This window comes from Varroa jacobsoni, unplaced genomic scaffold, assembly GCF_002532875.2.
Source record: "Varroa jacobsoni isolate VJ856 unplaced genomic scaffold, vjacob_1.0 contig00826, whole genome shotgun sequence".
Classification (NCBI taxonomy): Eukaryota; Metazoa; Arthropoda; class Arachnida; order Mesostigmata; family Varroidae; genus Varroa; species Varroa jacobsoni.
This window is the reverse complement of record NW_019214536.1, coordinates 12,396-84,484: the sequence shown is the minus strand read 5'-3', so window position 1 is coordinate 84,484 and position 72,089 is coordinate 12,396. Positions and strand designations below refer to the sequence as shown.

At 41.1% G+C, this 72,089-nt stretch overlaps 2 long non-coding RNA genes across 2 annotated transcripts; both read left to right on the top strand.

Annotated features, from left to right (window-relative positions):
* Positions 1-6,179: 6,179 nt before the first annotated feature.
* Positions 6,180-7,923, top strand: LOC147751969 (uncharacterized). Its single transcript, XR_015315414.1, has 2 exons — positions 6,180-6,899; positions 7,054-7,923. It is a non-coding gene; the product is annotated as an uncharacterized LOC147751969 (long non-coding RNA).
* Positions 7,924-30,169: 22,246 nt separating this feature from the next.
* On the top strand, positions 30,170-46,397 carry LOC111271652 (uncharacterized). The gene is made up of 2 exons (XR_015315413.1): positions 30,170-33,188; positions 45,304-46,397. It is a non-coding gene; the product is annotated as an uncharacterized LOC111271652 (long non-coding RNA).
* Positions 46,398-72,089: the final 25,692 nt, after the last annotated feature.

Genomic DNA, 72,089 nt, shown 5'->3' with positions numbered 1-72,089 from the left:
GGCTGCTGCTTGATTAATGATCAGTAATAATAGGAGAAATAGAACTTGTACGCAAATTTGATTCAACAAACGGCTCGACAAAAACAAAAACGTCAACAACAACAACAATAATAATAATAACCGCTAAAGCATCGAACGTCTGCTGGTCATCGCTGTCAACATGGCACTATAGAGCAGTACGGGCCATAATTGCACTTTAAATAATGCTTATTTGTACATGATACGGCTAATAACGGCCATGCTAGTACTCGCATAACACAGCGAAAAACCCAGAAATTCCAATCGTCGAGGTGTTGTATGAAATAAAGTAAATTCGTAAGAGCATTCGAACGGTTGAATCGGGTCAGCGATGTCGGTACGTGCGTCCGACGACACGTCCGAAACACACGCCCAGACTCAAACACGTAAATTAGACTTGTAGCGCAAGTTGCTCTGAGCGCCAATGTTTGTTCTATTGGTAGACAAGGATGTTACTTTACCAGAGTGATTTTACTTCTATTTGTTGAGTTAAATTTAAACGTTCGAAAAAGTTACACAGTACGTATTACTCTCAATGTCGTTTGCCGCACTTATCTATTCACCACTTACTTATTTAGACACCAATCAGTATTAGTAAATCTTTATCAGTCTGTTTCATTGACTTCCGTCACGTACGTAAAAGCTCATGCCAACGTTACACACACCTGTCCACTAATGGTAGCTACGCTGTATTAAAACGATCAGAAAGCAAAAGTTCTTCTTTAACACAATGATCAGACGCAACAGCTTTTGTTATCATCTGATCAGCATCGTGATGTTGCAATACATCTTGTAACAATATTACGGGCGTATCCATCACGCAGAATAGTATCAACTATGGCGTCCATATCAGCTAACGCTTTGTCAGTACCACTTGCTGTTTGCTAGAAGCAACTGTAATTTTATTACCGTTAAGTATAAGAGGGCGGCGTCAGAGGTACGAGTTACTACAACACGGGCTTTTTTTCTCGTACACTTGATCGTTTTATCAATTCAGATCCATTAAATCTTTCCTTTTAGATCAAACTGGACAAGAATCAGAAGAAATGAGATCAGATAGAAATATTCGATACCACCGCTGGTGGCGTTGGCAGCAGCGATCTTCTGACTCTACTGAGTAATAACAGTAATCATTATGTGATATGATTTGTTTACGTACGTCGTGTTATGTATTGTACACTGAAAAAGATACATGGACACGTATTGCACCCCTCTCGATGTACCACTGCGGATCCAACAGGCATAAATACGAATTTATATAAATGGAAATCACGCGCTCGTTTGGATCAAATTAAACTATGTATGTTATTTTGTATCACGTGGTCGCATGGCTTACGGTATATTATGTATAGCGTTGATTAGTACTTTCACATCATTCTCGAGTTGGGTTTAGACATTGAACGCCAGTCTGATCTTCTACCATTTTGATACTTTTGACAATCTGTATGTTAATGACATCCACTTATTTCATCGATCCCGCCGTGGAACTGAGAAAATCTCGGATCAGAAATGTTAGTCTTTGGTAAACCTTTCCTTTGGAGCTTACTGATCGCAGGTTTGGCGTGTTTATGAACGATTGAAAACGAAGATGCCCCAACACGAAGAGTTTTACTAGTTAGCTCGAATCAGCTGTATGATTTACTATAAGCGTTTGCGGAATAACTTACTTTGAGGGCTTATAAATTTGAAGTGAGATCCGAAGTAGAGTCGCCTTTGACAAAAAAATACGGTGTCCCAGTCTACCACGAACAGGTTGACACTTGTGGTAGAAATAAGTTTGCAGTTTTGTACCGGGTTCGTATAGAGACATGTATAATTGTTGTCATGCATAGGCTGCGCTTATACTGTATGCAAATCTTACTGAGTAATCTTTTTTTGTTATCATACCAGAGCCAAGGTCTGTCCAACATCAGTGTCTAAACAATTTATCTGAGTTGACATCTCAGACCGTTTAATGCGCCGTGCTAAAACGCAAAAAACGTTACGATATAACGAAAAGCCACTGCTGTCAGTTATTTTAGAACGGGTTTAATTGGCTACCGCCATTCGTGCCCCTGCTCCGGTTTTTGTCGTTAGGATGAAGAAAACAAAGCAACTAACCGGAGGATGGTAACGTTGATGGCCAACGGTTAACACCGGACAGGTAATCAGACCATCTGAAGGAGAGAAGTTGTTGGAAAGAAGAGACACGAATAAAGGAAGGGTCAACCTCATTTGTAAACTACTTCGTCATTTTTTCTCCGATAATGGGCGACTGTCGTTGTTGACGACGTTATCGTCATGACGGTGATTTAGTAGCTCCGGTAACTAATGACATCGCAATCGAACCTGGATCTAACCAAGTCTTACGGTGAACATTTTCCATACATCTTTTATCCCCCTCAAGTCTGTGTTCAACGATTTTTTTCGAATCGAGATTTTCCCCCACAAGACTGGTCTGATCAGACTTGCTGTAGGTTGCAGAGCAAAGCTTCATAAGTCAACCACGCTCGTGTCGTACAAAGAATTTATTATTTCTAACCTAATTTCCATTAATCAGCCATTATTTCGGTATATATGACGTATCGTGCACAATGTTGAGGTCCCTTTACTAGTGACTGTATTGAAACCTTCAAACTGCAACGGAATATTACGTCAGTGCACGTTAAGTGACCAATTACGGTACAGCTAGAATCAACACGGCGAATAAACGAGCTACAGAGTAGACAAATAGACTGGTCGTATCTTACCTTTGTTAGGCCTTTGACCTTTTCAGGCGGCTGTAAGACTGCAAGTCACTACAGTTAATACTAACTTGCCGACAGGGCCAACTATCAACACTGTCAACTCTGATTAAAGCAATTTAGCGTAGACAATAGAGAGTATTATGCGGAGGATAACAGTAAAAGGGTTGTCGTGTATACGCACTCCTTTTAGGCTAGATTTACGAAGAGTTTGGATACAGGAGGATTGCATTTGTCTATTTCAAGATGGATATGCGAGTGAGCAAGTTAAACCGCGAGAAAATATGTTGACTTTAAATAGACTTAGTATTCTATAGGTTCCAACCGGACTGATGGCCGACAGTGGCAGTGGTAATATTGTTACTGCTATAACAATGTGATGGGTACGTATATAGGTGGTAGCCTTTGTCGGCGGCATTGGTGATCTCAGAGAGGGTGAGTAGACTACCCAGAGACATCATAGGCTTGTAACTATATTTTAATATACTTTCGACAAAAGCCGACGCGTAGCTATAATTTTATCAAGTGCTACTTTCGTGAATTTTTCATTCTGTCTTTTCTAATCACAACGTCTGACCCGTAAATCCAATCTTAGCGATCCCGTACGTTTCCCTGACGCGAAATACAAACAACGTGGTAGTGGACGTCAACAGTTTTTAAAAAGCAGATCGTATATTCGAATAATCCCGCTATGGCTTTATTGACTCTTTCCCGAAATTACTGACGTCTTTGAAATTACCATTCACTTTGTTTACTGTTGTTATTGCTATTACTAATTATCAAATAGAAATTGCTTAGATAACATTCGAGTTCTACCTCCGCCCGTGGCCGGTGTGGTCGCTGGCTGAGGGGTGTACAAAAACAACAATGGAATACTTTACATCTAGGTGCACACGAAATCCTGTCTCCTGTATGTGCGCTGTGCTGATAACTGTGACAACGATCGTAGCGGCGGCAGCAGTAGCAGAAAAAATATGGAAATATGATAATTCTTATCATGATGACAGCATTTCAAGCTGTCTCATCATATAATCAATAGTTTAGCAAAGACTATCTAATTTTCCAGTGAACCGCAGGACAAAAAAACAGTTGGTCGACCGGCCAACCAGCCAGCCCTGTGCGCAAGCGAGCAATGAAGGGTGTAAGCAGCTATCTAGAAACGGGGCCATTAAATTTACTAAGCAAAACGTAATATTTTATGCGTGTAGCTATGCGCCAAGCCCGATCAGGGGCAAATCAAAATCATAAAAAGAGCAGAATTGCAGTAGGGACAGCGATAGCAGCTCAGCGACTGGATGGGGTGGGATGTGTTGTTGGCCCTCATTGTTATTAGACTTCTATGCTCTGTCGTAACAACGTTCACGGACAGATAGGCAAATAAAGCAACGATAGAGTAGCGATTATCCCTATTCGTGTAGTGTGGGCAACACCGATGCAAACCAGCATTACTAATATGTTTCTGCGTACTAGTGTTTATCCTTCTTGTTGTCCATTATGACCGCCGTTGCCGTAACTATTGTTGTTGCTGCTGTTGTTATTGCTGCGTATCGTCTGTCCTGCAGAGTGTTTGCTTTCCGTCCGTATGCATCGTCTAATTATGCCCGCCTGTTTCTTGTTTGTGCCTATCTTATAGCCAGGAATGGCCATGCTCGATATTTTTCTCACGCTTTTTGCCCAGCAACAATATTTAAGAGGCACTGAGAAAAGAGACTTAGCAAGATTAGGAATAACGAACAGCAACAACGATAACGGATGTGTCGCATCAGCAACGGTGACGGCATAAATGGTCGGATGGATGAATCGTCAAACAATATCGACAACAGGCGACAGGCCGGCCTTAGCTGCAGCTACTTCCGATTGCTCAGTCGACATATTTCCGATGCACCTCAGCAGATATTTCAACAATGCCGTACGCGAAAAGCTAATATAATCATATAGATAGGTGGTTTTTGGGCCTATCATTTTCATTAGATGGCTGTGGGTACCTTTGCAGTCCTGCTTCTATGCACCATTCATTTGTAAGCATTCGCTGCCTATGTGCATACTCGTATATATATGCGTAATAGCTTCTGATTAATCTGAAGAAATATAAGTTTGTTGTTGCTCAACTCGGATTGTTTAGGATGGTCAAGGTTGCTTGTACGTTTGAAGCGTATCTGGAAAAGTAGCTGCAATAGTTTACTCCGCGTTCTTGGAGTCCTACTTGTGAAACCCTCAGAACTCGGTTTTTTAATGCTCCCTCGTTAACTTACGTTTTTTAATATTATCTTAAATTTGTAATTATGGAGCAGCGATTCCTTAGTGGTATGTTCTGGCCACTTTGTATCGTAACATGTCTGTAACCAGGGCGTCAGGTCATGAGGTCATATTTTTTAGGAGGAACGATCAGATCCTTTTAACTGCAATATGCTGAAAACCAAAGTGCCGTATAAATCATACATCAGAGTGGGAACCCAGGCCGAATCGAATGTGCTGTAAACCATATATGCTGTACTTATCGTATCCTTTGTTTTATTTTTCTCTATTTTATTTCAGGTAAGTGTTGCGAATGAATGACTTCGGACGCTGCGCTGACCGAAATAAAAATTGATCAGTAACACTTGACTAATGCCGTAAGCTATCTCTTTCATTTATATGCAAAGAATATCAACTAACAACCTGATAAGGTGATATCTATGTACATTCAAAAGAACCTATGTATTTTTTTTGTTTATGTGCTTCTTTCCTGAAAAAATTTTCGTATATCTTTGTTATTGTTTATTAAACGAGCCAGCCGTTATAACTACGTACAATGCGTTCGGTAAAGGTAAAGCTCCTCTATGTACTCTCGATCATTCAGAACACTCCACGCTTTAGACATAATATCAAGGTCCTTTTGGCCTGTACAAGGTGATTCTACATATGATATTTGTTCTATAGATTACATACATGGTTATAAAGATGGTCTTTCTTTATTTCGTGGGTTCGAAACTTGAATAGTGTCTTGTGGAAATGGGTTAACATTGGCTGAATTAGATAGGCGTCGACCCCCCAAAAGGTTTTCGTACGTACGACACCTGTTTTCAATGCGCATCGCTTATAAAACAGTTTGTGTTTCCTGTTCTCACGATCAGAATGCCCCAAATAAGTAGCTGATAAGGGATACCATTCGTATCGAACTGTGTCAAAAGCAACAGTAATTATAAAATAACACTACAACTCCTTGTACTGCGATTAACTAATGGGTTTTCTTCCGAAGCATTTGAATGCTATTACCGCCTCGCAGCGTTTTTATATAATAACTGTTAGTTCTAATGGGAAATATATCGCAGTTGTTATGCTGGCAGCGTATAGAGTATAGCGACATGTAGCGATAGTAACATATGTTAGTTTTCTTCAAGCATTTTCATAGAAATGTATCTAAGCTGTAAATCTATATATCTGGGGTAAAAAAGATTTATTTAACGATTTTTTTTTAAGATCTACCTTTTTTTTTTTTCGAATTTTATTACAATTTAGTGTTTAGGATCTTTTCTTGCTACGAAGTGACCATGTTGTGACCGTGTCGGTGACCAAGCAAATTGAACAATATCATACTTGAGATAATAATTCCGAATGCTTGTACGAAGCACCTGAAGCCTGCACCACTTAACCCAGATCTCAGAACGGTAGAGTCAGCATAGATATTAAAAAAACATCAACAATATAGCCAATGTATAATTTTATCAACACTATCCAGTAGCATCAGCTAACATGCGTCCCTTGCCCTCACCAGGTCGGACAACCTTCTACCGCCGTTGGCCAGTCCGGTATTTTTATAGTTGTTGTCATCGTTGACAGCTGACACTACCCTGATCAATATCTGGGACGCACCTGCCATGCTCTCTCATCCACTTCGTAAACTGTGCTTAAATCGTAGTTCGTTCAGCAAAGTTCAGACGGCTACAAACGGGGCGACGGCTCACAATATTAACTGAAAAAGCCGTTGCTAAGTAAGAACAGTGGTATTATTGGCGAAGCGAGAACGGGCCTTCCTGTGGACCTATAAGATCTATCGGACGCACTTGTATCACTGTTGCTTAGAGCCAACCGGTGATGGCTGTGAGGACACGAGATTTGGTCTTCCATTGTCCTAGTGATGGCCAGCTATTAAACAGTGAATATACGACAGCTGAAAAGGTGTGCCTCGGATATCCTAATGTTGATGTGGCCCCGCTAATATTTAAGATAGAGTATTAGTCGGCACTGAGTGATCCGGACACTCAGCCAGGCAGTGAATCCCTGACCAGTAACCCGGTTAGATACGACAATGTTGAAAATATCGATATTGCAGTTACTACGTTCACCGCCGACATCGCTAGCTCTCCACGAGGCTGATCGCTCTGTTTCATTGTTCCCTGCCTTCCTGTGGTATCTGATCCGTTCTCGACGACGTGGCCAGCAGCTTTCGAGCCCTCTGATGCGAAGTTCCATAATGAGCATAATACCTAGAAGCGACCTACAGCTGCACACGACAGGACGATTCGAAATACTTACGTGGATATTGCAGTTGGACGTGAACTCACCTAGTCCGTCATTGTCGGAGTTAACTAACACATAGATCAGTAGATATGATATCGTAATGAAAAGAATACGGGATTAGAGGTAATTGTAAATAGTCACTATATCAGCATCACTGATGCCGCTGCTATTCAGGGGATTGACGCTCAACAGGAAAGTTCTAATAGGAGAAAGTTTGTTTCGCAGTAGGCAACGTTCAGGCCCATTCTTTGCTAGATGTTATGAGCTGTTGAGCTTAATGGTTAGACCATTAGCTAATTATCTATAGTTTGAAACGGCCGTTGACGTGGTTCGTTCGTGACGAAATCAACAGTATCGACATTCATTTAGCCAATACAAATGAAAGAAAAAAAAAGACCGTTAATGGGAACTAATAGACTCTGCGGGGTCTTGTCATATCGTCAGACATATCATCAAAACCTGTAGTGGCTGTTGAGTAAGCAATCTGGTTGAGTTAACGAGCTGTTTCTATTGTTTTTGCATGGCGCTATTCGTTCTGCCAACGGTTTCCCATGGGGTACATATTTCACTTATGTGCCGATCGCCAGTATCGAGATACGACGCAGGCGGCGCTATCATAACCATTACGCCTTGAAATTTCGCTTATGTGTAATATATTTATCATTACTTGCACCACGGATAACTTTGGGGATGTCGTGTTTACATTTAAGACTAGTCGGATCAAGGTAGTTTTACACTTTGGTATTTGTCCTTTTCGATTCCCGTAGACTGATCGTTGTCGGGCTATATCGATATCAATATTAGACATAGCTGTTCATCCGTACAGTTGCTAGTCAGACCTCTAGAAATTAAAATTAATTGACGTACTCAAATAAGTTAAGTGGTTGAAAACTTATATGTCAGCTTATTAGTGTCAAGTGCTTTTATCAGCGATTTCGTATATTATTCATCTCGAACTAACAATAGTAACAACAGCTCATTTAATATCGGATCAACATCGCGCAGCATCGATTGATGTATGCTACGGCAGTGATATATAGTCGTAAGTACTTAAAACTTTTTCTGTATCAGTGCCTGTTGAACTATTAGACGTCAGGTATTTTTATTCTTACATATTGTATGGCATTGTATTGTCGCAATTGTCTCCTTCCTCTTATCGAGTCATTCATATAGTGTCTTACATTTATCATATGCCTCGTCATTGTGGCGTCTTTGAGTGATGGTGGTCTCCCTTACGTGCTGTTTCGCGCCTGTATTTCAAATCGTTATGTGTTTATGTGTGTATGTATGTGTATGGAAGTTGTTAGGTAATAGTGTGTAGTCATCGTCGAACGCATCGTACTGGATATCCATTTATACGCCAAAGGGTTTACTAGCATCGGGGGTCACCTGATAGTTTTGATAATCCTAATTTGCCATTAGTTCACTATAAGCGACCGTTTCTTTGCTTTCCCAACTTTTGAGGGTGTGCGCATTGAAGAAGTGAAATAAATATGAGATGGCCAAGTATGACCAGCTCAAAGCAACGATATAACGGAACAGATCGCGGACCACAATCTGGAAAAGAAAAAAGCTGCGTGCGACAACCGCCGCTTGGCTGACTATGCCGACCACATCGGCGCCGTCTGCCGCCGCCGCCGCCGCTGTCAAACAAAAATACAGAATTGTTCCCAGCTTTGTCGTCGGGGACGCCAGCGGCTTCGGAACAGGGGCGAATTTATCTATTCGCTAAACAAAGGCTTCAGCCGTCTCTGTGTGTTTGCGAGTGTCTTTAGGGGACCTGGCGTCAGACCAAGCGAACTGGATCAGACGCCGCCAGAGGGCCTGTCTGTCTGGCTAGCCGGTGAGGCGGATAAAGTTGGTTCGTCGTGGGGTAACGTTCATTCGACTCCCATGACGCGATGCTTAAAGGTGTTCTTACGAGACAATGTGTACAGTCGCTGCACTAGCCAGCTATTCGGTGCTTGCCATTGCTGCTATTGTCGTCAAAATATTTGGATAATAAACCGTTATTTCCTAACTTTTAGCGTCTTTGTACATTAATTTGACGTGTTGCTTTGGGGACGCCATCATTCGTTGTTTCCTTCCTATTATATGCCCTTGTCCTGGAAGTACACCCTTGGGAACATCGGCTTCTAGTCGAACAAGAAGAAAGAAATAGTAGATACGTTTAGTCCCCTTCACAAGCACATGTGTGCTCATATGTGCCGCAAGGGGCAGACGTCACCTGCGAAACGAAAGCTGCTGAACCTCACATGTATAGACAAAAATCATTGTTATCACTAACCGCTACGATGGTCGCATGGCAAACCATTATGATATAATATAGGCATTGAAAGACAATGTCGGACAAAAGGAACTACCGGTGGTATAACTGAAACCTGTGCGATAAATGAGAATCGTAAGATTTTTGGTAAAAGTTAACTGCATAATGTTCTACAGAGCGATCGAGCAACAACAACACAAATAGAAGGGGAGTGAATCCCTCGTGGGAGTGTTGCTGTTGAGTCGGTTTTTTGAAGCGGTGACGTTATTGTCATTAAAATTTGTGTGACTGGGTCTATTTCCCTGTGAGATTACAGAGATCTGATACTGGACACACAACATAGTCAAAAAGAATTGTTAAGGACTCACAACTACGGCGAGGTCCATAAATATATCTTGCACCTTAGGTACGGTAGGCTAGCCATACATTTGCGCCTGCTGCATCCGGAATGACCACGCGAGTGACGAGGCGGATGTAAAATTTAAAGATATACACAAGCGAAAACAAGTCCACTTAGATTAATTTACGTACCTATACATAGACACTGTTCATGGCGCTGCATGTCGTTGTTAGCAAATACTGTTTAAATAATATGTGTACGTGGTAGTTCTGAGTTGACTTCGGAGAAGATGGCGCGTACGGATTTATCGTTTTCTATAGTCGATGCCCCATTCCGTGTTCAATAATAGTTCCTGCATCGATCACCAGAGCAAGAGCAACAACAACCTACCCCCTCGTTCAGACTGGCGTACGCTGACTTCAATCGTTCAAATTGTCGATGTTACTGAACAAGTTTGCCACTTATTGGTATAGATGCTTCTTGGCTGCTGTAGATAGAAAAGAACGGCTATTACAGGATAACTTTTGTTAGATCAGCAGGTAGCCATAGCATCCGTCTAACCCCTCAATCCAATTCCATTTTTCTCGCTCATGGTTCATCCACATTATTGGAGGCAAAATAGCTGCACTAACTAATGATTGGTCATTAGTCCGGGATTCCCATCGTGCTCAGTCGTCAGGAAGAATTTAGCTATCGTTGGCCTCGTTTCGTTGCGCAAGCATTACTACTATTTTTTCGTTGACAGTTTTGTCAGTATCAACGTCTAAGAACGACTCACAGAAGTTCTCACAGAAGGTAAAAACGACCTATTGGTAACCTTAGCTATTGGTTGTTGGCCTTTAACAGACTGATTCGACAAAACTTCAAAACCGAATGTTGCCCCCTAGGACATCACTAGCTAGCTAGCTAGCTTCACTATTTTTCCGTGTTATTACTGGGGCAAATTGAGACAAATTAAACAGATTTATCCCAACCGACTTGAAGGCTGCAATATATATAAACATATAAAACACATATAAACATGTGCACAGAAAGCCGACGATTCGGATTATTCCAATGATTCATTTTATCTATTGAAACTTTATAATATTCTTAATGCGTTTGGCTTCCTCTTCAGCTAATCAGTTTATTCATAAGAACAATAACGGTTTAGAAAACAGGCTGTGTGCCGCCAAGAAGCTTCGGCCTTCGTCAAATTATAACGCACGATAACTGGCACTATCTTCTCGTTTCGATTCAAGCTGTTGCATGGTAGCGTGTACTATGTTGAAGATATTTTGTTTCAGATCGATGAATGAACGTTTCGATGCAATTGCCTATAGGCGTATATAATAATATGAATGTGTAATACTTTTTGGTCAACGAGATCAGGCGTTATTGCCCATCATGCATACATAAGGGCGTTTTGACTTCTATATTTTCTCTTGGAAATTTATCTAAAATAGTTAGCTAGTGATAATGTAATTTCAAGATTATCTATGTAATCGATTTTGTTGGTCCACGCTAGCCAAGTTAGCTCAATCTATCGATACGTGAGATCACTCTAAGATAGGCGGTAATCTGCAGGCCAGTGATAAATATCGTGATCTTTGTCTTCATTTATACCATTTGATACTTCCGTGACCCTGTATTACTATACCAGCAAAGAGCAGCGAGAGTGATGTTGCCCTTTCCGATTATATACTGTATCAGGCGTTACCAATGATTTAGGTAGTCATGTGAAGGATCCCCGAACCTCTCCACTGAGACAGCAACAAAGCAGATGACATATCATAACTTCGAAAACTCTTCGACGCGACTGTATTTGCGCAATGCCGATCTGTGAGGCAGCTAAATTAAATTAGCACGGTCTATCCAGCATGACACGCCTTCATTGTCAGCAGAGCGGGGCGTAGTGTACATTGCCTAGCTATCATACACTTTAACTATTTGTTTTAGACCTGTATATATAGCTAACCGTATATTCTGTATGTAAAACTGGCACCCTTGGGCGTTCTGGTAGTAAGCGCCGGCCCGCCCGTAAGCATCTGCCCATTTTGCGGTTGTTGGCAATATCAGTCTTCCGTCTATAACACGGCGGCAGCACTGACAGTATAGATTTTCTCATTCAGCGTTTTAGGCAGAAGTACCAGTTTGATGCCATATCGCAACTAGCGCCCATTGCCAGCTCTAACCGGTGAGCCGTCAACCGTTTTCTGGTGCTCGTTGCATGCAACGTAAGCGACCCAGAATGAATCGCTACAATATGTACTATTATATGTGTATATTAATGATAACAGGTGGGCGAAATACCACTTAAACAGGGGCGGCAATTCTAGTGATGACTGTGGTTGAGTTCATATTGGCCTACTGCTGCTTACCGTACAGCCGGACGTGCACAACAGGCAACGGCAATAGCGTAGACGGCACGTTACGCTTCATTACGATAAAATTCGGTAATTACCGGGGAAAGCTTGGCCGTCTGTGGATAGCTGGATAGCAAAACTGTCTCCTAACGTTGATCGACCTACATTTTCGTCTAGTGCAGAATGCCGATAGATGAAAGCTACTGACGAAGAAACACAACAAAACTATTGAGTTGATCCATTTATTAAAACATTATCGGATCCTTCGTGCGATTGTCGTCAACAGCAGCAGTCATCATTGTGCATCAGGTTGTCGTAGCGAACGTGTAATGGGAATTGCCTGTACAAACCCATTAATCTTCTACGGCCATAAGTTTAGTTACACCAGGCAAGCATATAACTTGGTCATCTGCTTCATACTTTATTACTATATGTTCTCTGACAGTGATTTTTGTCGCGGACATATAGCGAACGGACCACAGCTTCCGAAGTTTATTTTTTGGGGCCGGCCAACCCTAATGCTATTCTCCATTGCGTACCTTCTCCTTATGTGGTGCAATGACAACTATTATTTTTTCCTTTAATTTCTATCAATTTTATGGATTATGTGGACGTCCTAGATTCGATAGTTTCCCTCTGTCTCCTGCGGAAGCCAATGTCACACGGGACGTTACAATATCGGGGCAGACGGGATATATAACAAGCTATAAAAAGCTGGGTGTATATTTTTATAGCAAGATGTCTTTTATTACATGAATGATATTATTTCGCGTTTATATAAATGACAAGAATTTTTTGGTTGTGATAGGGAAATTTTGTCGTGACCATGCAGGTGAACCTTATCTTAGTGGTCATTCGGTACTGTATTTTCCTACGCTTGATCGACAGCCAAAAACCATATATACATGTATGTATATATATATATATATATATCGTAATTTTTTTAACGCTCATATAATTACGTCGTTTGCTTCCCATAAACGGAAACTGTTTTTAAGCTAGAATTTGAGCATAAAGCTGAGAGTCTGCTAAGAGTCTTCCCATGCTTTAACAAATATGAACCATGTATTCCCTTGATCTTTTTTTGCATCGTAAACAAATATAAGAATGGTTTGACGAAAGGACGTGTACGATAAGTCTAATTTCGGATGTGCTTCACAGTGCGTTACCTTCCTTGCGCAATCGTCCGCTGCGAAGAGACCTTCATTTTTTGGCCTTGTTCGGACGTGCCTCGCTGCATTTACAAGCACTTTCTTTTTCGTTAATTTTACTGTTGTTCTTTAGTTGCTCCTAAGGGTGGCTGTTGTTGTCACCATTGTTATGATTGTATTTCAATGCGGTAAAAACACCATGAGCGAAGATAAACTCGCGCCTTTCACCGACTCATGGGAACGGTGTAAGCTTCTGCGCGATACCGGATGACATTGTTATTGTTGTTGTTGTTGTTGTTGTTATTGTTGTTTTTGTTATTATTGTCTAACCTGTTCATGAGAGTCCCGCAAAGCTACATACAGCATTATTGCTACATTTATACACGCTCTATAATGCCATTGTCGACGTCATGCATATATATTGGTGCGTCCGGCGGCTTTGGCCGGTTTTGACACTCAGCTACAGTGAATAATGGTACATAGATAAACACAGGCATTTACGGAAAGAGAAAATAAAGTACTGATGACTCTCTAGCGCAGTAATCAGCTGTTGCCATACTGTGACATTACCCATCTGTTTATGCAGATTTTTCTTCCATTGGCATCGCTCTAGTTGCTGTGTTACTTATAATGCGGATTTTTGAGTATAGTTGCTGTGCTATGCTTCTTAACTAAACTGCTATTAGTATTGGCGAAAGGAGAAATGCGCAGAAACGAAGAGTGGCCGGTGGGAACCTCGACATATCGCTCAAATCCGATGATGCAGTTGCACATATAGGCCTCAGTTAAACCATCTTGCCGCTACCGCCATCACTACGACGTGTAGTTTAGACGCACGCGTGCTCTCACGTGAAGGGCGCCAGCGACAAAGTGGCCGTACGGGGCAAAGATACCAGCGACAGGACAACGCTATTGCGTGGAAGTACGTCTGGTTCCGTGTCAGCCTAGTTGCTGATCCAGCTCGCAAGTTATTCTTCCGTGCAACTATTACCGCTGCTGAAAGTGCTTCGTTCTAGTATTAAACATATTTACTTGTAAACTGACAGAAGGAGGGAAGACAAGACGACAATCAAATAGACTAACGAATATTAAGATGAGTCAAATAAATGCCAATGCAGATAGATCATTGAAAAAGTAAAACTGCAAAAGAGAGCACGGGAAAATTTAGCCACACTTTTGTTTACCCTCCCGATAGTCAATAATGTCACAGGACAGTTGTCCTGTGACGTTATTGAGTTAGCTAGTCGCTAAGATATAAGGTGAGCGAAGAAAATTACGAAAACGTTATGTGTGGTTTTTAAGACCTCAGCCGCAAAAACGTTCGCTGCGGTTACAGCGTGTAGTGATGCCATAGAAACGAATGCATACAACGTCCGAAAACGGAACATTCTACTTAACGACGCTTACCAATATAAAATAGGACCTGTTTAAAACATGGCTGCCTCTGAGCAATCCACCCTTGGTTATCATCCTTTTAACAAGTTCATTTTCCCGCTGAGAGAGATTTCTTACAGGGTTTACAGTAGTCCCAAAACAAACAGAAAACTATGTCGCACTTCAACGTTCATTACCGTTCTTCATGTTCAATCTCGTGCTGTGATGTTGCACTTACAAAGAACGCATACCTCTGTATGCGCCATGAACCGTATGCTGACCTATTCCCTCGGCGTACAGCTGAGTTAATAGCACCGCGAAGATTCTATATATGTTCTCACTAAAAATTTTGAGTCATTTTGATATTTCTACGTAGCGACGTAATGAATGAAATGGCAGAGCGAGATTATTTCACACAGTTTAGATCACAGCGTGTAAGTGAATTCAATAATAACCAGTCTCATTTTGAACAATAGAAAATCGGATAGTCAATCTCGTTGCTTCAATCTCCAACTTCAATTGCAATAATTGCGAGTAACTTTAGTTCACTATAATACACTTATATCGTATCTAAAACTCGAGCCGATATACCGCCGGCTAGCCCTGTGCTACAGAATGATTGATAACATTGAATGGGTGATGCAGTGTATGCCAAGGATATCCGAAATGCGGATTCGATACTGAGCTCAGTCTGGCAATTAATTGTCTCTGCAATCAGACTGATCAAGGACCAAATGTACGATCGAAATATTTATACGGCAATCGCATCTCATCGTAAGATAAGGAAACAATTCCGTCTAGCGCCATCTTTAGCTAGCGCACACAGAATTCATTAATCAGGGCAGATGACCTACGAGCCTGTGCCTACTAGACACGTATTATTCACGCTCTGAATGAAATCTACACTTCGTTGTGTACTCGCATATGGGTATCTTCGAATGCGGTTCAATGTGTGTTCTATGATGCGATTGTCTTGCATAGTTCTTAGCTGTTGAAAACCTTCTGCGAGCTAGTAATATCTAATAATATTCATCCTATTTTTGACTAAATAAAGGTTGTACGAAGCTGAATGGAGTTCTAGACGGTACAAAGTTAGTGAGTTCCATAAACTATCTCTTTCTACATCGTTGGCTGAAATTGTCCTTAGTGGGGTGCACAGCCATATTTTTGCCGTCGTATGACTACAATTTCGCTCAGTAACGATCAATAGGTTAAATAGTGAATGAGTGTTTACCTTCATATGAACACATATGGCAACGTACCTCGTAGCTGCTGTTTTTCTGTATCGGACCTCGGATGGAAGGCTCTCTCATTTAGCTCCAAAGTCCAACATAACAAAACATTAACGAGTGTTATGGCCATGCCTTGCCTCTCTAATTGTGATATGATGGGTAGAATCACATTTCGCTAATGAACAATGGTTGCGCTGTTTTCAGCCTTCGTTTTTGCCATTGGGTGCCTAATCAGATTGCTTGCTAAAGGATAACGTGCTGTTATACATTATACGATGGGCGCTAAAGGCGTGAAGATTTGCACCGAAATCACCACCCGAACGAATACAGACAATGGGCCATCAGACCACAAGGCAGCCAATCAGACGTCTTTTTTTTTTTGCCTACCCTTGCCAACCGACAAGCTTCATCTCCATCCAGCTAGACTTGTTCAGTGCGTTTTTTTTTTTGCTTTTCGAGCTCAACTAATACGATATGATTATTGTTGTAGAAAAGCATTTATAGCCGCTATAATATAGAATTATCACTGTAATTGTTATTAAAGTAGCGACCCATATAATTAAGCTATATACTGCTAGCGGGTGACCATTTCGGGGCCGTTATTATTGATGCTATTATTTGATTTGTCTGACAATAAACATATAGAAGGAGTAAAAGGTTAGCTTCCATTGTGATATATGTATAAGATACTATACATCGATGTAGATTTTTATAGATATAAGGTGATAAATAATGGTTCTACACTGCCTTTTGATAGATGCACAAAAACGGATATCGTTCCTACAATATTCCCCGGCATTTCTTTTGTCTTTGGTTCTTTTAAACCAGCCTAGTCTGTAGGAAGCTCTGACAGCAACAAAATACCGGTACTCTATCGCTTTCTTCGCAATCTTTCGATCAATCGTCAAAAAAGCAATAGATTGATGAGTGTAGATCTTGTAAGGCGTGACATTTTAATGTTACTATAAGGCTTGTGATGGACCGATTAATTATATCCGGCGCCGGATTTCTTCTAGTCTCACCCTTATCTGAACTGAGATAATTTGTCGCCGTAGTGAAGTTAACAGCAATATAATAGTGCACATTAGACTAATTATGAAATTTTTTCCACCCGTAGAGATTCATCGACTTGTGGACGCAGTATTTAGAAAATGGATGGTGGAAAATTTCTTGTATTTTTGGGCTTGCCTGCGCCACGACGCTGGGAGCTTACATCGGTATAAACTAAAGCACGAATGTCCGTGAATTGTTTCTTTAGAAAGTACCTTTCAAATGAAAATTTTTACTAGCGGCGACATATTGCCGCATCTTGCAATGTGTCAACAATTTAATTACCCAACATGACACATTTATACCATGGCAGATGATACAGTTTTATTAACTTAAGTGCTTATTTACGAGAAATATACAAGTAGCCTTGTGTTCTACGCATACACGATTGTGGTTTCTCTCATTTTGTGAGTTTTATTTTTAAATTTGGATTTTTAAAGTTTGCTTTTTTACCCATGAGCAGGCGGCTTTGTTCCCGTAGTAAAATCATTACAGGGTGAGGATCGCTGGGCGGCGCCTGTCGCTCTGAAGCTCATCAACGAGGGTGCGGCCTAAACGCACGAGGGGTTCTGACCGGCCGCTGTCGTTGTCAACTGTCAAGAAAAGCGCATTTGCTTTTACTGCTACTGTGGCGGCCACTGTAATATTAGTTTCATCGTACTGAATCTGTGTTGGAAGACAAGAAGATCAGAGTCGATACGGTACGGTACGATACGATACGGTCTTTTGTAGTGTTAGGCCAGTGCTGCCCATTTTGCATACATCGTAGTATATCGCAACGGTACATACCAGGACAAACGCTTCGCCTATGGCATTCTATTTCATTGTTTTCTATGCGCTTATTTTTCCACTGGATCGGTGCAGACACAATTATTTTTCTTTCTTCTGTACCTATTTTTCCTCCTCAGTGTCTCGTTCTTTAATTCTATCATAGTCACAATCTAAATCCTTTCTTTTAACACAAAATCTCATCCGTCGAATTATGAGAATCAACCACAAAAAACTCGGACGGCGCCTTTCGTGTTTGACGTCTTGGTGCTGTTCGTGGTTGATAATCACGATGACGCGTTTTGGCGGTGCGACAGCTGCGGTAGCAGCAGCAGCATACGGGAGTGTGGAGCTTGGACCCTAGCCTAAAACTTGGCCGCTAATCTATCCCTCCAAAGCCGCTATTTTTTTGGTTCATTTTTCAAACAAAAACAGCAGCATCGGCATTAACGAGCGTTCTCACAATAGATCTTGCTGCCTGTTGTTGAGTTTTCCATCGTTTTATTTGTTATTAGTGTTGACGTCAAAACTGTGCAAACGCCGACGCCATGACCGGTACTGGGCGCGTGGCTCTACGCCGTCCGTGCAGATTCTACAAGCACCTGCAGCAGCAGTAGCAGCATCGCTGTTGAAGTGAACGACGGTGGGTAGTAATTAGATGACGGCAACGAAACCAATTACAATTGGATCGGCCACGAATGTAAACGGGTCCGAAATAGATTGAAGTCATGCATCGCTCCATTCGGGTAAGCGGCGTTCGATTTCGACAGAAATTGTATCGGTTGTCCTATGTGCTTGCTTGTGGTTTCTCTAGAACGTAGAGAAAAGCCTGTATCGCGTCTATGTATGACTTCCGAGAGGTGGATGAGCCGCGATGCATGACGTGTAGTATGCCATATATATATATATATATAGACAAATAAACCTTTGCGTGAAAAATATGCCGTCCTAGAAAATAAGGAGCACCCATGACAAGCAATACTAGGCTGCGGGATAGTGATTTATATAAAGTACTTTATCTTGTTCATCTAGCGTGGGGCCATGGTAGCCGTGAATAGACACTGCGGTCGCTTCTCTATCGGCATACGGATGTGGGAGTGAACGCAATAGAAAAAGCATTCGTGTGTGGTGCCATTTATTGATTAAGTCATTCATCGATGTTTGTCCGTCTAGCCGACTCTTTCATTTTTGACCACGATGGCTAACTACTGAAGTTTTGAGGTCATCATATTGTTGAAATACATGAACGAATGGTGATCAACTGCTCCTTCTTTCAAATTTACCATCACAGGGTGCGCGAAAAGTACGAACATGGGAGCTAGCAGATGTTCATATAAAGTTGTATCTCAACATATCTAAATAAATGTATCAGTCGTGCGTCACTTTGTTGTGAGACTCATAGATGAGAAGGTTGAACAAACGTTTACGTGTTTGATGATTTCCTTTTAATAATTTTAAAAAACCTGAAAAAGGTTCTGTCATCACTGGACAGTCACACGAGGTAAAACGCTTTTCGGTGTATTGCTTCAGTTTGTTCGACTTGTTCCCATTTATATCTGACATTGTACGTATGCTTATTAATATCTAAGACTTGTTGTCTAGTATAATATTGAATAATCTGAACAAATATCGATTGTCGCATAAAATTGGATGCACTTCATCCCAGCGTCGAAGGTTTAATAATAAACAGCGTCGAAGAAATAATAAATTTGCTAAATAAAAATGAAATGAGTCATTCAGGCTAAAAAAATAACAGCATTTGCTCGTAAGGTTCGATCCATTCACCGCCGAAACTGCGATACATAAAATCAGTATCATCATTCAATGCGTACCATATATTCAATCGTTCTCATGCGTATAATTATAGATGCGTATAATAGACGTATAATTATAGATATATATATATATATATATATATAATTATTGTACTTTTGATAACTGTTATATTTTTACTAGCAGCAATCAACAGTGAAGCTGCGTCACTCAGTTAAATTCAATTGAACGATTGCATAATCTATTGCCGTCGCTGATATCTCGTTTTATAGCAGTCAACGAATTTCCTAATCGACTTCCATAGCGTCATCAAGATCAGGATGAGGATAGGGTCAGCTTGTATTGCCGTTCTGGTTCTTTGGATTTTTTTTTGGGTTAAATCGTTAGCAAATAAGTTGGGTACTTTTAAGTTGTCGCTCTGTTCTACAGTTTGTTATCATACAGATGCCTGCTGATGTCGTACATATCTACGACGGTGTAACTATCTCCCTCTCGTATCAGTACTATATATATATATATATATGTATATACAGTAGAACGGAGTGTACGCTAAGTGAATAATGGCCCAATGACGTGTTGGGTGCATTTTTAGCTTGGAAATTTACGAAATCAAATTCTCATCTTTCTACACCAATATGAATTGTATTAAAATGGAATAATCGCGCTATCCACTGACCATAGCAGGGACTGTGCTTCTTCCTCAAAGGGACGGCGACTGTTACGACGAACGTAAGAAATTTCACCTATGAAAATATTTTCATAACGCTCTTCTAAACGGAATCTTTGTTCGAAATGAAGATAATTGAAGTTACAGGTGTGAGAATGAGGATCTGCTTAACCATTATTTGTTGATTGTATTACAAGGCATTCTCTTCCGTGAGGAAAGCGACTTGGACGGTATCTCCGACGTCATTTGCGGGAACGAGCAAAAGCAACGAATGGACCTATTCATATACTCGGATACTGAGAGTACTGCCGCAAAGCCTTGGTGTCTTCACGGCTGACAGTTTCAGCTGGCTGAATGACAGTTTGACCGTGATCGACCATTTCTATAAAGAAATCAAGCGAGTGCTCTATGGAAAATTCCTGTGCCACACTACAATAGCAAATATACCTAACATTTTGACATATTTCAACGTAACGAGAAGCTGGCCAAGGAAACGTAAGGGGACTTCGACCTTACGTTGGCAGTCACCCGATTTCCTTCCACGCGTCCACTCACACTCCTGTTTTACTTGGGCTGCGGCCTTCGAAGCTTACCAGGATGCCCTTATACGCTATCTCGTTTATATTGACTGAGATAAATTCGGCAGAAATAGACTGGGCCCGAAAAGCAGGTTTTGTAATCTATTTTCTCCTGTAATAATTATCGAGGGACCCTCCACATTTGCCATTTCCGTCTGATGCGGATTACTGTTTCGGGTACGGATGGTCTCCACGTTACGCATCACCTTGTTCCTACTTATGATATCAGACTATGCGCTGTGAAAAAAACCAATCCCAAATGATGCGTTTAGCAATCATGTTAGGTTCCAAAGAACTAACGACATATTTATAACTAACGGCACACTATAAGCGTAGTGAATTAATTTTTAATGTAGACTCAACTCCGTTTGTATTACACTCTGCCCGACATGAATTCCATCAATTCGAGCAGCGCAAAGGCCTTGGCCAAAAAGAGCTGCGATCTGATTAAGTTTTATACGATAGTTAATGTTATCCTCCGATTTGAAGTTCGTAGCTGGTGCGGTCTTGTCATGAGGTGGTGCGAAAAATGACTGTTCGTTAATTGGAACGTCGCGTCTGTACATAAAAGCTTATCGGTATATTAGTTCAACTGAACTTTTGAAGTCATCAATCACCATTTATGTCTTATTATGAAACGCACATATATACCAACGATAATTAAAGTCATAAATGTAAACACAGCGTATATATCACTCTGTGCGCATATATATATGCATCTAGAGTCCCGACGTACAGCATTATAGCCATATAGACCACAACGATGTGGCACGCGCTTCGCCATTCTGAATTATCGAACAGCGATGCGTTTGGCCTATGGCTGATCTTTCGTTCTACGTTGATTATATTGATTGTTATCCGGTGAACGGCAGGACAATCAATTAAATTCGGTTAAATAGGAGACGATTGACTAGAGTGAGTGGAGAAAAGGACGACTGGATGGTTTTACTAGTCCCTGATGCAATGTCGATTTTAGCGTTCTAGTGGTAATTGGGTACTGATAATGGCAATAAACAATGATTTATGAGATATCCAAAGGATGCGCTTGCCAGGACCAGCTGAACCTGTCGATTCTTTGATCGACATTTGTCGCGGGTTGATCATTGAAACACTGTTCACATGTACAAAGTCATAAAAAATCCTAGTTTATAGAACAAACGGCATTTAATCGCTAAACAACAGTACACGTATCTAGCAATGATCATTTCTAGCAAATAGTACTTATTGAGAATCATGCTTGGCTGATAAATCCTTCATCATAATACCGTGCCTGTTGCTTCTGCCACTTCACTCGATGCTAGCCAGGTCACTGAGACGAGGGAGTATTTTGTTTAAATTTAAATCGGTAATTATTATATATTATTTAAGACATGACGTAACCGTTGTACGAAGACGACACAATATATTAGTAATAGTAACGCATAGCAATGTGGATAACGAAATGGTTGATAATTTAAGCTGCCTGCTGCTTCTTCTAGTCTACGTTACCTAGAATCCTATTGACCCCGTAGAGGGAGGCGCGACGGTTGCAGCAACAGTCTTCAACGCATTGTCACAACAAAAAAATTCAACATATGTTGACCAATCAATATACATACACTGAGAGTAACGTGTCTAGAGGAGAAGCTTTTCGAGACCCAATTCCACGAGAGAATTAGAAGCCAGTCGACGAACTACGAGTTCATTTAGAACAAGGCAAGAGCACAAAAGCACAACAGATTCGAATAAAATATGATTTATCTACTGGGTGCATCGGCAATCCGAAATTAATGTATAATAGACTACCTTAGTAAATCCCGTTTCACACAATTATATATATAAAAACAGGTTCAAAATATATGCTGCTGTATATATATGTACACGTCGGAATATATATCTCTAATGAGTTTTTATTTAAATAAAAATAAATTTTTCGGCAAAATATCTTCGATCTGCTCAAAGTGTCCTTCTCGACGCTTGTGTTTATTCGGTATGACTAGCGTCGTTCGCCGCAATCGCATATCTAATTTAGGACCTAAGGCACTCCCTGGTCATTTTCAAAGTACTCCGTCCTTCATTTCGCCAATAGCTGTTAAAGCTGATCAAAATGATGCGTGAAATTGGCATTGGCAATTGATATCGTGCCCACCAAAACGGCTGGTAATCTTTAAATAAAAAGTTCAGGTGTATCAGAAATGGCTTTTTAGGCAATCTTTTCTAATTAACTTGTAAGCTAGCTTTATAAGCTTGAAGTCAGTCGAGGATTTTATGATTTGTCGCACGAAATTCTTTCTTCTTTCGAAGCCACGCTAAAGCTGGCAATAACATAGACTACTGATTTCAGACAAAAACAGGTTTATAGTCTCGGCGAGGTTTCGTCCTGCGTGAACATATTATATAATGGCTAATCTACGCTTAAATTCCGAAATATATATATAATGGATTGGTTGTTCTGTCCTAAAAGGACCTGATCTATTACGAATCGTCCTGGCAGGACTATTCCAGTGGTGACCTGCTTGCCTATCAAGCGAAAGTGTACGTACAAGATGATTTGAAGCCGATTCCCGGCAGAGAAACCCTTTAAAGAAAGGGCGATATATGTAGTAATTCTTTTGCGTCCTCAGTCCTTCCAGATTCTTCGCATTGAGTTCTCTGCTTTGTTAGTTTCCTGAAGCAGTCCTACACAGGCTTGTTATTGAAGAAATGGTTTAGAGTCGGCTGTGAGTGGAGTTTTTTGGTACCTACTTGTAGGAAACCTCCAATATCTTCACTTTGCGTAGCTTATACATAGATGCATACGACCTTAAACTAGTATAAAGCCAGTCGAGATTTTTTTGAGCTCGTTTTTTTTATATTTACCTCGTATGAAAAAAATCACAAGTAATTCAATACACTGCAAGTCGCCCTGAGCGTAACTTAATCTAGTTTTACAAACCCAAGTTACTTACTTATTGTGTACAGTATCTTTGACAAACAAATCAAATACGGTAAATATAACAAATGGCAGCTTTATATTTTTATTCTTTCTTTCCTGTTTTATCAATGGGCAGGGTTAAAAATATAGTTAATCATCTATAATTAATGCGTCATTAAACTAGCATAGCTAGTGCTACTGACTGGGGCTGTTGCAAGTACAGGAAAATGATCATGCCGCTGAAGACAAGATGCATATTCAATACTCTTTGTCAGATACTGATCAGAAATATGCGTGCATGCATAGTTTCACTTACTCACGTCCTTTCTAGCATATTTTAGCCTTATCTCGTCGATTGAAATCCTTTCTTTGTTTCCAGTCGTGTATTGTCACCCGTTTTTCATAGTCAGTGTCAGAAGAACCGTTTTCGGTTGCTAACGCCGACATTACTGTCTCTCGTCAGGTAGCTTGTCTTGATGGACCGGCTGAATAGTTATCCGGTTTGGTTCAATGATAGAAAGCCGACTGCTTTCTGTTCGACGTTTCATCTGTTTTTGATCGGTGCTGGTGTTGCAAGCTGTAATCGCAGCACTAGTTCAGGTCGTGACCTTCATTTAGTGGACCTTTCTTCTTATAACTATCGTCGTAGTTCATTGAGAACGAAAGAAAAAAAAGGATGCATGAAGGCTACGGAGTCGGCGGGATAAACAGGACTGACAAGCTTGGACTTCGGGAAGGGTGAAAAATTGACTTCTGGCCAATGGTTTGAACGCCAAAAGCAACGCTGAATAATGCTTATCAATGAACGCGGTTGGCAGCGTTTACTTGAGCCGGACGGCTCAAGCGTAAAGACAACAAGTTCGAGCTGCTGCTGATCACGACGCTGACGAACGTGAAATTTGCACTCTCATCAGCTTTCCCATGTCAACTTTACACTCTTCATTTTTATCCCTGTTTTACTTGGTCCCATTGTTCTTTTTAGCGAAGTATGTTTTCGCCGAGGTCTACAGTAGTTGTCATCATAATCATCATTCGTATCATCAGCATCATCATCGTCCGGGTAATACATCTACGTATACAGTAATAACATATACGTAACGACAAAGTTATAATATATAAGGGCCGATCATTGTCAAACGCCGCTGTTAACACTATAGCTTCTTTGTCGTACTCATCCTGAGACGATGAGGCACTCATCTCAGCTGCCTCTGTCACCACCTCGAAAGTCTTCATAATAGGAAGGTGATACGCCAAACGCTCATAAACATAATATAATGGTGATATGACTGCGTAAACATGCTAGCCCTAGCCCGTCTACCCGACAGAGCTACCAAGTAGAATAATAAATCGATTATAATTATATAGAATTGAAATGCGGCGGCAACAACGTTAGCGACGATGTGCTTGTATACATCAATATGGAATAAAGATCAGAGTCATTGCTGATAGAGTATGACTTTTGTGCTTCGTCAATACGGAAATTTGAGCTTCGTGATCTTTTTCACTATGCCTCTGGCGTACAACTTCGATTTCAACCGTTTTTCAATAAATTACGATCAGCCGCGCTGCTGACGGCGGCATCGGTGGACGCAATAATGCCAGTTATAAGGTCAGCGCAACTAGTTTGATAACGACAATTCTCAGCGATGACGAAGAATTAAAAGATTATGATATGGATAGTAATTCTAGGGTGATGATGCGAACATAAAATTCATCCGCCGATCGCTGTGATTCTTGCCCCTCTGTGTTACAATTAGTTTGCTTTTTTTTTTTGCTGCCTCACACGGTACACGTCGCCGCATTTCACCGTTTTAGTTAAGCGTCACACATACGAGCGTTTCTAGCAAGGTGCTGCTAATCACAGAGGCCCTTGCCTATTCCCAAACAGTAATTCGACCCGGTGTTAACTATTACTTTTATAGAAGAAATCAAAGGTTTTACAGGTGACGACGTCACGGCAGGAGCAGGAACACCTGATCGAAGAAAAAAATTTAATCCCGTGTTACACCGCTGCTGTTGTCATCGCTGATCGGAATGCAGGACTGCGCTATTCAAAAACAACAATAACAGCAACAACGTACGTCTGTTTGGAAATGTACAAACTATCCCTCGACCGTTTTTACTTTACTCACTTATTGATTGCTGAGCTAATTAATAGACCATCCATATAGTGGCAGCGTGCATCTGACACAAAGAGAAGAACGACCGTCGGATATGAGTTGGGCAATCTATACTCAATATTCAGTGCCTTCTATTAATGCCCCAGCTGTTGTCTATAGCGGGTTGTTGTTGTCGGCGGGAGCGATGTGGTATAGGTATTGGGAACGTGCAGGAAGGACGCTTACACGAATCGGTTTTTTCTGCAGTTTAGAGAAATATTTAGAATCTAAGTTGTTCACGACCACCTAAAGGCTTAACGTGAGAATTGACGGCTGAATGATGATACTGCATCGTTAACAATCACTGTTTCATCGTCCCATATCAAAAATATCTAGGCAGTCTATTATGTTCCCATAATATACGCAAACTGCCTGAATAAATAGTAGTTCCCAGCTGATCTAAGGCTGGACCATACGTACGCTTAGCCTTCTAATCACAGATGTATTGTATTGCCTACCAACAAAGTCGCACGTTGACCGCCCGTACTGATTGTACACTGTTCATATTAAACAGTTATCCCTCATCGTTTTAGGCCTTACGTGTACATATGAAGAAGTAAATGAGGTCAGTGCGCATACCTGTCTGTCTAAATCATTAACAATCTACTCGTGCACGTTTAATGCCTTCGTAGAGTTATATAAGCCTAAAAGGAAGGAACCGCTTAAATCATGGATGTCATTCATAAGGCCAATGCTGCTTCCCTGAAAGAACAGTTTAACCAATACAAAAAAGTCAAATGAAGGTTATATCGTATTTTTTTTTTTTAAAGCTAGACCCTAAAGTTTGTTTGTTTTTTTATTGTTATTATTTGTTATTATTTGTTTGTTTTTTCCTCGTTATACTGTACTTTTCTATTTTTTATTTCTACTTTATAAACGACTTACGAGATGAGTATCGCGCTTTCAACACTACGTACACATATATGTGCAATACGTGTACATCCAATAGGCCCAAGCAGTTTTATGATATAATTATTGTTCGTGCGATATCAAGCCGGTCGATGCCCGGGGTAAGAGCTCCCTTAATCATTATAGAAAGTTCACACAAGATAAAATATACACGTATGTTCCACGTTCGACAGACAATCAATCATCAACCTTTGGTTCATCTCGTCATGACTTACCGATCACCAAAACACTTTAGAACGCTGTCACCATTGTAAAAAGATCATAGTATAGCGCGCAGGATAGCGTATTCAAAAGAGGCCTGACCTACAAATTAAGTTAGTGCCCAAAAAGTCAGCTAAGATGGATATTTCGTTTCTCTAATGTGGAGATAGATAGCTTCTAATTTTCTATTCTATTTTATAAGATCGTATACATAGTAGCAATAATAACGATAACATTTTGTTTTCCGAAATCAGAATCGTTTATGATAACTGAGGTCGGTCGAGCCTGTGCTGCTATAATATTAGCGAATTTGCCTAGTACTCGAAAGCATAATGCGCAGACGTCGTCAAAAACAGGGTTTGTCAAACAACTATATGCAATAGAAAAGTATTCATACTTTTTTCCACCGTCTATCACTGACAGTTAGTGGGTAACTAGTTAATGGCCACCCCGCTTAGGACGGATACACACACTCACAGACGTTTTTGATCCCAGTTGATATTTCTGTCACTCAAAACGATGGGTCGTAGTTTCGGCTTCGGGGTCGTCCATTTTGATCGACACGCCGAATTCACTGTATTGCTCTTTTTTTCATCACTCTTATTAAATTATTGACACTATGGATATTTAGACGGAGAGATCGTTAGCATTTGCCAGTCAACTACTTCTATATATATATATATATATACTATTTGTATATAAAACAGATGTACGCATATGATATATACATTTCACAAACGTAAATCATAAATGTACGGACCAGAGGGTTCAAAATGTAGCGTGAATGTTTGAGAACTACGTTTTTGCGTACATGAAGTACGTCGTACTGTACATATGTCAATTTCACGCGTCTTTTAGTTCCCGCCATGCATCATTTGATCTCTAGACAGGTTCCAAGGTACACTGACGCGTCAGACGTCAGCCTGGCATGGAGCAGCCACCGCAGGTAAACGCGAGCGTCGTAGAGCGAAAAACGAGTATCATTTTTGCGCGATCACCGACTCAGTAGTCAGCGCATGTTGTCAATTAGGACACGACGCGTCGGGTTGAGAAACGTAGCGTGATGTTGCGTCGCACCCACGTTTACCTTCTACGTTTCATTATTCGACGTAACTTCACTCGCGTTTGTTTATGCCTCTCCGTTCATCTGTGCACAGTGTGAATAGCTAAGTATGGAAGTAGATATTCGTAAGTTACTTCTGTTTTTGTGACGTTTACACGCTCGTTGAGCCGTGTAGTAATACACGACGTTAGTTTGGATTTTCCACTTCATTCTATATTGGCGTCATTTTAAACAGGGAGTACCAGAAAATAGCGAGATTAGATATGTGCAGCAAGATTTCTCTAATCACACACATAGCATTCTTCTAAAGAAAATTTTAATAAAAATTGCTAAGTTAAATCTCGTACCCAAAAAATATGGAAATAAACATCATATGCTGAAACTATTGTCCCGCATCGCTACCTAGGGAATGCTCAACTGTGCCTTTAGAACAGGAAAGATAACACAAAACGCGTACGGATTTGCTAGACGCAAAGATAACCCAGTTTCGGATGCCCTATTTGAAAAATTGATTTATTTCTTAAATGCACCTGGTAGAATGAATACAGGAGAAGGTGTGACTAATACGGCTTGACGTTGTACTAGGATAAGCGTATTTTAAGCATTGGAAAGCTCCTTTATAAAGTAGGAAAGAATCAACTGAATACTTTATGCCGGAGGAGATCATCAAAGAGAAGTATTATGTAGTTCTTTATTTTTGCCGTACCTTTATTTTTAATTTTGCCGTTGCCGTTGTTTACACATAATCATACGCTATATTCCACCCTTGCTTTTTGATCGAAGAAACGAGAAAAAACAACGACGGCTAGATTTATGGGAATCTATATTTGTATAATTTTCTCGATTAAACGCGATACGCCAACGTTTGATTCCGAGGAGTGGCCGAGGTGGGCTTTCGACGAATAGCAATCATTGCTCCCCTACGATACGTCTTCATATACATCAGTGCTATTATGGTCATTTGTGACGGTTCTATGCCAGTACAGATACGTGCACACATCGTCCAACATAATTTACGTACGTATGTAAAACTGGAAGAATTTCTAGAATTAACAAAAAGTGTGGAAGGGAGAGAATGCTGGGATAAAGAAATAGTTCCGTTAAAGGAGCGAAATTTGACGGTAACTAATATTTTATCTGTCGATGATCATAATGAAAATGATATATATATATATATATATATATATATAGAGTCGACAAGTGAAATTTCTGATAAAGCACAGTTCAAAATAACGTCGCATTTAGAAGCAGTCTTCAGTTTCTCGAGGGTATTACTAGGGCAACATTATTACTTCACATAACGTGTGCTTTGTCGGTGGGTATACCATAACAGTAAGCAATGGAGTTCTCAAGTTGATCCTACGTTAAACAGTGTGCTTGCTCTAGCCCTTTCGGTGATTCCATATTTCTATACATTTTTTTCAGTGTACTTAATTTTGTAGAGAAAACGTTCCCTTTCTATGGTAGGCAGATATTCGCTAAGGACTGTATAAGGTCTAAGATATCCGGAATACTGTTCACTGTGAAACTACATTAAATAGTATCAGATGATTGTCTGCTATATAGTAGAGTTTTGTCAGAAACTTAAATAACTATGGTAGCGCTTGTCATAGTTAATCGATGGGAATCGTGTTTTCGGATCGACTGGAGCTACAGATTGAAAATATTAGTTCAGACGCGAACTATGATGAGCGTTGCTTTAAGAAAGCCTGTTTCTGTTAGAATTGTTGCTCAGTCCACCGGCATTTTCAACCCGAACATGCTTCCCTCTTGCGTCATACTTCACGTTTTTTTGGCCATCACCACAACCTAAATAGCGAAATAGTCGTAACACTAATATTGATAAAGACGATAATCGTTTCACTTACCTCTTCTCGTGCTTGCCTCACTCTCTTCGGTTCGGTTAGTTAGGCGACGGTGTGGGGGGAAAAGCTGGGGGCGGTGGGCGAACGGTGGCAGAAATGTTTGACTAGGAGAGAAAAGACCTTTGAAGACGGGCAAACGCCTCAGCTAAGAAGAAATATAGGATAATCACGAACGATGATTCTTGGTAACGGAATACGATATGTAGCTTGTGGTGGTAGCTAGAAATCAAGACAGACGTGCACTTGTAGGGAACTGGGGATAGGGGTGTATGTGCTACATCTTTCCTACGAGAAAGTAAACAAAGTGAACTTTTGTTCATGTCATGCCTGGTAAATTGATTTTGCCTATAAACAGAACCACAACAACTGGCGGCCTCGCCCGTGGTTTGTAATGCTTTGAGCTCCGCCGGCCGGTCCAATGGCCGGCCGGCGGGCCGGCCAGCCAGGCCAGGCCAGCTAGCTAGCTAGCTGACTGTCTGAAACTTAACGCTTGCGACAGCCACTGCGAGGCAATTTAGCGTGCTTGTCTAGAAGCGAAATATTATTGGTATTAGTGGTGTTCATAGTGTAGTAGAAATCGTAGCTACGAAACAACTGGCAACAGTTGGGCTATGTATCGCACAAACTGTGTTGAATTGAAGGTACTTCGATGACGAACTTGGCCTTCATGACACTACTTCATCGACATGACACTAAGCAAAGGCATCGAAAGGATAAGGATGATTCGATTTCACAATGGACCTCATCACCATCATCGACGACTCCTACATGATCGCGTTCTTGCTTACGTGAGTGAATCCACGGGCGAATGCGAATCGTTCGAATTGAAATGATGACGCTGTTACAAGTTCGTCTTCGAGTGGTAGTAGTTTACAGAAACTTCGGGATTCGATGAGCTTAAAGACCCCCCGGTCAGAAATACACACGCGCAATCACGTTTGTGTCGTGCATTTTTTGAAAACGTTTTGAGAGTATTTGTTCGTCAAACTGTTGTTATTTGCTTAATCTGATTGGATGTTAAGGAACAAAGCTCAACCTTCTAGGAGCGTATCCCTTCTTTTGTATGTTCTTAGTCAAAATAACAACTGAGTTATTAGGCTGCACACCGCCTCGAAGTGGATGTACGGGCTTACCAGATCGAGAGGCATATCAGGAACAAATTGCCATCTAAGTATAAATAGGTGGTAGTGAATATTTGAAATAGAAAAAGAAAAAATATGCTTTTTTTTTCCTATGAAAAATCCTAGCATCGTTGGCTTTGGTCAGGCTTTGGCCGATTCAGTTCATCTGTGTTTTCGATAAGTGCATAAATAGTCATCGTCTCGCTTTACGGCCATTATCAATTTTATGACGAAAATGGAAAATGTTGAGCTGGTATATATATATACGTGTAGTCGCAATATTCCGCGTGATCTTGTCATGTGACTCACACAATTGCTATCGTTTATGATGACCGTTTAGTGGCGTAGAGTAATAAGTAGGTGCCAGTAAGTCATTATCACGAAAGCTAAACTATACACCGGAGTATAATAGTACATGTGAGGCAGTAGCTTTTCTAATTTAGCTTGAGAGCTTTTTTTGGTCATTTGTTTGTCGGTAGCCGGCAGTAACGGTAGCTCGCTCTGTTCGTCCTACAAAGAAATCTAACTGAAGTGCTCGCGACAGCGGCGTCAGCAAATATTATATCGCGCAGTCGTATGGTGTCATTAGGTAGGCCTTTTAACTTTATGACATTGACAAGTGAAGGGATGAACCACTGCGATCCGTCTTGCTTACGGACATCTTCGTTATCCGCCATAGCACCGCCGACCGGCCTATGTTCAGCGTGTAGCGACAACAACATCATTATTGTCAACAATAACAACCATTATATAAGTCAAGAAGACGGTGAGCAATATAAAGGAGAACGAAAAAATGGAAATGAAAGCGTATAAGTGTAACAACTTAGGCATTACGGCGCGTGATCCCTGAGACCGGTGGTTTTCTACACGCGGGTCAGTCTGAGGTAGTACTGCTACCGCCACTACTGCTGCTACATCATAGTCATCTCGTTTACTTGAATGATTGCCGTACTACGAGCCAAAGAAGCACGAAAAGACGTATGGCAGGTCCGAACTACAGAATGCTTAATAATAAAAACTGTGCGTAACCATGACCGCCGCTGTTAGATATTGCTGCCGGTATATTGTATTGTATTATAGATACTGTCAGGGTTACTGATTGCCGCCGCGGCCGGCACTTCATCTCGTCACTCTACGCTGTCGTTCTGTAGGTCAAATCATAAGCACGTGGGCCATGGAGTATTATTCATCCCATAGAAATTGTAGTCCTGAGTTGTCTTGAAGCATCGCTTTTTCAACCCTATTGAAAGTGTGGAAGTGGAGTGAAATATAGACATAAAGGACTACGGCCTGAAAAGGTTACCGCCAGCTCCCCCCGAATATGACCAAATGAACTTGAACGAAAACGATAACATAACGAAGAACCAGGTAAGACTCGCCCGAGATGCCGACATTGCTGTTCACGGCGTCGTGCGGCGTTATATCTAAAAGAAGATTTCCACAGAGGCTCGCGTCCCTTTCGGCTCATTCTAAATATCGTATTTTTTCTGTAGCCGCTTAGCATCGTCCAAGTTAAGCGTTTGGTACTCCACATTTCCTATGTTTCTTCCCTTCATAGATAGAAGTAAGGGCAAAATTTTAATGCTTAACTTATTGCGTTTTTCGCGTCGGCTGCATCTTGGCGAACGCGGTTGTTTAGCTCACAACGCTAGTCGCGATCGTGGCCATACGACCACGGTTCTTAGCGAAGCAGGAGAAGCAATGCGTGCCGCATGTCGGATGACTGTTCCAATTTTAGTGCATGACTTTTTAGAGAAGTGGATTGGCCGCCTCCTATGCTAGTGGAGTGGTCAGTCAGCAACGGATCGTCGGCTGAACGAATGGCTGACAGCGATAACGGACAAGCAGCAGTGAAAAAAAAACTCAAAGAAACCGGTGGGCGATACCAAAATAATCAACAACATCGTCTTCGCCACACCGTGAGCACGGCAGCCATCGTCACTACCGTTGCCATCAGCAGCAACAGCACCGACGGCGCCTTTCATCTTTTCGTCAGCGCCAACTATTTCCCGCTATAAACAAAAAAAAAAAAAGTAAAAAATAAACGGGCGAGAGAGAGCGAGAAACAACGGCAGCTGCTCGTTTTTGGGTTCGAGTGGCAGAGTCGGCGACTTCGTGCGCCGTCGGAGTCGCGCTTATCTTATTTTTGAGATGCTATTCCCCAGATCTGGAGGAACAGACGGTAAGAGCAGGTAAGGGGAATCGGATGCCCTGTCCGGTATGCGTATATGGGGTGTGTGCATATGTCTGGGCGATTCTGTCGCTGTGTATTGCTTATGTTGTGATCCTTTTGTTACGTGCTGCTGCTGCTGCTGCTACTGCTGCCTGGTCAGCTTTCTTAGACGATATGATTCACTGAAGCCAACGCGGAGCAGGGATCTGTAGTATGAGCAGCCAGTTTACTGATAGAGAGCATTACTGATTGGCCGAAGGGATTTTTCCGCGTAGCATATTCCTTAGAATGCGCACGCACCTTTTCCCGCTTGGATCTAGTTGTATTGTCTCCATTAGCCGAACAGCAAGAGTTACTGGATTTTCCTGTGCAAAAGAAATGGGAGTGCATGCAAGTATTCGCGGCTCAATGCATGGTTCAAGGCGAGGCCAGTCGGCAAAAGAAAGAAGGCCGTAATTTGATGGCGCTGAGAACGCATATATAGACGAACGGCTGAGCTAATCTGGACGTGCAAGACAGTAATTCTGCCGTCCAAACACGGCGGAGGTTCCGGAAAGGCCTGGATTGGATAGCCAGTGCAGAAGTTCATGTATCCACCCAATCGCTGCATTCACCGCATTTGGTAGCGCACAAGATTTTCGAGTTCGTTTATAATGAATCCTGTCCCTCGGTTGATGTTAGGCACACATCTTCAAATTACAGTCGCTGCCACAATCTTCAACGACACTAGAGCCATCCAGACGTTATAACACTTCTATCGCCCTGTTAACTGTGTCCAACAACGCCATTGTGCGTAGTTTTTCCCTGACAATAACGCCGCCATTATTGCTGCTTCTGGCGCAGGTTCTGTTATTATCGGTAGCAATAAATTTTCAGTATAGCTATCTGCGTGTATTGACGGCGTTGAGCGACGCTCTAGGTCGAATCTGTGCGTTGCAGAGATGTTTGCTTTGTCTAGCTTTCGCTTTTCCTTCTTCCTATTCTCCTCCTCATGTTCTTCCTTTTTCCCTTGCTACGTAAGTTCTTCTGTACGTTTTTCTTCTGTGCGGATGCGATTTATTTTGGCTCATATCTGGGCCCGCTTCACCATCAGCTGCTCTCATTCAGCTATTCATCTTTTACTAACGCTTGATCTTGCTGCTGTTATCATCACGCATCTCGTCGGTGCTACTACTGATTGACCCAATGTAACACGTTAGAAGTTAGCCGGCGGTTTGAATATTAGCTATCTCGCATAAACACCCATTGCCGTAGACTAGTTTCATAGCTTCTGTTAGTTCCTTAGCGTCGAAGTTGAGCTCCTATTTCTGCTAATTTGTCGAACTTGGCCATTCGCTAACGAGCGACTGATCGTCGCCGCCATAGCAATTAGAACGGGAACGGTACAGTAACAGAAAATGAGGTGTTTTTAAAATAACAGCCATAATGGCAGCTGATTATTAGCTGTAGTTACTGTTATTATAGCATAGACCGATAAGTTTTTTTAAAGTGTGCCATAATCGGTTTAAGTGAGAACAGTTCCTACCACTGGCATTACGTGATGACCTCGGTAGTCATTCATTATCTCGTACGATCAGATGCGCGGAAAGAGGGGGAGATGGGACAGGAGGGCACGGAATGGAGCGTTAAAGGAAGACGAAACGAAACAATCGTGCTCTATGAAGAGAAGCGCCAAATATAGTAATCCGGTTGACCGCTACAAGATCGTGGTTACGTTCATATAATTCTGTTCGAAACTACGATGGTAACTACAAAACACTACACAAACAGTTCACAATCAATGCTAGTTTTTCGGAAGAATATAGTAGAACAGAAAATAATATAGGTAAGCTGGCTAAACACCAAAACACTCGACAGTCATTGTGAAACGGGATCTGCCACTCGATAAAAATCCGAATCTTTGTTCTTCATTTATTACTACTAGCTACATAATAAATAGTAACAGTGCGTTGGGAAGGTACATGTGCCTATGTTTATTTAGGCCTAATACAATGCCATGTTGTGATAATCCATAAGTTTAACATATTTGTATAGGTATATTCAATCGACCTCTCGTCCTCCACTGCTAGGTGATTTTTTTCGATCCGCAACAGCGCACAAAATTACAACTGACTTTTTTTTTTTCGCCAGGGTGGACGGCGTGCGCGCCATAAGCCGGGCCGTATGTTCTCTTATTGATAAATTCACTTATTTACAAGCGACAAGAAAGAGCTCGATAATAATTATCTTTGTAACAAGTTCCATTTGTGGTGGCAGCTATAATTAGATTAGCTGTTATTCAATGAATAGCATCACAGGTCTTCATTTGAACTGAATATATGGAGAAGATATATGGTAAAAGATTCTCTTTAGGTATATTTCGAATGGCTTCGAGTATATATCTATGTCGAACTAGCAAATCCCTCGGACCTTAAAAACGAATGTAACTATGACACAGGCCGTTCATGCATAAAAATGAAATTGGATGCAACATAAGCTACCACGCGTTGTATCCTATTTAAGGTGGAAGGGCCCGGTCATCTGTTCTATACACTGCCGATAAGGCCTAAAGGAGCAATTATAACTAGAGACCTGATGCAGGAAAGTTGTACGATACAACTCCGACTTCCTTATACTTAATATCTGCGAAAAAAACATCGACAGACATTGCTCGTTATAGATTTATGATGTTAAGAGTTTTAGTACTAGCTGAAGTTACTATTATCGTTTTATTACACATTAATAACTAATGCAATTATATATCATAAGTAACAACAGCCGGTTGAATGTGTCCGGCACTGTCCTTTAAAATGTGACCCAGCGCTAGATTTTTGTGGGATTATACCGGAACAATTGTGTTGTTCAACAACAGCAGACGCCGACATTAGCCAACAACAGTTTCGTTGACGCAGTTACTCCTGCATTTGGTTGGAAAAAAAATTACATTGTTACATTAAAATGGTCCTTGTGCCAACAGTACATCGCGTCGTTACGTATATAAACTTACGAGAATGGTCGTTTGGTTATGTCAGAACCCAGTTATATTTACGTTACGTTTGTGATATTGCAGTAATCATTTGTCGACAAAACTTTACTACCCTCAGTAAAGGAGTTGATTTAATAAGCAACAACGGTTACTGTTAGGGCAGCATGACATAATGTCATTACGGTCGTCGTCGTTGCTTTATGTTACTATTCAAAGCATTCTAGCACCGCACTTTTGTCGTTGTGCTGGCGTCATTATATACGAGAACATTATATACAATGTAAAGGTCACAGTAGGACCTTAATATTCATTATAGTCAGCCGATGTATTTATCTATTACCTTATACAAGCAACGCAGTTACAAATAACAGTAACAATATAAATTAATTACAGAATAGCGCATCACAATATCATTTGTGCGCGAGCTCTCGTTTTCAATTCACCAACGAAGGATTTTAATCCTATAGTTGCTATTTCTGCTGTTACTATTCGATAATGTCCTCCTTTGACAGCGGAAGGAGATCGGCTCGAAGGATGCTAGACGTATCATCCTGTCGTAGATATCCGTCGTTCTGTGCATCCTTCGCGCATCGCGATTGCCATCATCGATCGTTGTCGTCAATATGTCATTAGCGATAAAGTATATCCTATTCACCTATATGATTTCCTCTATGTATTTAACGGCCGATATTGCCGTTAGGCGTTCACAGCGTGGAACAACATGTATAGAAGGTAAATAAGTTACCCGCTAAGCTGTTGCGGACACCCGCTTGCCCACTGATTGGCTCAATCAGCCACCGTTCTGACTCGACTAATAATAATAACAACAACAACAACGGTAAAACTAACACCGATCACATTGTCGATGTGTGTGTTTTGTTTATTAGTACTATAGTTAGCGTCATGGAAAGATACAGAAAAAAAAAAAAAAAAATAGTGACTACATCGCAAAAGTTTATTGTTTCTCAATGGTCTCATGCGTGCTTGGCATGCGGTTACGAAGTTTTCTCAAGTGTAGATACGCAGATGAAAAAATCTCGATTTTTGTTAGATGTGACCTTAAGCTGGCATTGCCAATCGTGACTGATCAGGGTGACAATTTAACACCTGGGTACAGATGACTCGTCAACTCTGTACACATTTACTATACGTGAGAAGCTCACAAACAAGGTAGCTACTTGACGGCCTGCTAAAGCCGAAGCTCCTTTAGACGAGCATCTTCTAAATAAAACCTACCGACATTCGACGTGATCATCTCCCTTTTTTTTTTTACCGCATAAGCTGAAAGTGTGTTATTTTGCAGCATATTGCAAATGACAGCAATGCACTATATTTTAATTCCGTGATGATTTCATGTTGGTGTTCAGCCAGAAAATTCTATCTTGTTTGTGCGTCTGCAACTTCTAGCAATTTGATCAGTCAACGAGCACCGTTGCCGCCGTTCTGCCGAGCTCGATCTATACCTCAGTCCGCTCAACCGATATTCTACCGCTTTATTGACGTGCCTATGTTCAGTTATTATTCTCATATGCAGAAAACGACAGAATAGGCAGCGGTAGTATTCAAACCTCGACTGGTATAGGGCACAGTGGTCTCGTACATGAAGACACGCTGAGATTTTGGTGAAGACAAGCTGCCATTTTGCAATAAGATCACGCCCATTCAGTCGGGTTTTTCGATATGGATGTTGGGAGTTTTGAAAAATCTACTGCGATAAGTAAAAGTGAATGACGGTGGCAGAGGCTCCTGCTGGCTGCTTGTGGGCCGGTATTGTTGTTCGATTCGCGTCGTGAACTCACGTTCGTTGCCGAACGGAAGTAAGGCCCTGTCCTGTGTCTATGACCAACCGTATACGTTTCACGAAATAGTCAACACAAACACGTATCTTATCGAAGAAACAGTGCTTCCAGTTCAGAGGACAGAGGAAATGCTACTTCTGTAAAATCTTCCTTGTGGATCCATTGGTGTTAGCGGCCACAAGGCGAAGTGACATAGCTATGGCTCTGAAAAGACGTTTCGCTTGATACAACGCTTGAGTATCCGGCATTTATAACGGATAAATTGTATGATGACGAGATAATTTTCGTTTAATTCTCAGAAATCGAAAAACTCTGAATCAGTATTTCGATGCTAGCTCGCTTAGCTTCCGTTCTAACTAATACTTATCGTTCTAGTCGAGTGAATTAAGGCATTCAGCCTGTATATATTTACGTCCCATCGATCATCGTTGTTTTCAATCGTTCTATATATACGTATATGTCCCAAAACATCACTGATGTTCGTTTAGCTAATACAGCCTAAAAGATTTGTTCGCGAGCTGACCTGAACGAAACTATCGTTTCCCGCAGACGTAGCCTATGATGAATTTTTCTGAATTCTCTACCTGCTAGTGTTTCGTTTGCTCCGTCAAGCAGCAAGGTTATCGCTTTCGTAACTTAGGCTCCCTTATCTGGCCTTCTGGCGGGCAATCGGATCAATGTTGCTCTAACGAAATATATGTTACACAAGACAACTCTATCTAGTTTCTCTCATTGAGACCATGAGAGACGATAAATTTTGCGATACCCTACACGCTAATCGGAAACCAACCGAATTCAATGTCATTGTATGTACGTTAGTATCGTTTGAGTGGCTTCTACTGGCTACGCGATGGCGTACAAAGAGCAGAGACAACTCTGTATCAAGTTAGAAGACGTTTGCCGACTGTATGCATTATCCATAGTCACAGACTGGTCTACTCAATGTCTGCCCTTGGGGCAATTTGGCATGAACGGCGACGTTGGTGATGATAGTGACGTTGAAGATTACGACAACGATTTTGCCACACCACATTGACTTATGTCCTATGTGAGATGACTGTTCCCGCAGAATTGCTTAATATTAATCAAATGCCGTACGATCAGATTTTAGCCCCGCTTTTTACCGCCTACACTCGTGTGAAATGGATGATTCATTGAATAACCCCTTCTATTGACAACATTTTTTGTCAAGAGTTATCAGGACAGACATAATAATATCACTGCATACCGCGTTGCATCTGAACGTGGCCGCGACTTTTACCATAAAGATAAACGCATATTGGTAAAAGATACGCACACGGGACGTCGCCAGTTAAAATGGCAACGTTCGATTCCAATTGGGCATTGCTTGAATTGTAAAATATCCATATTTGCCAAAACGTTTTCAAACGGAGCTTTTATTTTAGATAATAAAATGAGTGCAGTGGTCAAATAGCGCTAGATGTTTAGTTAATTATTCTGCCATTTACCGCATCATGGTTATATGGCGTCGTGGCATTGTTGTCCAGCGCAGGCTCTGTGTGGGGGTAAGCGATTTTTTTTAAGCTTTGCATAACAAGTACTGGATGTATCTTCATGGAAATGAACCAATGGACGCTCAGCCTGCGCACGAGCTTTCGCGGCGACAGCGATAGCCAGTAGCGATTTGTATGCGTGGGTCTGTGCGGCATTGAGTGTGCGTGCGTGCGTGCGTGCGTGTGAACAACTCTACTTGCGCGACGCCACGGACCTGCAATGTTCCCATAGCGATGGCTGGATGGATGGATGGATTGATTGATAAATGGACGGATGGTCATAGGGTCGGTGCCGCAATCAACGTCTACCGGTTTCTGCGTTCGCGTCCACTCCGTGCGTTTCGTCTTCGGCGTAAACTTAGCTCGCAGTCCGTCCGGCGCGTACTTGTGTTGCATAGGCATACCACAAGAAACGTGTTTGTAACCGCCGTTGCCAGTACCACCATAGAGGCCATCATTATGACAGCTGCTCTCACCTGCCTCAAGCGAGCGGGGCTACGTCGGCCTGCGGTTGCCGATCTGTTCCTGCGGTGGCAGCTTATATTGCTCCATTTACTATTAGTCCTGTGAGACTCTGATAATCAAGTGGAACGTAAGACGCCGGTCTGCTAGATATGTCTGTGACCGGCCATTATAGTTGTTGCACCGTCCACCCTTTGCAGGCGATGACTGCAAAGCAGATTAACGTTATCAGGAAGGGTTGTTGTTATTGTTACTATAAGTAGGATCACCATTGCTAGTATCGTTATTAGAACTGATATTTGCATAATAATACACCCGACTAAAATGAAGCTATGGCGAGAGGGGTGAACGCGAAGTGAGAGAACACTGTGTACTGAGCAAGAAATCGTGTTTTACCCAAAGCGTAGGGTGCAGATACACACGGCCATGTTCATCCTATGTTTTTCTTATAGGCAGTAATAACTATATCTCTCTCGAAAAAGGGGAGCCATCTATATGTTACGTACAATTCGTGAACCTCTTTTTTAGAGCGCTTCGTTCCAGTCATACGTTTTGGAGCTTGTTATCTCAAGCGGTATACACTTGTCTGGGTCCCAGGTAATCTGCAATCAGAAATCTTTGAAACGTCTGCTTTGCCATCATTACGTTGGATATTTGCTTAACGTGAAAACAACGTTCAAATGAGGAATGGTTTGGATAAATGGTGGTGAAGTAGGTGACAATTTTCCAGAGCAACGCTGCTGTAGAGGTATGTTGCTATGAGAGCCGTCTTACCTTTCTTGCTAGCTATCGTACTGGTGCGTGTCCACTACTTTGTGATTTTACGGCACTTTGTCACCTTATGTACACAAGTGTGAGATACGTGAACACGCCGAAAGCCACGGCGCTCCAAAGGCTGCACGAGCATGTTGATGATTTTGCAGGCTTAACTATTTTACTTACTTACAAATTATAGTCAGTCTCGTGCTTCTAGATAGTTATCGCTGGCACAATTGTTATGGCTGTCCACGTGCTAGGTTCATGCGCGCCGTAGCAGCACATACGTTTGTCACAGTAGCTTTACAACTGTCAGTAAGTTTGAAAAATTTCATTTACATTTGCTATTGTAGTTCTGCTTCTGTTCGCGCCGCGCAGTCGCCCATCTGTTGTTCGTTCAAGTAACGATTCATACGCCGATAATTGGTGCAACTGTTGTGACGTTTGACGTCGACAGCGACGCCCAGCGGCGATCATCGTCTACCTATTCTAATTTGGCGCCTTTTTTTTTTTCGTCCATGTTGTTGTGTTTCGTTCATTTGTCGCGAAGGTCGTCATGATGATAATCGCCTAAAACAGATGAATCCCGCCCGTTTGCTTTCTTTCGCATTTATCACTTCTATTCGTCAGGGTTGACGAGAAGGCGTTTGCCTTTTTTTGTTCGGTACCCATGGCCCCACGGCGATTATCTGGTCTGCGTCGTATTGCGCTGTGCTGCCACTTCTCAGGGAAGCTACTGTGAAATGACGTTTTTCCTTATACGGGCCACTTGCTCTTCCCGTTAACGAAACTTCCTGATTCGTTGTGGTTAAGGGCACTATATGCGAGTTGAGGAGTATGGCTGCCGTTCAGCGAACGACAATTTATTACTACTGGTCAAAGCATTGGCTAAGGGATTATTCTTATAATTATATGCAATAATTCAAACTACGATTTAGGTACGACATGAAGAGATTGTGCCATCCCGTTGAATGTCAGAAGCTAACTCTTGTCACATTCGTCTTTATTCCGATCCTAGCAGTAATGGCAGGCCGCTATTGTTTAGGCAGATCTGTATACACATAAATAATATAATCATATGATAATATATTGAGATAATTTGAATAAGCCTTTATGTTACAACATTATGAAGGCTCTACAGCGATCCCAATTGTTGCGGTGTAACCCAATTGTTGTCCATTTCTTTTTTGTCTTGGAATTTAATAAGGCGCGCTTGGCGCTACGAGCGTCGTCGTTAGAGCTCGGGACGACAATACAACAGTAATCTTTTTCGTTTTCATAATCAGATGTTGGATCAGTGCAGTGGTAAAAATCAATTACGTAACGTAAATGATAATATTCGATGGCAGAGATTAAATTGAGCAAACGCATTATAAATAACCACTTTATCAGGTTCAGCATTTTTAACGGAGTAATTATGACAAAAAGACTCGTTCGAAATATTGACTGCCAGAAGAGAGCGGATTTTCAAAAAGGGAGCTGTGTTTAACATGAATTGTGGCATCTATGTTAGCGTCTCGGTACGCGCACGTTTGCTAACAATATCGGCTTCGCACGCGCAGGACCGAATCGACGAGCGGGTCCGACGTGCGTGATGAACCACGTTCATTATGAACGACAGAAAGAGATGCGGCTTATCTAGAGTACAGCACAATTTCATCCGAAATCTGAACGTTTCCCAATTTCGAAACGACATCGCTCGTGCAACAATCTTCGTGTTGTTACTCATTGTTGCTATTACAGGCCGTCATCAGACGAGACCAGCTCCGGTACTGGCATCAATTTTGTTATCATGCGTTCATATATTGAGTTATGCCTTTCTTTTACTACTTCTTTACGTATATACTTCCGCATAGCCCGAATCAACGCTCTTATGTTTCCTTCTTCTGCGGCAAACGAAGAACGATTGAACTGCGCGATCGGATCTTGCCTTTTGATGATTTCGCTACTGTACTCCTTTTCTGTCGTTTTATCAGGCCGATTTTTTCATCGGAGCGATCAGAGTTCACGGGGTTTATTCTTGAGTTGTAGAAATAACTCGTCCGTCCCTGTGTCTGTTGACTTTGAGGGGCGATCCAACTTGATGTTGGCAATCGTGACGCGGTAAGGATTTCGCGAGTCGTCGTCTGACCCATATTATTTATACATGCTGTTCCGAAACGGACGTAAATTTTCTATCGCATAACCCTTTCAAGGCCAAACAGTGATCTGACCCATTGTTCAAAACTGAATCTTTTAAACGATATTTATAGCACGAACATTGAGAATAGTGAGTTTACTCTTACACGTATCTTTCAAGTGTATTTTATTTATAATCGTAGAAACACTGTCCCCTAGTTTAGTTTACTCCTTCGTTCGAATGATAACATGGCGGAAGCTCATATAATGGACGCTTTTGCCTACGTTCTTCAAACTACGTGCTGCTGAAGCTAAACGATTCCGGATAACGTTTTTTCGAGATACTTCACGACACTGGAGAACCGAGACACCCGGTAAAGCATCCAAGTTAAACTAAATTAGTAACTCAGCTATATTCATTACGGCAAGCCATTGTAGATGATAACGCGAATTAATTGTCAAATTTCAACTAGTTTCGTCCGGTTTAATGCTTTATGGACCGGCGCAAAATCGCACGTGAGCTTGAAAAGACCAGAATAAAAAAAGCTGTTTACATACGCGAGAAACGGTCCATTTTCGTTATACGTCGAAAAGCTTTTCCCTCTAAGCTGGGTCTACTCAGTTTATACATAAAACGACACAAATATTCTACCTGTTTTCTGAAATCGAGTCATGCATCCTGCCTGATACAAAGCAATCTAAATCTAGTAACGGCCTTAAGTGCACTGATCCGTTCTGAGATCTCCGAAGCCATGAGAATGCCATACGTGTTTTTGGATAGAATGTATTTCTATTTTTTTTTTTTTTATTGGACACACAAAAAATTAGATAGGATAACATGAATATGCGCTGAGCGTGCGCCTCGTCTTGAGCCGTCACACTTTGTAATGGCGTCATATCGAATAGGGTCGATGCGGAGCACATGTTAACTATTCCTTATTCAGCCTATCTATCCTATAACAGCCTTGTTCAACACTGCTCAGATACGTGTATAGCTCTGCATATAGAGATATCGAGGCTTATCACTGAGACATTATCGGCGCTGTTACCATCAATATAGCTATATAAATATTGACACGATTCAAAATAACGGTTATGTTGCTTAATTAATGTCCGGTAGAGGTCTCCATCGGTTGTCGTGAGTTAACCGTTTTGCTGTAACTAATTGGTGCATATATATATTATTGCGACGGTACAATTCACTATCTGTCGTCGGGTCTAACTGGGGTACCGGTCAACGGTAGCTGCCGTTTATGCGTGCCAATGTGTACGCATGGGTTCCAAATAGTGATCATGTGGGGCCATCTCAATATGCTACAGTTTTTTCACTGAAGACGATTCTTGAACCGTTCGACGATCACCTGCTACGTTCCTAAATTTAAAAAAAAAAAGCTCATTCGTTAAATATTCAAGCCAAAATAAGAACAAAGAAACAAAAATAAACATGAATTTTACTGGTAACCACTTATTATGGCAATGTGTTACTTTTAATTGAGCAATATCCTTTTGAGAAAATTATCTTAGGTCAAGATGCAATAGTATTATCTGAAACGACGTTTTTATTCTTGCAGGGAAATACGACGATAAATCTATTTTATTTACTTCTAAATACTTGTTTTTATAAGTAGGACAGCCAAGTTAAATATGATCGACTACAGATGAAGATTTTACTATATAGGCAAAACATGCTACATTCACTGTATTGTCAAACGTGTTGGCTATAATAATGTTGTTAATTCTTCATGCTTAGTGGGCCAGCTGTGATACCAAAGTTTTAGATAACCTTTATATATATATATATATATATATATATATATATACATAAAGAGAGAGAGATTCCGACCTGTGTGGCAGCATTTGTAGGTGCAGTTTTGCATTTTTATTTCATAGTAGATTTGAAAATGCCAGTCAATGTGGATGACGACACATAGAAAATACATGGAAAGCTTGAATAGAAACACAACAAACCTTTACCTGAAGGCCACATTTGTTCTTCGATAGATCTCAAGATAGACACAGCCCTCGTTCCCTCGACTAAAATCTGCGTCTATCTGCAAAATGTGTAAAGTACGTATATACGCAGATCAGCATGTAACTATTCTAGCTACTAGTGCTCCACCTCGCTCTACAACGCCAAATGAGACTAGCTAAAATGTAGATGAAGAAAGAAAGAAAATTGAAGGATCGTTTGGCTGATTTTTTCTCGATTAAGAAAACTCATGCGCTTATCATTGCAAGCGCATCACATGCGAACGAGGACATGTTGTTGTCCATCATTGTTAGTGATCACAGCGAACAATCTTCGTACGAGTTCGAGTGAGTCCATCTCGAACGGGTGGTGGCATACGAATACCGCAAAGCGTGATTACCATTATTTTGATTATCATTACTAGTTTTATTGCTAACATAACCCCATGAAGTTAGCGATGCTTGATCAACATATGCACAAACAATGACACAAACCGCGCCACTGACAAGAGTCTAGTAATTTTTCTTATTGTTTGGTTTACCTATTCCCAGATCATCCGTCAAATATTTCTGGGTTAACGCATTGAATCGCAATGGATCGACCTGCACTGTTTTCGAGATTCTGCCCTGCAGTAATTTTCGAAGTAATGTAAGACGACGTATCTGAACCAAACAGAGCCACCTCTCACCGCAGTTTATACCCGTAACTTAAGATATTTACATAATGTATATATCGAATACATCCGCATCACACTCGCACGAAATTGGCTTGCTTCAAACCCTACGATCTCGGAACAATAAAAAATGCCCTTTTTGATCGCGTTCACCGATGGCGTCTTTTTTCCTAATTAGCAGTAAATAGGCATAGAAAACGTCCATACAGAGACTAATGGCAAGACAGTTAAGGTGAGAAAACACCATACGGTCCGACTGCATAGCATATGAAACTTGTTAGGCCAATGCAAAGAAGTAGGATGAATAATTTTGTTAGATACGATATAATAGTGATTTACGTAATTGGTTCGTTTCGTGTTTTTTGAAAGAAAGCGGACATTTTCATTTCACGTAACGCAGTTTGATTGTGGCTAGACTTCTGCCAGTAATCCCAAATAACCTAATTTAGCTTGCTCCAACTAGACATCGTAATGTAGTCTATCGAATGAAACATTTTTCGCTGACCGAGATTTACTTATACAGTTGAACTACAGGTTCAAACAAGAACCAGCCACGCAGTGTTTATAGAGAAATTCTCGGACGTTACGGTTGTCAAGCTTACTCGTACGGCAAGCATTTGGGCGTCTTTCTCGAAGAAACACAATGCTTCGTTACTACGAAGTGCGTTTAGGCTCCCTTCAGATATCATATTTGCATAACGATAGTAGAAACTTGGTCGGTTTTGTTATTGTACCGTCTAAAGTAGATCATCTGGAAGAACCATAGATACTTAGGTGACTTCAAGCACCTTATATTAACGAGAACAAGTGTCAAGGTGTTATGTCGGGCATGAAACGCTGCATATCAATGACATGGCCGAGCGCAGTTCACTTAAGTCTAGACCAGAGGTGACGCTATGCAAGAATCAAAGGCCCCTCTAGCGGGCATCTTCAATTTCGTCGCTTATATTCTATCAAAAAAAAAAAAAACAATTACTCTTCGCCGAACGCCATACTATATCTCATTATCTAAGCCTTCAGAGTGAGGTCCAGCTTCTCGCTTTTCTTCGACGATCCAAGGATTCATATTCAGTAAAATGAAGCTCTCTACGGTACAATCGCATCGGAACGATAGATAATAAAAATAGCAAGACCTTGGACTAGTCTTTTAAACAAAGACGCACGGACAATCGCAGGTCGTCTCAATGTTAATTCTGCACGATGTTTATGTAAGATGGCATAGTTTTACAGCAGATTTCGTGATCTGCAACTACAAAAGCATGCGAGCACAATGTCGACGGTAGAAACTGTAACAAAGAAAAGCTATTCTGTTTACCGAAACTGGCTCTTTCGTCAAACAACAATCGTTATAATAAGTAAAGGCGGCGGCAGCAGCGGCGGAAATAGCAGTAGCGGTAATGATGCTCGTGGTGATGGCGGTGTCTAATGTTCCAAAAAATATAACACGCATGTTTCAGATTGCGTTGTCCATATTAGTTCAGTAGTGATTCGTTTACCGTTACTAGAACGATGAACGCTAGCGTCACTGGACAACCGCACATTGCGCAGTTACTCTTTGCAGTAGTTTATTTCAGTCTATCCTATGGTGAATCGCATGTGGTGCTGTTTCGCAATCGCGATTGCTTTAAATACGATCGCGTGCCGCATCGCGTAAGTTCGACAACTTCTGCGTTGCTGACCCCAAAAGATCCGAACAACTCTTCCTCGCTACGGGAGATCAGAATTTCCAGCTTTCGTCGTCGACGCAACGCATCTCTAATAGTACTGTGTGACCGAGCTTCCTTCATTAGTAGCGTCGAGTTGAAACTTTCCTGGAACGGTCGAAACGATTTTGCTATTTTTATTTCGTAGGAACAGACAGCGCACGAAAAGCGGGTGGGCACAGGAAATGGGGGAGGGAGCGGGGAGCGGGCGGGGGGGGGGGGTAAAAAGCAGGGGAAAGAGACACAAATCCGAAGTCTTCTATGCAGCTCCTCTACTGCTTTGACGTGTCTCGTCTTCGAGTGAACAGCCATTGTAACACTAACACCGCCATCAGAATCCGCAGTCGACAGAATAGCGACTACGGATTCTGAGCGTCCGATGATGCGCTACCGCCATAGAATTCCCAGAACGGATCCATCCACCTCCTGCCAGAGATCCCCTCGAGGGAAATAAATCTTGTTGCTGCCAGTACCGGTGTTGATGGCGGCAACCTAAACATCACCTTTTTGTGCTATTAGTACCGTTGCTAATGCAATAGGAATATTATATATTATAAATATATCTCTAGTAGCTATCTAGAGAGGACATTAAACAAAACCCTTATTCAGCCAATCCGTAAATATATGCTCTGAGCTAACGGTGGCTACCAGCCCCTCCTCTGTTTTAGTCATTACGAATAGCATCCATTTTCCCTTTGCTTTCGCCGCTTGCTAGTGAATACGCGGCATATAACTTTGTTACAATCTGATGGCACTACAGTTCTAACTGCTAGAGTAAATTATTGGTTCGTAAATTTCGTGCAGTCCAGGAAAAGGACAACTAGGACACTCTGTTGCATTGCCATTTCTGCTTTGTTACTACTACTACTGGTGGCGCCGCAGTCAGCCACGATTAGGTAAGTAAATCGGTTAATTGGAGTAAAAATGCTTTAGAATTAGTACTCACCTTATGTCGACAGAGATGGTTAGCAATGCGCTCTAATACGGTAACCTCGGCTTGCCTAGCTTAACCATATAGCGTACTGTGGAAAATGCGGGCGTTTACGTGTGGTTTCCATTGCATCGTCTAGTAAATAGACGAAAACTAGCACGTAGCAAAATATATGGCTGGCTGTCGATCTTTCAATGACTGATTATAAAATAGGGCATTTGCGTCTGCTCGTAAGCAACAGTAAGTCGGTAACATCCAGGGTTAAGCATTGGTAATAGTTCGAGGGTCTCACTGACAGCTATATTTTGCCCTATCGTTATGCAGTTTTTCATATATGCCCAGTGGTCACGTTACGTCATTGCCAATTCAAGAATACTTTATACATCTACGAAAAAATACATTTCGTACGCCCATTATTGTCATATACGTTCAAGAGAAAATTATCTGATGATAGACTAGCTGCTCGGAATTTACCTTCGAAACGGAAATGACTCGCTGAGATACAAGCAAACGACATGAGTTTATATAGAACTATGGGCTTCCTTATCGTTTGATTCGATGCGAGACGATTCTCATGATTTGTTTGTTATGGCATAATTCAATTTCGCATGCCATCTGTTTCTCCTTCAAATTCTCGTTCCGTTCCCTAGCGATGATTCATCAGCTACGAACGAAAATGCCATCCACGCGGCACACCGAGGGCAACACGTACCTGCCCATAGGGGACAGACTCCCCAGAGCTCGAAGCTGAGAAAAGCACAGCAAAGAGGTCCTTTGCCATAGGCGACATTTCTCGCTATTTAGCGTTTCTAACCATTTTCATATGTCGTTGTCGGGAAACGGAGTCAGCCAGACTCACGCCTAGATATTCGAGTCGTTGCGTACCGACACAAACCCATCCGAAATAGAGCATAGACAGGGAACTCTAACAGCAATCTGTTACTAGAGTTGCAGTACAGTGAGTCTGTCAACACTCTTTGCAACATGTCCTTTTTGTCGTGCTGGTGGCCCGTTTACAGCAACACGTGGTGCAACACGTGGTCGTGTTAAAATTAAAGATCGCTCTCGTCAGACGCTTTTAATAATTTCACGCGGACCCTATTCATAACGATAATAGAAGTAATAGCATCAAGCAATAAACACATGGCAACGATCAATTTTAATGTAAGTTTCTATAGCTACAAGTTGTTAAAAACAAAAGTGTGTAGTAAGCGTAATGGTGGCTTTTGACTAAATAGCGCGATTTAAGCTTTGTTATTAGAAGGTAGCTGATATTTGACAAGATAAGCCCATGGAAAAGAGGGACGAATTCATTGTCACGGCCGTATTAAGATTAAGAGTATATTCTAACGGGGGAACTCACCACTTTCAGGACACACACAACCTAACCCTGATCTGGGTTCGGACCCAAAATTTTGGCTAGATAACGTAGAAGAGCATCCACTATGTTGACAGATCAATCGCAATCAGGAGACGGGACAATTGAAGCAAGAATATAGGTTAATTGCAACAAACCAACGGTATGATTCAAGGAGCGTTGAAATGGAAAATGAACGAGGTTTCTAGGTTACGATGGATGTAAGCAGTTATTAGAACAGGGTTACAGTATAATGGCATTAAAATAATATATTGACACGAGGCAGCTCGAACGTCGTAACGAAATTAGTTCATTCGGGCCTCAGGAGAATTGCAACCGACTACATGTAGAAGGTGTATGTAAATCTTTAGTTGAACGTAAAAAAATTCTTATATAAATAATTGCGGCAATATAGTTATTATAATTACATTATTAGAGAATAACAATCATAGAACAAAGTTTGTAGAGCAAAGTAGTTACGATGGGGTAAATGTTGGGGCGCACCCGATCGACAGTTTAAATCATGTTGAATGTGACGTTAACGTAACAGATCATCATTCATCACTCCGATGAATCCATCAACGAAAAGACGGGCAGAAACAAATCACAATCATATATTGGCTGTGCAGATTGCTAACAATCAAAATCAACGTATCCTGTCAATGAAGTAAATCGACACTTCGATTCGAGGCCGTTGTATAACCATTTTAACTGGGCCGTTGAGGAAGAAAGCTGGCATCTTCGCGACATGCCCAATAGCTCATTTGCAGTCACGAAACTTACGTTTACCTTTACGAATAGAAAAAGTGACAATAAATAAATTCTGCGATTATCTCCTATTTGTGGTAGATGTCGCTGTCAACAATAGCGTACGTAACAATGTCGGGCCTAAATTGTTACTTGGCCATTTTACTGCGCCTACAATCATCACTGCCCACGAAAAACTAGAGGAGATTTTTCGATCTCGCGCTAATTCTGGTTCAGTTACGATGGAATACAATAACCGACAGAGACGTCTTTGCCTGCTACGGTAGTTTTCTGGGTCTTGGACACGCGACTGGTACGTTTGGTGACTCTCGTAAAAAATTGCCTGAATACTAAAGAAAATCATAGAACCGCGAGAAGACATCCGTATGCGAGAATACCGAATGAAACTGCAATTAACCACTTAAGGCTCTTCAGCTGGTTGTTTAATAAGTCAATCTATAGCTAGCTATGACAGTTGTTGCTGGTAAGACGCTACCCTTGGTTAACGTTTTTCATTCGATTAGCTATGAGTTCTCAGCGGTATCATACGGTCTGTTGTGTATTTGACTTTATGTTGAACATGGTCTCTGAATGGCAGTAAACGAGCGATAACGGTTAGTAGACCAACCATTTTAGTCAGCTCTCTATCGAAGGTTTCGGTACCAGCATCGGTCGATTGCCGTTACACAGTTTAAAAATACGTGTGTATACGTTACATACAGCCATATAGTGTACGGTAAGGTGCTTAATCAACCATATAAGCGATTGTACTGTTTTGTCTCTGACAATGGCGTTCATTTTTTTGTAAAACTGTCTTACGAAGGCAAAATGCAAAGGGAGTGGCTTACTTATATATGGTATGATAACGAACAATTAGAATGGTCTAGTCGTTAGTGCAATCTCATCTTCTCGTATCGACAAGAGGCGTGCCACACTGAGCTATGCTTAGCTTTGTACTTGACGGCGCCTAGACGATAGCCGGCTTTGTATCCATCGGTGATGTGTAGTTTTCTTTCTAGAAAAACTTTCTTACAATTTTTGAGCGTTTCTACTCGACCTGCCTAAATCGTCTTGCCCAGAATAGTCCACTGGCTCGCTCTGCCGTTTTCTATGTGAATAATTAGGGATTTTCTTTTTCTGCCGCACAGATGCAATTACTAACGGCCGCTATGGCGGCTCCTGCTTGATTAACAGGGCACGTCGGCATAACAGGAGGAAAACTATATATATATTTTGTCGAATTCATGGTGCCTGTCGCGTTCCTATTTTCCTTTCTTCGTCGCTATTTATCATTGGACTCCTATTATTCTTCTTCTTCTATTTTCCATCCCTTCTGGACTCGTTTCTCTTTTCAATTGTGCTGGTGGTTCTTAGGCTCTCCGAGTCTCAAAACCCGTGTGCTGTGCAGAGGCGTAGCGACGGTGACCAGCAATAACAACGCTCCAAACAGGAGCAATGATGTTGTTAAGGAAATTTATGGGATTTTTGCTCAACCACATCCTATACGCTTCATCTATTTGCTGGGCAGACGTAGCCGTCGCTGGTCGAAATCGCGAAGTTACCCTAACAGCAGCATATGCTGAAAGCGAGTAAAAAATGGGCAAAAATATAGAAAAGAAAAATGCCTAAAAAGTAAATGAAAACCAGTAGCTTTAATGGTGTTGGAAATCTTTCGCTATTTTCGCTGCTGATCACAGCATGGAACAGGAAAGCCATTCTTGTCTCCAGATAAATAGATGATGGAACGGATCATTAGCACCAATTTAGAGTTCAAAGCCAATCTCTTCAGAGGCTATTATGGCAGTAATACGATCGTGAAAACGATATTGAATTTGTTCCCTGTTTTCAAAAGCCACACAATGGCCATATGAAGCATAGAATGAAGCTCACATATATTGAATTTTAGAAAGGCAAATGCTTAACTCTATCGGCATATTTAAGAAAGCTGCTGTATGCCATCGAAGTATTGCTGACCTTCCTGCGGAAAAAATAGGGAAAGATTTTTCATAAATCTTCTGAAAAAAGCTCATTTCCTATTATTTATAGGACTACCCTGACCAGAAAAAAATGTTCTCTTGAAAAATATGCTGTCCGGTATGCTACCATATTGTTTTTTTTAAATTAAGATAGAAATTATCTTTTCTCAGAACTGTGCGGTGCTGCTGATTTATAGATATTGTTTCACCTAGTAAATTACAGCTATAATAAGTATTATAAAGTTATTATATTTATACATGCTGCTTGATTACTGATCCAGCACTCGAATTTATGAGATCTACTTAACTAGTTAAATCGTGGCCATTTCCCGGACAGCTGATCCCACTGGCGAGATGTTCTTAAACAATAAGGCTGCCTTATATCACCATTATTCGATGATAGACATAAATTTATTATTTTTTCCGTATCTTCATGAACGTATTACGGAGTGACAGCATTAAATACGTCGCGTAACTTCGCGATTTCCAAAGTTCCTTTTTATAATGTTCTTCTTTTGGTTTTACTCGATCGCTGGCGATACGCTGGAAATTTTTTTGTGCAAAAGAGGACCGTATCTGTAGATTTAAAAACTGACAACAAAGTGTATGTAATGACGCTGAATTGGCATTGATGTCAAATTGATCAGACGATGCATAAATTAGGGGAAAGCGGTTTGCGATACATGCGTTAACTATATACAGTGATAGGTGGTCACGTGTGCAAATTCCCTTTACACCCCCTAGAATATCATTAATACTGGCTACCTCATCACTGTTAATTGATAAGACCGATGTTGGTCGAACACCATAGACATATCGAACAAAGAGAAATATTTGATTTGTTCTTTTTTTTTTTTTTGTTATAGAATAACATATATAAAATAAATAGCAACTAATGTCAAACCATTAACTTTCGATACTCAGCCAAATGGGTTTTCATCTACATTTGGAGAGAACTTGCCCCATCGAACACAGTGACAGGGAACGCAGCGTCCACCAGGAAACACATTTGGCCTATTGCCATAGTTTCTTATCATAGAAACATCAGATCCCTCTACTATTTCTATTCTTCATCGTCTTTTGAGACACAACAAAAAGCGGTTGATTGATGGTCTGTCATAGAGCGACGATAGCGCTGCATAGTGATGAGGTGTAGAGATGGCAGAACTTTTATTTACTATCCTTATTTAGTGTGTGATACTTTTATCATCTTTGTGTGTCTCTCGAATACACCCAGGTTACATATTTGCTTTCGCACTTACCAATAAGCAATACAAGATCACAGGTCACTGACAATACCAAATATGTGAACACTCTGCCTAGAGGCGTTGGCGTGCATCAGCACGATATTCGCAGCTACGTGCTTCGCAAGAACGACAAGTCGACCATTTTTACAGAACAGAAACGATACGACAAAACGCCGAATAAAGGTTTCCTAAAGCGTCAGGTTCTATTTTTTGCGCTATTTTTCCCACTAGGAAGTCTAAATGAACGAAAAATTCTGTTATCTTTTGTTTTTCGGGGGGTGTAGTGGTTTTAAATAAACGCTCTGGGATTGATAGCATAGATAGCGTCTTATAGTAAATATTACGTGAATACGTTTTTAATGGCACTAAAAAGAATAACATACGTATCCATACGACTTACCTAATTATGAATACCTAATACAATACATACTTCATATACGTGCCTTAATCTGTTTTGTGTGTTGATTGTGTGTTGTGTGTTTACGAACTCTTGTGAAGTCGGAAAAGTTGAGGGGAATCTGTTGACAGTCGAAAATCCTGCACTGAATAATCTACTATGGCAGACAGTTTATTACTTGAATTCAGGACGATACCAATTACAACTATAGGCAGAAGTGCATACTCAAAGTTTTCCCTTGTATGTGTTTCACGCGACTAAGTCGCTGCAATTCTTATTATGACTCTATTCTTCAACTGAAATAATCGTTGTTCGAACTCTAAAAGCGATCTTTTTGGGAGAGAACAGACATCTAAGCTGCCGGATCCAATTTTTAATCGTTCCCGATACAAATAGCAACTATATGGATGGGCAGTCGTTACATTTCTATAGAAGCAGCACGGTTCCTCCTCTCGAAATCACTACCAGTTTCCCCTCTTCGCTAAGCACAATACCCAATCAGGCATAGGAGGTCCAACGCCCCCTTCGTTTGTTTCTGTGCTTTCACTTGATACAAATATAGAGCCACGTAACTACACATGGCAGCATTTCTGGCTCAAGATGCTCACTCATCCGTTACGCTTTTCCCCACTACGCAGACACACACTATTCACTTCGTGTATCTGTCATTACAACAGCTATAGCAGTCACCAACGGGTTTTGAGAACATTCGTTGACTTTTTCATCATATCGACTAAGGAACGGTGGGGGAATAACTGAAAATGTCTCGCACTGCCGAATCCAAAAACGAACCCAAAAGAGAGCCGGAGAATCACAGAGATACGAACCATGGGAGACGCTGCTGTTGGACCCCCCGGGGCTGAAAGAATCCGACTAGCGTCACGATTGTGCCTACAGAAAAAATATCCACTGTGTTAGATTTATCCGCGCTAAGATAATTTCTAACCCAGAACAGGAGCGCAACCCCTCACTACCATAAGTCATCCATGTACGTATATGTAATCAACACGTTTTCTGGCTGATTTGGTGCTCGAACCTCCTTGTTTTTTGCTTAATACGCCGTTGCACTACAAGAGCCTGTCGACTTCATTTAGGTTACTTAGAGACCGTTCAAATATGTTGCAAAAAACTAGCTGATATCGACGGGAGAACAGATAATTTGGTGCCTTCTGTGATGCCAAAAGCGACACTTTACCGCGTCATCATAATAACGTGTTTAGTGGACGTTGCGTTTTGTGAACTTCATTTTTCCATTCGATTAACTGAACCAGTAAAAGGATAGTCGAACGAAGCTTTTCAATACGAAAACTTTATAATAATATGAAGACACTTCCTCATAGACGATCGAACAACGCGGGTTTCATTGCGATGCTAGTGTGCATTTCGGTTGTTCTACTTTTAGGGTGTACAGAATCTTAATAATGGAGAGGTATACTATCCTGGACAGACCGACGGCAGATAAAGGAAGACCATTCTGTAAATATTGATCGAACATCCTACACATAGTGATATAGTTGGACTGCTACCCTATATAGAAATTAAATGAATAATTCTGAAATATTTACCCGTAATTTCGCTATTTCTAGACTTAAAACAAGCGGTACATCGTCCAAAGCTTTCACAAATTGTCGCTGTGTTCCTGTTCAGAGCATCACTACAGTGTGTGTCTATTAGATAAAACGGCAATACGACTTGTCTAAGCATACGTTTTAGCTGTTTAATAGACATTTTGCCGTCGTTAGCATATGTATATATACTGACGGCAGTAGATATCCTGACGAGTCAACAGTGCTATCTGTCATCCTGGCACTGCCTTTATTTCGACTGATATCCGTCAATGGAGAGAATTAACTCAGCGAACTGATCGCAATTAGGTTGCAGTAATGGCTCAATTGTAAGCATGATATTGTAAGCACTGGCTGATATCGGTAATCATTTCCTCCCTCCGACATGCCCTGTATATATATTTTCTTGTGAAACTTTCCAATTAAGTTTAAAATCAGATACGTGCTGTAACCCATTGAGTCATTTCGCGACTAAGAATAGGTCAGAACGTCAACCGTTAATATACGCTCATGCAATTGCACGTTAGACGTCCACAGGCTATTGTTGCTTGACTATTGTTAAAGCGGGAGCGAGATAAACGTTCAGTTAAAACACGAGGCGTATGGTTATGTGTTGACCCAAAAACTCATCATGTTGTAAAGTACTGTATTGCTTGGGTATTCAGGGTCCTCTGCACGCGGGTTGCCTCTCGTCGTATGTAAGGCGGCCTGCCGCATTATTGGATGGCGTGCGAAGAAATAACGATCAAAGTTTAGACGTCCTCATCTTTCGATCCGAAAAAAGTTGACTCTTCCAGTTTATCCCGTTGCAACTTGCTAACTGATAGATGAAACAAAGCAATCATTTGTATAAAGTTACAACGATAGACACGTCTATAAAAGTTTTTTTTTTTTTCATTTTGAACATCGGGTAATCGTAGTGAACGTCATTTGTGGACCTGGTGGATCTTTTCACAGGTTGCATGAAGAATTTATTGCTAGCACAGCTACGTGCAGCTTCTAATGGAACGTACGTACGATAATTAGAACGTTCCACTACAGCGTCGTCGCATTTTCTCATGTGGTTTTTGGCTTGCTGCTTCCACTATATCAATACAATAGATCTTTGCGTAACCAACTATAAAGATCGTAAGCTTAAGGGAAAAAAAAATCATGTGGGGAAATTGCCTAATTTAGATATATTTTTTTTTTTTTACATTATACTTAGCTTTCTCGGGACCCGTAGAATCTCTCACGTATTTTTAATCAAGTAGTGTTAGTCATCGGTGTACAGTATTAGTAATGGCGTATTGATGTTCGAACCTGGGCCCAGACAGACTTTGTTTCGAGCTGGGGCGCTAGCCGTCTGGTTCCCAATGACAATACCGAACGTAAAATTCAACTTACGCCTGACCCGCAAAACTATCTGTTCACATCAAGCATATCTAAGCTAGCGTATTTGAGAAAGAATGCCTATTTATAGATTATGTTATAGCTATCGTTCCCTATATAGTATTCGTATCTGTGCATTGTAATTTAATAACATAAACAAATAGCTAGTAATTGCTTGAGTCGTTTTCTTCATATCCTTCTTTTTTTTTTCGTATCATAGAGGATTTATTGTTCTCATCATTTGGAAGATATATTATGCATTCGACTCCGCTAGATCTACGTTGAAACTAGCTAATTGATACTGAAAATGATCTGAATATGTAAAAGTAAGTGGAAAAATTATTTTGATTTTTTTTTGTGTTTCAATAGCATAATGTAAGGGTACAATACACTCATAACTGAATTCAGCCTATATTCCATATTATGACTACTGCGATATTCGTACTCAAGATAGCGTGACGATATATATAGGTTATGATCAGACACAATGACTAGAGGCCTTTTATCTTTTCAAATACAGAAAATCTTATTTGGTAGTTCAAAAATTTCAAAACGTCGGATTATTTGTAGGTTTCTGTTGTACAATAAGTACTAGCCACGCACTTACTTACTCGTTATAAAATCTCATATGCTTATTGAGGTCGTATGACCCCATAATCTGTATCCGTATGACCCCTCGCCGTTATCAATTCGGAGTAATGTAGTTAATTTTAGCATTAGACAAGTATTTACTCGACATTTTAGCTTTGTACGGGCACTGTTTAAGTGCATGCTGTTTTTCCAATGAAGATGTGCGTCTGTACACCACTTGCGGCGAAAGAGACGGAGAGAAAACGTATCGAAGCTATTGTTAACAGCTTTGCTCCTATTTTTGATCAAAACCACGTCTTCCTTTGGTAACACCCCGATTCTGTCGGCTTCTGCTTAGCTCGAAGTTTGTTCCTTTCTTTGTTCACTGTCGAAGCCGTCGATGAAGTCTATCATTCCATAGCATTAGCATACGTTTGTGTTATCACGAATTTAGCCATTTCGGTTTTCCTTCATCGGCTGACGTTTTGCCTGTCGCACTGTTCTCAAGCAATCTCGATTGTTTATGTTGTCAGCATTCCTATTCGTCGCTTTTGAAATAATGTTGACTATTATTATAATTGTCACTACATAGTATCTATTATGGAAATTGTTATCGATGAATAAGCGCTACACTTCTCTAGACCTAGGTATACAGTATAATCCTTCATCCTTGCGAGGTCGTGTACTCGGCCTCCGCTCCTTGTCACCCCTATAGTGCCTGCTAATTACGTGGCTGGATGCAAAGCACATTTTCGGCATAAACCTACAGCATAGGTCGTTTGATGATTTTACTGAACTGCCCGAAAGAGTATATCTAAAAGACTGGTTTATTAGTGAATTGCCTTTGTGAGGGTGCTTTGGAGCGTTTGTGTTCAATGACGTTTGTTTGTTTGTTTCGTTACACACTTTAGGACAATTTTTCTCATTTTTGAGCTTTTTTGGACCAGTCAAAAAAAAATGCAATTTATGCGCACGCTTCTCGCAGTAGCGATAGAGGGCAAAGCAGATGAACGACATAGGTCAATCGTCATTGAGCATCAGCGCAGCGTTTGCCACAGCTTTGAATAATCTCTATTTTTACCACTGCGAGCTAATCAGAATTCGACAAAGTTCAATTGCGAAGGATAACAAATCGTTCAGCATGTCCCATAGAGATAATTGCTTCGTTGTGGTAGTGTTACTTGTATGGTGACACGGGCCAAACCGTATGCAATAGTATGGAATCAATGAGGATTTCCGAAAACAGGCAAGGGGTACAAGTCGGTCTAATATCAGTTACGGAGGTACGTTACCGAAGACATCAGTAACGTATGAACATACTTCAAAAGTAAACTACCCATTCAAATGTGTTCTGATGAAGCTAATAGTATTCTGGACTACTGTTCAATAACATCTCACATAGCGATGATCGAAAATCAATGCCACGGCCAGTCTGTGATAGCTGAAAGTTGTTCGATGTTCTCTTGCGATAGAATGCGGACGGCCTAAATGGACCTTTTTTTTACTTGGCAATATTTGCCTCATCGTCTATCGAACGTATATTCTGGGCTAAATGGGTGACAAAACACAATAAGCATTCTAACTCGATTTGCTGTCTCAATTTATGGAAGTTTTAAAGTTACGTTTCCATTATCGAAGACCGTAAGCCTATAGTGTCATTATCACTTAATTATATACGCCCAGCCCCAATCAATATCAAAGCTTAGCTAAGAACAGGCGTGTTTTTCCGACACGACCAAAACAATTGCTACTGCTGGGACTTACGTACCTGCTGTTTTGCCGCTGGCTGCCACCGTCACTGTTTGTCAATTTGAAACCTAAAAGTTCCAAAAGTGGAATCAGAAAATGGCAACTGTGTTTCGGTTGCAACACATACCCCAATATCATCCGCTGGCGCAGCGGGCGCAGCGTACGCCGTGCGCTCCTGCCGCGACACCGGCAGGTAGAATTCACGAGCGTATTATCGCGATCTCGCATACAGAGACCAAGCGACAGATAAACAGACAAACCACTTAGACACACATATTTACGGGGGTAAAGGCACGAAGCTGACACAGACTGTCCTCTTCCTTGATATTTCCTACCTTCTAATGATAACAACAACGAAATCACATCTACTGCAATATATCATTGTGATTTTCTGTTTTTTAGGTGAGTCGCGACCAATAAGGCAGTTTGTTGCTGGTTCATTAGCAGCATAGATACAAATGGAGGAAATATTATGTAGGAATTACAAGATCTGGAAGTGTGCATCCGATTTCTCGGACGTGCTAGTCGGGGTAAGCAGATCTACTATTGTTGATGTTTCGGAAACATGAAGATCTGTACACAAGTGTCCAATACAAGTACGTTTGCCCCAAGGGTCGATAACGCTGTAGTAGTAATTCTGCTCGGGCATTTATCTTGGTTAAGTAATTATTTATTCTGAAAAGCTAACTATTACAGTAGCTAAATATGTATCACTATGACGGCAGTTTACGCCTTCTACCAATTCTGTAAAACAATATGAACCGTTTTTAATTTTCAAAAAGTTTACCAGTTTGTCAAGTAAATTATAGAACATTGCATTTAGAAAGGAAAAATTTTTCATCCTTTAGAATCGAAGGATTTAAGAAGGACTCATTAATCAGTTATTAGTGGACACGTGTTTGAAAATCAATACGGACGCATTGTAATTAATTATCTGTGTTTTTTAGCATCGTGTTTAGAATTAATAAACCAGATTTTCTTGGTGGCAAAGTACATGTAGAAATACTGAAGAATCGCAGGTCAGCGACTGATTCGGAATAACTGCAAGACTGATCGACAGTTGAAACGATCAGTCGCGTAACTATAGGATGTAACACCTACCGAAGCTTACTAAAAAACAAAAATGCAGTATAATAATAATAATAATAATTTGAAAATCGTTGTGAGAAAGAAAAAATGAAAAAGGACAAAACCCAGAAGCCTTCGTTTTTGAGCAACGAGGCGGTCTGTTATCTGAAAATTTCAAATTTGCCTGTTTACTTAAATCAATTTTTTACAGTAATTACGAGAGATTCATATATTTGTGGTAGCTGAAGAGACTAGTCACAACTCTGAGAAAATCTTCCGAACGGTTTATTGAACCATAAGGCTTGTCAAGTTATTTCTCAAGGTTGACTCTACAATTGATCGAAGTTTTTTGAATCTAAATTGGGGCTTAAAGTAAAACATAAACTAGAAGTAAAAGAAGTAACAAGGTAAAAGTGTGTACATCGCAAACATTAGAGGCCAAAAATCAAACTATCAAACGTTATGACGTTATAGGTAATAGCAATTGGTCACTGTTTATCGTAGGGCTGACTTCGACTTGAGGTTAACTTTGATAATCAATCACACAGCTGAGCCATCGCATAGGAGAGCAAGGGAAGGCCCAATACAACATGACCCATACAATGCTAAGCCGGTTCCTTTTCGATAAGGCTGCTCGTCACAACAGAAACGATTACATCTGATTTATTTCAAAATAAGGCGCATACGAAGGTAGATTCAAGATCTCCGTGGTAAAGTCTTAGGATAGAGTAGTCGTTATAATATACGACTGCAGAGAGGCCTAAAATTGACTTATCCATCTGCGTTCAGCTACTTGTGTGTCATATTCAGCTTTTCTGTCTATTTAATTTTGAGGTCTGCTCAATATTCCGTTTACTTAGTATTAACTTGAAATTCCCTTACGCTTTATGTGGTAACTGCCGTCCAAACCAAATGTTGGCCGAATACGAGGCGTTGTTTTATTATATACGCGTAGTAATAATCATTTAATAATGTAAACAATATGGACGTATCTGATTCGAATTCTGGCATTGAAATACTAACAAAAATTATCTATATGCACTCACTCGCTTCAGACACATCAGTAATCAGAAAGATCATCTGTGCGGCGGAGCGTTTAGACTCCCATCTTTGTGGCAACTAGTTCTGCATGAAACCAGATTCAAGGCGGTAACTAGCGGCAAACAGAAGAGAGCCAAAGTTCCGTAACGTTATTGCGTAACGTTACACAACTTGTACAAGCGCACCCACCCGTACGTTATGGGCGATACAGTGAGTCAGAATGAGATGAAGTTCTCTCTACGAGAAGTTTCGCTCTTGCGACTGTTGCTATATTTTGGCCATTCTTAGACTAGACAGAATTTGTCAGCAATTGTTCCGCAAAGAGACTCTCGAGTAGGTTACAACATAACACTACTATGCTTGTTAACGTCTCGTCATGTTTATATTTCTTCTTGTATAATGCGTGCAACCCTTGAAGAAGTGGAAGCGAGTCTACTGCGCATGGTTTAATCGCTATTTCAAAAATATAGCGAAGAATCAGATCAGCTGGGTGGCTTCTATTTCGTTTAGGGAACGTTCTACTTGAAACAGGTTTGTCAGTAACTTTTTGTATGTGCCAGTAAAATAACTTCCCAGCTTGGGATCCTTACTCATAGCTAGTAGATCAGTGACACGAGGAGCTTTGTTACACTTATGTGAACATCAAAATTACCTTTTATTTCGTTTCAACGACGAGCCAATAATACGCGCGTCCACCTATATATACAAAGATAGTCTTTATAATAATACTACCCACTGAAAACAAGGGTGCCAGTTTCCCGACGATGTAATTCTGAATTCCTGGTCGGAATAATTTTTCCGGACGAAGATCGCCTTAAGTTCCATCTGCAAACGACAGAACCGACTCACGGAATAATACAGATCGAGGTCCGACGCGCTGCCTACTCTGTCTGCGTCTGCATATATATGCATGCCTATCTCTGAACCGCTGGTGCTAACGGCCCCTGCAGAATAAACTATCGATCAGCCTTGCGAGCACGTCCTGAAGCCATTGCTTGATTCATCTGAGTAATCAACAGCGAATGATGAGAACGATCTTTAATCATATTCACAGGTACGCAATTGTACATGTTCGAACGGAATCGGCTCGACACGCAGCGTGCATTTTAGTAACGTACTACTTCGTGATAACCGCTTACCTCAATTTTCGATTCGTGCTACAATTTAGATTTTCCCAGATCGTCAAAGGTCGCTGATAGCTGCTCGAAATGAAAACTTCACACCCTGTTTAGTCTAGCCCATCAATACAACCTATATGTGTAACTATTGTGATATTCGATTAAGCCTCATTGATAAGCGCACACCAGATGGAGTAGAACGAATATATAATAATGGCTACTCTTGCGCGCAGACCAATGATACTGCTGGTAGTCAGCATTTAGCAGTTCCTAGCAGATACATATTGACATCTGGTGCACTGGGCAATTTTTTCCTACCATTTTTATAGTCGAAAAGATCCGCCTATTATCGCTGCTATTGTATGATGTCTTTCGAAAATTTAGGGAACCACGTGGCTTGCGACGAATGTTATGTTTAAGAATTGGGAATAGCTTGACGGACCGCTCAAAAGAAGGGTCTTCAAGCAAGGGACGTACACCATTGCCAATGAACTAAATAAGCTGACATAACCAGCTTCTATAGATGAGCGCGCGCTGAACCAAAGTTCAGGTATAATGGTAAGAGTTCCACGCGCAGTTTGCCGTTGATTGTACTTCCGGCGTAGGTGGTTCCTTCAGCAGGTGGAGAATGGAGCAAAGTGTACGAACGAAAAGAACCGCGCTAATGCAACATTCGTGATCACTTCGCCTGGCGTCGTCTTTGTGCCTCAATGGCGGAGCGACCGCAACCATTAGCAGTAACAATGATAACCGCAGATCAATATAGCAATAGACTGTGTTCAACGATAGCATTAACTGTGAGTCAACGCTATAGACATATCGTTCGGGATTAAAACGAGAAAAGCTGACTCAAGATCGACGCTTATACTATACTATCAAATTTGTTATAATTTATTTTAATTTTAATTAAAACAGTATGAAATTTCTAACTTTTAGCCCTACTTTCGCATAGGAGAATGCACAAGAAATTTATCGTCTCCAATCGGCGTCTTCATCGGAAAATGGCCGAACTTCACCATCACCAACAACGTCAATATAGGAGCTTTGTTCCGATCGAACCATATCCCTTAGTGATAGTTGTGCTCAGAATAAAACATTGCAATAATATATGTCTGTCATATGCTACTATCGTTATAAGGAAGATAGAGAAATCTATATATATATATTTATTAGTAGCGTCGCATCGTTACGTAGACGCGGTCAGCTGGTATCGAATGGATTTTCTCTTAGTCTGATAGAGTTAGAAAGTATCATTGAAAAAAGGTGAAGATAGCGTGTCATATCGATATGGTTTAAAACGGGGTTTCGATCGATATACACTAGCACATCGTCACGCTTTGAAACCACTTCTTTATTTTCTGTCTATTATCCATTTTATAGAAACGTCCTCGACTTCGTCTTGGGATTAATGTCTAATTCCTGTGAAGACCCTTAAATAAAACATCGTTTCGTTGCAGAAAAAAAGATCTTTGCAGGAGAAATTGTGTTGCTACGGGCAGCATGTCTACTTTCCATACAATATGATTGGATTCGCTGGCAAACCATCTGCATTATATAGGAAGAAACGATAACAATGAATATGGAAAAAGCGCTGTTGAGCTTTTGCTAGGACGTCAGTGCAAAAGAATGAGTATCACAACTTCTGTATCCAACGCTGGCTGCAGTTCGAAGCTGATTGGCCGATGATTAGCGGTAGATCATTATTCGAGTGGCGATTTATACAGACAGAATTGTAGTCATGGTCATTCATTGATTAGCAGGCGAGTGTCTGGCACGTAAAGGACAACCACACGTTGTTCATGCCTAGACCATGTGAGACATTCAGCGAAAATGTTAGCGAAATGAAGCTGCTAGCAATCCGTGAAAGGAGTGTCTTCACCTACTTCAAGCGAGTCAAACAGAATGTCATACACATGAACACAATGCGCGACCTACGCAAAATCGTTCCGTGGTCGAAGACATTTCGACTGGGTGAGCCCTGCCCATTTCTCATCATAGGCCCAATTTCAGTGTCGCGCTCTGCTTAAGAGGAAGGTGGGGTGGAAGTTGGTCGATATTCCATTGGTCAGGATCATCGCCAACCTCCATTTTGAAATGTCACCTCAGCTTGCCTCCCCCACCACCCTAGAGAAAAAGTCAAAAGCAGAGCGAAAAAAGATCGCACCATTTCCAGCTTCGCCCCTATTCTTGGTCTTTGTTATTCTTTATTGCCTCAGAAAGAAGAACAAAAAGCCACAAATGAGAAACTGGACACAGGTCTGAAGTCCAAGTTTTATTTGACTTAGCGCTTCGAAGTCAAGTGCTTATAAAAAGCCGTTATCGTCATCGATTAAGCCCCTCCGCTTGGCAATCCTGCTTGTCTGTAAGGGGTGACCATGCTCACACTTTAGATGACATCTTCTACTGTGAGCGTCACAGTACACGTATTAGTGTCTTAAGAGGGGACCAAATGAAAAAGAGCTCGTATTGTTACTAGCGCTCCATCGCTTCCACCAACAACCGCCATCTACAGTGCCTGTGGTGGGGGCCAAGCCATTCGCACGTTGACTGAGGGAGAGTGAAGTCTTTTTCTCGACGTTAACGTTTCTAGGCCGCCGGGTGTTGTTAGGGTATACGGGACTACGACCCACTGCTAAATGATAAAAGCATAAGCGAGCGATGATTGCCAGCATCTGCATTGCCCCTGCGGCAGCTGCTTGAGTTGAGACAAGCACTGAACGCTGATAGTAGTCGATGACTTTTCTCGGATACCTATCCGAGGTAAGTGTGTCCGCTATCAGCATTTTAGTCCACTTCGATGGACAGGGGCAGTCGTCCACCGTTCATAGATCGTCCCGCAACGGGTTTCTAGGTCGATGCGGTGGTAATTGAAGGGTAAACTGCGCAATTAAACGCCATCTCGTCATAGCTGATAACGTTCATTATCGGCGACAAGTTGTATAAAACAAACAAAGGCAACTCTCAGGCTGTCTATTTTCCTGCTGCGATTGAAGATGACACGATGTGTAGACAAAATCGCTTGCCGTAGCAAAAAAATTGCTCTCGACCAAAGTGGCAAAGGACGTCGCGGTTATTGGCTACGTGGGAATTCCATGGTAACCAGCAAATCGTATTGACAGAAAGCCTCGAAGCTTTGGCTCGAATAAAACGTGCAGTCTATCAGTTTTACGAAGTATCTGACCAAGCGAGCGACGTGCGACTGCTCGGGTATTATTTATGCTGATTTATGGCTCTGTCATAGACTTGGACCATAACCATCAAACTAGCTTCTAACAATGTTACTCGGAAGGCACAACTGTTCTAAATTGAACTAGGAGGATGAAAAATGGGTTTTGTAGGACGGCCGACTTATCGAAACAAACGTGTACGTGGATTGCTAGTTATCTTTATGAAGCGTAAAGGTTATTTTAGAGAGCTGAAACGATCGATGCTTCCATTCCAGTAGAACGTTTGAAAATAATGTTTGTCGCTGATCTGTGAATATGTTAGTGAAGATCAAACTAACAATCCCTACGAATCTATACGGTAGGCTAAAAGTAAATGTTTGGGTTTTCATTGACCAGATGAGTATAAATCGGTTACATTAGCTTTGTTAATGTTTTACGTGTGTCCAGGGAACAGCTGTAAATTATTTTTTACAGCTGTTCCTAGGGCCCTGTGCTCGCCTTATTTACTTACGCTGGATACTTTAGATAGGACAAACTATATCTTTATAGACAATACTACCGTAGTAAATTGGAACAGTCCGATACATTTCTGCAATATGTAGAGTAATAATACAGTAGATGTTACGTTTGGTCATGCGAGTCGTGAGCTTTGCGTTTCGTATCCTGCGTCGCCGTAGGAGTGCGTGAACGGGAATTCCTTCTCTCTTTGATCGTTTCGTCCCTTTGGAAGAAAATTGAGCAACGAAGAGCCGCATGTCTTGTACTCTTTTCTTGTTGCTACTTCCGACGTTGCTATAGTTGAAATTGTATGTCTGTCTGTCTCGTCTCTATTTGTATGATGGCTAAATAATCCATAAAGGTATTCTGATCCGTGTATACATTTGTATCCGCGAGCATGTGTACGTGTGTCGGAGCGTTGCTAGAACGTGTCCGTATAATTATTTTCATGTGTTTGTGACCGTGTGTACGATTGAACGCGACTGCAGCAAAGGTTATACCGTTCACCGAGAAAGCATACCTGTTTCGTCTATGAAAAGTACAATCGCTGAACGTTACTTTTTCAACAGCGTAACGTGTTTGGCGTTTGGTCTATCTTTGCTCATTGCTTTTATCATTGTTGCCAGGCACCGAAAAGCAACACGGACCACTAAGAAGTAGCCACGGTGATGGCAATATCGGCAGCAGTAGCACCAACGGACGGCGAATCAACGTCACGAAATTGAGTCGAGCTCTAACAAACGGCTTTCACTCGACGTCCGATTCTACGGTAATTGTCTTAGCAACTGCAACGGCAGCGGCCCACAAATCCCGTCGCGATGATCATCATGTAGCTGAACGATTTCAGCTCACTTCACTGCGCTACCGAATGGACAATGCGCGCACGGACCCTGTGACTGGCTGGATGATGGTACGCATCCCTGGGACGCGCGCATACACCACAACTGCGGCCATCATCAACGGCACCAGTTGTACGCAGGACTACAACGGGTGCTCCTGTCAATGCAAAGCCTTTCAGTTTTTTCTTTTTCTAGAAGTAAGTTCACGACGCTCCGGTGCCGTTTGCTACGCTACTTATTTTCTAAAGTTTGTCACGTTAATTGTTGTGCTGCGATCTGTCATTCGGACATGAGTGAATCTCCTCAACTGTTTCCCTTAGGGCGACTTCATTTCGATGTGCTTACTCCTCTAACAAGTATTGTGCGTATCTACATGGTTTTCGAGACGCTTCGTTTGATCGACTAAGTCGTTCCGTGCAGCAGAACCTGACATTCAGATAGTGACTGTGTTGGTATCTAATTTTTGAACGGGGGCTAAGTGTTTGCTGGGAGCAAAAGAGTACGTTGGTTTCCGAGAATGCGTCCGTTACGTAGCTGTTGCGAAGCGAACTCCGAGGACAGTATGACTTCTTCGTTGGCCGGTGAAACCACCAAAACGAGATTACCTCGATTTCGCCCACCACTTGACGCGACCGTACATCATCACCAATCGAAAGAGTGTGATCAACAAATGAAACGTGCAACTTCCTGCGGTAAAATATTGTAAACACTTTATATTGTGTACTATCAAACGATAGGGTGTACACTGATCATGAGCTACCCCCAGTCTCTTAAAAGACAAATCACAGAATGTATTTTATAGACGTCTTGACATCTAAATGATGCATATACCGTTATTGCCTAGAAATATTAATTATTGTATTGGGTTGGGTCAGCTCAGTTTGGCCAAACTGAATAGTCGCTAGACGAAGTAATGACCATTATACTGCATAAATACTGCTAGCGGTCATAACGTTTGGCCAGTTTGCAGTTGATCATATTCATAATTACTACTTCACTAATTGATCATGTTCTGAAGATGAAGATTTAATAATATTGCTGCCGATCAGTCAAGGGAAGAAAGTTAAGTTGTAGCCTGTACTTACGAAGAACTGTACAATGTGCCGAGCGGTTAGCGAGGGGCTTCGTAAATACCCAAAGGACGAATAAAAATTTCATATAATGTATTTGTACTTCGGAAGCGTACTACAATCGTCATCCAGGATAGATGATTCTTGCTGCTATTGGATCCTCGTAATCAGTTAAGCTGAGAAGTCCCTTCTACCATTCAATAATAATAACCGTTCAGTGGAAAAGTTACTTCAGATTCTTATTGAGTGAGGTTATTGTGGGAAACTTTGATACCTCGGTTTACAATAGCCATATTCGTCGTGAGTCAACTCGAACTGTTATCTCATATCAACTAAGCAGCTGAATAAAAATACAACATTTTTTTCGATATCTCTTACTTATATTACCATGTATATAGAATCAAGTAGATGGGTTTAGTTCCCCGCGTGTGTATAATCCATTCAAAACAATGATAAGATTCCACTGTGTGCTTTTCTAATCTGTTTGTTGGGCTTTGATTTATTTTCATGAAGCACAGTGCACGATATCTTGAAGGCCAACATTAATAACAACAGGTAATTAATATGTGCCGGGAATACCCTATTTAGAGCCATGAAAGCCATAAGACGATGAAACATCTCATCGGAACAGAAACATGCTACATAACAGATTTTCTCTGGGGCACAGCAAAGATACGAGGACACTGCAATGATCGAAAAATATCGTCTCTGACATGGTGGACCCTCTTCGAGAACAATGGTTGTTGTACATCGGCCAAAAAACAATTAAAACCCACTGATCGGGGAAGATCATGGAACTATTACTAGTTACCACTCAGCTACTAGACGTATACATAAAAACGCATACGGTATGACCAAAGAAAAAGCTAGATATACCAAAAGATGTATTCATGCCAAACAATGAATACTACCGCGCTGCATTGCGTCAAGGCTGATGCCCAAATTAATAGCAGTACTAATAGTAATAACTAGAACCTTCTGTATTAACGTAGACTGTGTCTTTGGCGAGATAATTTTAATAGTGCGCGGACATGTTAGATAAATATACATCGACATAATAGAGATATGTTCATAGCGGACATGTAAGTTATACGCGTGCAGTAAAGTTCTGATGTCGAACGCATCTTGCTATGGAAGAGATAGAAGACTGAGTAGAATTTTCTGGTATTTATAGCGTCTTGAAGCGAACGATGAGTCGTTGTCCTATGGAGCATTGGGGACCGAATGACTCTATTGGTAGTGGTTAACTATTAGCAGCAGAACATATAGGAAAGAAGGCGAAAATTCATGGAAGATCATGCGTATCTTGATCAGATAATTTGGCCGGTTAGGCAATCGTTTCTCGTATATTGCAGCTGTTACGCTAAGATCATGTGAAAGGATCCCGCAATTACCCTAACACACGTACGCAGTAATTTTAATTTAGCGTTTCGAGGGCGGTAACCATGACGTCGGTGATAGTAGAAGGAGGTCAAGTTCACATTGAAACTTCAAGTTGCTTCAGGTTAAGGTGAAAGTATGATAGAGTTTCTATTCCCTCATCGCGACACCTAACAGAAACTACGTTTGTATTCTTAGACGTACATGGTATATATAGAATTTTACAGATATCTCTATGAACGGCGTTTATCTTCGTTAAGTTTTTTAGGCGAAACCTGATCGCCCTTAGTCCATCGATCTTTTCTGTAGATGCTCGGGCAAAAGCTGCAATGTATTAATTAGAAAACCTCTATGTCGTCGTCTCTTTTTATCGAGCGTATTTATTTTTGTTTACTTTATTAAAGTCAGCTTTTATTCATTCATATGTGATGTACATAAAAACACAGTAGCTGTTCGACCGTGTGATTAAGCCTAAACTGATCGTTGGCTAACTTTTGCCTACGCCTTCTTGGCTGTGTCTACACGGTCACATCGGCTCGAAAATCCTATTAAATACATTGTTAGCGATTTTTGATTCTTTCTAATAACATCAGTCAGTTTCCATGTAATTCGGTGCTAATGCGAGAGCATTGCCGATTGGTCCGGTCATGAACTTTTATCGCTTTTGCTCATCATGACCAGAAATGCGCCATTTTTATCATTGAGCCTAATTCAATTATACGCACGATGTACTTGCATGCTTGCAGTGAAGCACATATCGTACATAAACGTTTATAGCTTCTCATCGTCGTCACTGCTGTAGTGTGATGCAGTATGGCTGATGTCTTTTCTGAACAGGGCGTGGCGAGGTGGCTGAACCTCACTGTATCTCAGCGAGCTTAGTCTTTCGACGCATTTCCGCCAGTCTGCTTCACTAATTATTGCCCCGATTCAAATCAGTAGATGCAAAAAATCAATTATCTTCCGATCATTATCACTCTAGATCAATATAGCATTGATATATTTGAAATTTGCGGTCTCTTGCATTTCTGCTCGATGCACCCACTTACCTTTTTCCTCCTATATCTGCTCAATCAATTAGCTCATTGTTTCTCGTAGGTAATTTCATATTGCAGTGCGTGGCGTTGATCGAAAACTGTATGAGTCTGTATAGACACTGATGTATGTATGTATGTATGTATGTATGTATGTATGTATGTATGTAGTTTTTCAGTTTGTAAGATTCAATTTCGCATCGTAACTATGTAGGCCCGCCTTCGCCTCGAGGCGTTGCCCGTACGATTGTGAAGTACTAGTCAGCAACCGGCCAGTGATTGAAGGTGAAAAAGATGTATTCGGAAAGGATTTGTATTGATCTGGCCATCTTTAAGGTAAATGGTGCCAGTGAGAATTTTGGAAGATGAAGTGCTTTATTTAGGGCGTCGATACATCGCCGCGGGAGCTGAGGGGGTGTTTAAAGAGAGCGAGACACTGTCGGGTGAATCAGGTTTACTATGAAAGATAATAATTAGCAACCCTAATCGCAATAGCCGTAATAACAGTAAGCACCATTGCCGGATAGCTAAATATTGCTCATTATCGTCTCATCATTTCGTCGCAGCTCCACATTAAATTATTAAACAACGATCGCCGGTGGTCATATATATCATAATTAGCCCCGTTTGAAACTACTTTATGCATCGTAGCAGTGCGATGCGGTAGTTTGAAGTTTTCCTTGTTGGAACTTGTGATTTTTTGCTTTAATAGGTATTTTCAACCCACTCGTTAACAATCTGCACGCCTTGGCCCTGGATACGCACCCGTTTTTGAAGCAGTTTAGCAGTCAAATCAACAGTAAAACACTCGTTTCAAGAACGAGCCTTTCGAATCGACTGCAAGCTGCGCGTCTGCTAAAAGCCTGGAAGGCCAGATCTTTCAAGATCTATTTTAACTCTCAGCTAATATAGTCATATCTTTATTGAAACAGATTTTAAGCTCGATTTATGTTATCGATGATTATTTTTTTTATTGAAGTCATTGCATGTCGTCACACCATCTGCGAGGCTCCAGTTAACTTGCTCACTTCTATGCCGACTATGACAAACGAACACCGAAATAAAAAGCCGTAAAAGTAAGTTCAACTATTAACACCCCTTCCGTCCGATTCAGCAACGGGTCAATAAATGCCCCCCATAGCATTCGACACGGCGCTTCGTTCAAGTTTGTCAGGAGCAGCTTCAGAGCAGGTGACAATCTGACAATCAGAAGTATCGAGAAAATCAGTTAAGGGTTGGCTTGCTTCTATGCTAGGAGAAAGATATTGCATTGTTGAGTGTATTTAATATCCAGAAATAATCCTGCCACTCGCCAAAGCTTGTTATGGCCAGATAAGAATACAGTGTCGTCATCGGGAATTACTGATTGTCCACGTACCAGATAACAGTAACGCCATTGTATGGTATGTGCTTAACCACGGTAGTTTATCAATCTACTGTAAAGAGTATAGTTTAACCTGAATGCTGTCAAAGTGCCCAAGGAAAAAGGTCGAAAATAATGCCTATACATTGCAACTATCAGACTCAGGTGCGTTTATAATAGGTAATTTATTGCTACACTTCCAGCGTTGTCATACATTGGTGTTTGCCCACTGCATTCAGGGACGTATGAAGTGGTCCGGACGTGAAGTCAGGCGTAGATTCAGCTAGTCTCGTGCTGGGGTGACTCGTCTGAATGGCAATACAGAACACTTTTTCATAACCCATACACATCGTCTATACTAATGAGGTTATTTTTAAGTAACATCAGATGAGATTTATCTGCACTGCATGTAGGCAATACTAGCCTAAGTCGATTTTTAGCTGTAACATAACGAGCTTGTTGCCGGTCAGCTT